Source organism: Aythya ferina (assembly GCF_964211825.1).
Source record: "Aythya ferina genome assembly, chromosome: 24".
NCBI lineage: Eukaryota > Metazoa > Chordata > Aves > Anseriformes > Anatidae > Aythya > Aythya ferina.
Window position 1 is genome coordinate 6,438,017 of NC_140322.1, and position 69,655 is coordinate 6,507,671.

Consider the following 69,655-nt stretch of genomic DNA (forward strand, 5'->3'; position numbering starts at 1 on the left):
TTCTGCAGCTCTCCAAGTAAGCCTCTCAAGTGCCAGTTATCTCATGCAATAGCAAAATGTGTCAAAGCATCCTCTCAGGACAAGCCTGCCACCAGCAATGGTGAGCAGGAACCAGTCCCAGCTCCACCATGGCACCCTGGTTGCCTGGTGGATGAAGGCAAACCTGTCCCCGAGGCTACGTCCCAGGCACGCAGGGCCCTGAGGATGCTCTGCTCTGGTGCCCTCAGCCTGCCCTGACTTCCCCCCTCCTGGATCCACGAGGCCGATGTCCCCGTGCCACTGCCTGGTGCCACTGGGCTGCAGGGAGGGGACGGGGCTGTGGAGACCCCTGGCTGGGCGTGAGGGAGGTGGGGGCACCCGGTCTTCCTGCACCTTCCCTGCTCAGCACCCAGCACAGCCCCTGTGGAGGTGTTTTTGTGGCAAAAAAATGAAGGCTTTGGGGTCAGTGGGAAGCACAACCTCCTCACTGGGCTGCCCTGGCTCCTCACATCTCAGCGCTCTGCCTGAGGATGTGACCAGGGGCTCCTCCAAGCCCTCCTGCCCCTGCTCCGTCCATTTCCCCATTTCCCACCCTGCTCCCCCCAGCACTGCCCCCACTCACCCACGGCCCTGCAGCACTGCAGGATGCCCACAGGCCCACACGGAGGGGATGTTTTTTGAGTCCTTTGGAGGACAGGGCCTGGGCAAGGATCGCCAAAGAGTGATCTCTTGCGAACCCTTCCCAGGCTGCAGGAGAGGCAGCCGTTCTTGTCTCTCCTCGTGCAGAAGGAAGGGCTCTCATGGACCTTGTGCTTCTGACAAGGTCTCAGAGGGCTCCCTGGGTAGCCGGGGAAGATGTGTGTGCAGTGGCCACATCAGCAGGTGGGTTAGCTCCTGGTCTCTCAGCCTTGTTCGCCATCCCCAGAGCTTTCCTCCTCATGACCCTGGGCTTAAATCCCGCTCAGGCTTAAATCCCACCCAACCCACTGCCATCTGTTGTGCTCTTCATGTCCACCCCAGGTCCATCCTGGCTGAGGGTCTCCATGGTGGTCCCTGCAGACCAGGACGTGAGGAGAGCATTCGGAGCCGTGGTCCCTGCAGCCGTGGGCGCAGCTCCCCCCTGCCACAGCCGCGGGAGCCGGGCGCCGCCAGCACCTTGCCTGCAGCTGCTCCCAGCTCAGGGCCGTGCAGCTGCTCGTGGTCCTCCTCCAGCATTTCCTCCCAAGCCCCAGAGCAAGACAGGGGGTGGGACATGTGCAGAGCATCTTCACAGCCAGATGGAAATCATCCATAGCCTGAGAGGGGACTGCTGTGTCCTGCCAGGGACTGTGCGTGGTCAGCGGCCCCTCCGTTTGCAGCAGGGCTTTGAGCTCCTGGCTGGGAAGCCACAGCCACAGCCAGGGCACCAGGGCATCATCAGCTGGCTTCCTAAACCTGTGTGGTAGCTGGCTGCATCCCCACGTGCCATGCCAGAGGTACCAGGGGTGCTCCTGGGATCAGCCTTGCAGGGAGGAAGCCACCACCCAGAGGCGTTGGCTTCTGCACTGCCGTTGAGTTTTGGTAAGATGCCAGGCACACGGGGGTTTCCAGGGCCCTGGGAGAAAAGTGGAGGTTGGCCCAATATTTTAAAAGGGGAAACAGGACGACACAGGTAATTACAGGTCTGTCATCCTGACATTGATCCCAGGCAAAATAATGGGACGGCTGATATGGAATGCAATGAATAACAAATCAGAAAGGGTGATATAATTAATGCCAATCAACAGGGATTTATGGAAAATAGATCCTGTCAAACCAAGCTGATGTCTTTCTTCCTGTTTTTTGTGTGTGTTTTTTTTTTCCCTTTTTTTTAAAAAACTGGGTTTAGAAGTTCCCCTGTTGAGGTAGTGGGGTTCACTGAGGACACAGGTAACAGCAGCAGGGCACCTGGGCACAGCGTGAAGTTTCCTCACAAGGCTATGAAAATGTGGGGGCTTCGGGTGAGGCAATACTGGGCTGGAGAGCTCCCAGTTTGTGCATGGTCCCACGGGGGACTCTTCTCCTTGGCAGGTCCCGCTGGATGCCAGGATCCCAGCAGCGCCCGCTGGGGTCCAACCATGCTGCAAAATCCAGGCAGGGACCCTGGGGCTGGCAGCCCGAGGGTGAAGGTGCTGCTCGTGGTGAAGGTGCATCCTGGCTTTGTGTCTCTGGAGCAGCAGGAGCACCAGTGACATGGAGGAGCTGGTGCTGTGCCTCTGACACGCGCTTCTGCTGGGCACCCCTGGAGTCCCCATCCCTTGTGCACGAGTGGGAGAGTGGTGCTGGAGGGCAGCCTCACCTCTCGCAGCACGCGGAGGTGCTGCAGCACTCCACGGGACACCAGGGCAGCTTGTGCTTGGGCATTCGGTCCTGGTGGACTTTGGTTTGGATCAGGATTGAACCAAAGTTTTGCTCTGGCCTTGGAGCCCCTTGCTCCTGCAGACTGCTGAGCTCCCCCTGCCTGGCAGAGACCTGCACCGGCTGGCTCACGGCCACCACCACATCCTCACCAGGCCCTGCAACCCCTGCGGATGCCTTCAGTGGGCACCGGGAGCTGCAGTGCAGGGCTCCTCATGGGGCACGCTGGGCAGCTTTGCCTCAAGCAGTTTCCTATGGAAAGCTGTGAGAAGAACGCAGCCCCATGTGCCCCCCAGATAACACCACGGGTCTGCTCCTTCATGCCCACCCAGCCGTTCAGCCCCGTGTGACAAACGGGTCCCCAGGGTGGCACTGCGTGCTGTGCTGGAGCTTGTGAGCTGGGGACAACACCGGACCCACCAGAGCAGAGTGGAAGATGCTCAACCAGCAGCCAGTGGGGGTGGCTGAATGTCACCTGGCTCAGGGACTCGGAGCAGGGGTCCAGGAGGCCTGGTCCATTCCTTGGTCCCCAGGTGCTGCCCTCCCTGCACAGCCCATGGAGAAACCACCTGAAAATCTGCAGGAGGAGGACGGGCATGGGGTTTTGGAGGGGACCTCTTGGCTCAGCGGCAATGTTCTGCTTTGGGCTTCTGAGAGACCCTCGGATGGGTTTAAGCTTCTCCAGCCTGCTTGGATGAGTGGTGAGGAGCCCCTCGGGTGGCTGAGTCCTGCTTTTGGGAACAGCTGAGGGGTCTGGGAGCAAAGACCCACCCCTGAACTGAGACACATTGCCCCAAGACCCTAAATCACTGCCAAAACCAGGAGCTGCATCCACTTGGGAAGTTTCAGGAATTTTTCCTGGGGCAGGAAATGAATTCACCCACTGAAGGGGATGTTCCAGCCCAAACAGCCCAGGCAGCTGCACAGAAGGGGATTTCTGGGGCTGCACCCAGGGAACCTCCAAAAGGGCAGTGGGTGCACGGCGCGGGCATCCCTGTGCCCTGGGCAGGGCAGGGCTGGCCATGACGCTGCAGCTGGCCACTAGCCTCAAAAAATATTGGCACATTCAGTAAATGGATCTATTTGCAGGCTGCCAAGGAGTATCTCCAGAGGCGTTGGCCAGCGAGGATTGCCTGGACCCCCCAGAGCCCAGCAGGGGGACAAGCCCTGCTTCTGCAGACATCACGGCTTCTCTGTGGGTGTCCCCAGGTCCCTCCGGTCCAGCAGAGTCCCCGCCATCCCAGCCCAGACACACGCAAGCACCGAAGCCAGCAGCCCAGCCTTGTAATATTTAAAACAATTTTATTCATGAAAATATGCTGTACAATGCACTATACACAGTTCTTTACATTGCCACATACACAAACTCTAATAGCACAACCAAGAAAGTTACCATTGCCTACGATAGATGCGTGGTGAGAGATGACGCCTGTCAGAGACCCTCCCCCCCAGTCTGTACAGTTATAAATACGAGGGAAAGGACGGACCGAAGCCGCCGTATGAAGCAAACCGGTGGGCCCCCCCCCCAGCATCCCCTCGATGCCGGCTCCTGGCTCCAGGCAGGGCTGGGGCTCGGTGGGTGCAGGGCCAGGAGCAGCGGGTGCTCCTTGCCCCATGGGCTGTCCCGTGGGGCACGAACGGGGCTTGGGGGACAGGAGGGGCTGCGGGGGGGAGGGCTGGAGCTGGGCGAGGTGGGAGGCGATGGGCTGGTGCTTGGGGAGCTGTTGGTGGAGGTTCCAGAGTGAAACCCAGCCCTGATTTCCATCCGGCAGCAGCACAGGCAGGGGGGTGCTGGGAGCATCCAGGCTCGCCAGGGCTCTGCCGGCCCCATGGGCATCATCAGCTCCCCCCACGCCGTGGTCCAAGCACCCAGGTCCAGCCCATCCCCATCCCCTCCACCCAGAGCCCCCCAGCTCCTGCCCACCCCTCCCCAGGTTGCTTTTTGGGGGCCCCACTCCCCGCCGCCTGCTGTCCCTCGCACCGCACCGCACAACGACTGTACACACGACGCTTACCAACACGACTCCACCGCACACACGACAACCCCACGGTCACGAACCACAAAGACAGCTTCGCAATGGGACCTGCCCCGGGGGTGCACGCCCGGGGCCACCGCGCCGCGGGGCAGGGGGAGGCGAGCAGGGCCGGGGCTGGGGGCTCTTCTCTTCCTGCTGGTGTGGAGGGGGGGTCCCTGGGTACGGGCACCCCCGCCTGCAAACGCCCGCGTGCCGGGTGCTGGTGAGCTGCTGGGTGTGCCCATCATGCAGACACCCCCCCTGTTTCTCCCCTGCTCGGGGGGCACACAGGGCAGGACCCCCACTCTCTCCCATGGCAGCCCCAGTGCCTTCCCTGCCTCTCCTCGCCAGCTCCTTCACACCCCCATGCAGAGCTGGGGGGCTGGGTACTAAATAGCCATTTGCAATCGCAATTGGTTTCTGATGATTTAAATACGCCTGAAACAAGAGGTGGTGTATAAAACGAATGATCCTGACCCAAAGAATAATTCTTTTTAAAAAAGCATTCAAGAAAGATTATATATAATAGAATATATTAAATTCTGTACATGATCAAATAATGTAAACATAATTAATTAACCTGTAAGAATGTCTTTAGAGACTATGCCCGCTGTGTGCCCAGGGCGGAGGTGAGCGGTGGCACGTGGGGCTCCCCTCGCACGCTCTGCCACAGACCCAGGGCCAGGAGAGGAGCAGGGGGTGCCCACCCACGGGTCCCCTTGCCCCAGCTCCGAGCAGCCGTGCTGTCCCTGTGGCTTGGTGGGACCCAGCACCGACACCGCGGTGGGAAGGGAAGAGCCGGGCTGGGAAGACGCACTGGTTCCGCACAGCAGCCCTCGCTGCTTCCCAGGGGCATGGTGTACCAGAGAGCCTGCAGTGCCCAGGAGGAAGACAAATCTCATGGGACAGAGCAGCGGCTCCCACTGCCCTCTCTTCCCAGCCCCTCCATCTCCCCTGGACCGTGCTCCTGCCTGGCTGCCCCCCTCCAGAAACCCCGGGCTCAGCAGGGCAGGACACAGCGGTCCAAGGGCTCAGCCTTGCTCCATTCGAATTGTGGTCCCTGTCCCCACTGAGCACCAGCCCCTGGTAGACTGGTGCACCGGGGCTGACCTCTTGCTGACTCCTCCAGCCCGTCTGCCCAGACCACCTCTCCAGCACCAGCGAGCTCTTGGGGCAGGAGCTCCTCCTGAAGCCAGTAACGACCCCAGGAGCTCCTGTCCCAGCTGTGAGCCCCATGGCACCTCCCTGAGCACTGCCCATGGGGCCAGCAGTGTGGGTCACACTGGCCTGGGAACCTGGGGAGGTGAGGGCAGGGTGGGCACCACGTCCCCCCTCTCACACACAGACAGAAACACAGCCAGGGTGACCCACACCACGCCTCCTGCTTCTGCCCACGGCCCCAGCATCCAACACCACAGCCGAGCCAAGCCAGGACATGCGATGGGCGCGGCCCCCACTGAGCACACACTACCCCTGGCCTCTCTCCTCTCCCTAAGCTCGACCCTTCCTTCCAATGCAATAACTCAATGGCAAAAGAGTGCATGAAATCAAATAAATATGCCCCCCTCCCCGACCCTGTGACTCCCCCTGGCCTGCGCTGGCACAGGGCACGTGGCTAGCAGCACGTCCTCTGGCACAGCCACCGCGGCACAGCCCACACCAGTGACCATGGCACTGCAGCACAACCACGGCACTGCAGTGTAACCATGGCACTGCAGCACGACCATGGCACTGCAGCATGACCATTGCATTGCAGCATGACTGCGGCACTGCAGTGTAACTGTGGCACTACAGCATGACCTCTGGCTTGCACAGTGCACATGTGCTGCTGCAGCTTGCACACCCTTCCCTCCATCACTGACCCTTCCTGTTGCTTGGTAGACAAACCTGCCAGAAGCGCAGCAGCGGAGGGGGCCTGGGCGCACGGGTAGCACTCAGGTCCCCAGAAGTGTTTTGGGGGTGATGAACTCCCCGGCCCGGGGCAGGCTCCCTTCTCCTGACACTTCTACTTGGAGGACTCGCTTCCTAAGGTGGCTCTGAGAAAAGGGTCCCCTTCTGGAACATGACGCGCACAGAGCAGGTCCCTGCACCACCAACTGCCCCTGCTCCACCACCCAGCCCCAGGACCTCCGGCACAGGGCTGAGCCAAGCCGGCACCGGTGTTCGAACCCCCTGGAGAGGGCTTCCCCTCCCGCTGCCCTGCCCGCCCTGGGACCGCCTGGCTCCACCGCTCCTGCCTGCCCCGTGTCCCCTGGCGCCGCCGTGCCCGTCTGGGGCCGGCCCCTGCCCCGTCTCAACGTTTGACCCTAGGGTTTGTGTTTCATCGCAAGTTTGACCCGATGGCTCTAGCCCATCTGAACAAATAAAGGCAGAAGAGAAAGGAAAAAAAAAAGTTTGTCTCGGCGTTCCCCTCGCGACGTCTTGGTGGCGGGCGCCCAGGCGGGCATCACCCGGGCACCCAGCTCTGGTTCGTGGGCTGCGGGCCCCCGGGCAACACGGGCACGTTGAGCGCGTTCTGCGGCGGAAGCGCCGAGTCGAAGTTGAAGTCCATCTCGTCGCTGTCCATGAAGTCATTCAGGATGATGGACTCCACGTCACACTCCAGGCTCCCGTTGAACATGTCCAGGTCCAGGTCTGCTGGGAACCTGTCTTGGCCCAACACGGGGGGGTGGACGGCCCCCGGGTAGGGGCCCTGCAGCGAATCCAGCAAGCTCATGTGTGCCCCTTGGTTAGTAGCGTAGGAATGCAGGTGCCCGTGGTGCGGCATGGCCGTCATGCTGCACGTGTCACTGGGCAGGCTCATAAGGCTGACAGGATTGGCTAAGGCACTGGTGTTGACCGCAGGGTGGTGGCTGGCTGGTGACGGGTGGTACAAAGCGCTGCTCTTCATGAGCGAGGCCGAGTGGGCTGGGTAGGAGGACAAGCCCTGCTCCCCGCCGCCACACAGCAGCGGGGTCTGTCTGTGGCCACGGGCCGGCACCATGGGGCCAGCCTGCGGCAAGGGCAGGTCCCCCGGGACCATGCTCTCCTTGTGCGCGTAGGAGATGGAGGAGAGCAGGTCCTGCAGCGAGGCGTTCCTGTAGGAGCTGACGGGCGAGAAGGTGGCCTGCTTGTTCTCCTGGATGGTCTGCATGGGCAGGCGGCGCATGAGGCTCATGGCTGGCTGGCTGTAGATGGTCCCGCAGTATGTGTTGGTGGCAGCCCCCATGCTGGAGCACTTGGAGTTGAAGGTGAAGCTGGAGCTCCGCTGCCGCAGGGCGGCCGGGGGCAGCTGCTGCGAAGGGCTCATGCTGTAGCCGTCCTGCAGGTCCTCCAGCAAGCTCTCCCCGAGGCTCTCGTTCAGGCTGATGGTGCCAGTCAGGTCGGTCAGCCTGGGCAGCTCCACAGAGCAGCGGGCGCTCAGGGAAGGAGACATGGTGCTGGAGGGGCTGGGGTACATCAGCGGGGAGGACGGAGTGCCATCGTCCTCCTCCAGCTCGTCGGGCTCGTGGTTGGACATGATGGGCGAGAGGCGCCCGCTCAGCGTGCTGGCCGAGGAGTTGGCCCGCGTCCTGAAGTCCGCCCAGGCATCGTACTCGTCGCTGGCGTGGGACGCGGGGCTCTCCGACCACTTGGCCTGCTGGGAGGACGGGCTGTCCTCCCCGCGCTCCTGTGTCACCTGCAGCTGCTTCTTCTTGCTGGCCTTCCCCTTGATGCGCAGGAATTTGCTGTTGTTGTCCATCGAGACCGCCCGCCGCCGGGGCGTCTTCCCTGTCTTGCCGCCCTCGGGGTTCAGCATCCACCAGGAGCTCTTGCCCGTGCCCTCGTTCTGCACGCGGATGAAGCGGGTGTGCAGGGACAGGTTGTGCCGGATGGAGTTCTGCGGGGACACAAGCAGAGGGGGCGGTCAGACGTGGCCGGGGGCAAGGGCAGCTGAGAGGGGGGGGTGGGGGGGAAAGGGCTCCATCTCCTGGGGCTGTCTGGGCCAGAGGGGCAGAGGCAGCTGCAGCAGGGGCAGATTCAGGCCCCGCTCTGCACCGAAGACAGCGAGGTCCATGCAGGGGTTCCTCTCTTCTCCATCCCTCCTGCCCCCACCACCCACGTGCCCAGCAGAGCCCAGCAGCACTCCCAGCCCACAGGGAGCAGCAGCAGCAGCCGCCTGCTGCCCCCACCACCCCACACCCTGCACCTCCACCAGCTCCATCGGGGATGCCCTCCACCGGGTGCACACCCTTGGGTGCCAGCCCCCTGCACCCTGCCCGAGCCCGCTCCCAGCAGTGAGCTCTGAGAGGCACTGGTGCCACAGTGGGGGGGCTCTGCAAGCCCAGCTTCATCCCCACGGGCACGCTCTGCCTACATCCACAGCCCCTCGGGGTGATGGGTTGGGTGGTCCTGGGTCCTTCCTAGTGCCGGGCAGGGGAGGAGAGGGGCCAAGGACACGTGCTGATCTTTGCAGCCCCCAGGGAGCCGCTGCAGCTCCCTGCTTTCCCCAGGAGGACAGAGGGATGCGGAGGGGGAAGGAACCAAGGTGCTGGGGAGAAAGTTTGGTGCCGTCGCCAGCGTACAGTGGAATACTAATGAAGAGGCGAGTGAGCTCCAGCCTCATCTATCATATTATGTAATGGCTTACTTCTCTGCACTTCATTTATTTGGAGATTGCTCCCAGGCTGGCTCCTCGCCAGCAGCCACCAAATCCAAGTCTACAGAAATCAATCTCGCGCTGACTGATTAAGCCGTGTTTAGAACTAATTGCTCCTTCGTGTGTGGGGAGAATAAATTACGGGCTTTAATTTCACATCTTTAAAATGCAACTGCAGGTATGGGCTAGCCATTAACCCCTTCCTGCATGGCCCCACGCGCAGCTGGGGAGGGGGCAGGCGGTGGCTGGGACAGCTCTGGGACAGGCTGGGACGCGGCAGTGGCTGCCCCCACCACCCACCAGCACCTCCAGCTGCAGCAAAGGGAGCAGGGCAGAGAGAGCTCCCCCTGCCCCTCTTGCCCCTCCCTGGGGACACCTGATGGCCCAAGCTCCCCTCCGTGTAACCGCACCGCAGTGCAAGCTGCAGGGGACCACAGTAGAGCATGTGGTTTTCACCAGGTTTGCAGAGCCAGCAGCCAGCTTGGCCCCGTGGTGCCACCTCGCACGCACGTGTGGACACCTGGGGACAGGGACACCTGAGGATGGGGACACTTGGAGTTGGGGAGGAGGACCAGCTGGATGCTCCCAGGGGGCCAAGAACGGCCCTGCTTCTGCCCTGCCATGCAGGTGATGTAGCAGCCCTCAACTGCCCTGCACAGAGCAGGGACAGGGACCAATTTCTGGGGTCCTTGCCTTCCTCTCAGCTGGCCATGGGGGACAGTCAGCACGGGGCCAGCCTCCTCCCCAGCTCCTGCCTGCCTCTTGCTCTCAGCTCAGGGCAGGACCCCCAGGGGCACCTGCACCACCCATGCCCAGGCTGGCATCAGGCAGGGACCTGGCTGGAGGGAGGAGGCTGGCAGGGGGAGAGGAGGTGAGGCTGCTGCCTCTTCTGCAGCAGAGCTTCATTAAGAGCCAAAAGACAGCAGCAATTAATCGCGAGGCACAGCGAGTCCGGCTCTCTCCTCATTAGCACCCCAACGCGCCAGGCCCTGGGTGCAGGGCGCAGGGCAGGGGCAGGCAGGAGCTGATTAGCAGCGGTGGGCAGGGAGCTGCTGCCACCACCCCGCTGCCCCTGCCACCCCACTGCCACCCACAGCACCCAGCCCTGGGCCTGATCGCCTGCCCCAAAACGTGGGGCTCAGCGGGGCAGGGACATGCAGGGGACATCGCAGCCTGCAGGGCCAGCAGCCTTCATGTCAGCACCTGCCTGGGGCGTACCGGGGCTCTGGCAGGTTTTGGCAGGGCGCAGGGGTGCATACAAAGGCCAATGCCATTCGCAGGGACCCCACCTGCACTGCTCTGCCCTGCTTTGTCCTGTATCACCTCCCTGCCCAGCCTGCGCCCCCTCCCTGTCCCCACATGTGCCAGCTACACCCCTGCACATCCAACACCCCATGCCCCTCGCCAAGGCTCAGCATCCTGCCCCCCAACAGCCCCACGGCAGAGGGCAGGGACCCCCCATCTCCAAAGCTCATCCGCAGCATGCCAGGGCTCCCCCCAGCCACAGCAGGCCCCTGCCATCTCGGGCAGCAGCCTGGAGGAGCAGGAGGCGCCCTGGGCTGTGCACCTCGCTGCCCAAACGCTGCAGGCAGCCCCAAGCCCTGTGCACCCCGGGGGGGGGCGATGCCAGGGGCTGCCCCAGTGCTGCATTGCCCCGAGCCCGGCTGCCGGGGCTGCTCCCTGTGCCCTGGTCCGGGGCGGGTGGGTGCTCCCTTGGAGCATCCTCACCCCCTTCTCCGCCGAGCCTCATTGTCAGGGGAACAGGCAGTGTGAAATCGGTCTGATTAGCAATTAGTCCCATTGTAAAAGGATTAGCCGGACCCCATTGTCTGGATGAGTGACTCGACTGGCAATTTGCATCTAGCAGCGCTGGGAGCGTTTTCCCCGCGTCCTTTTGACCGGCCAGGGGCTGCCTGCGGGGGGCCGTGCCCGGCAAAACCCAGGGGGCTGGGGAAGACCTGGGGGGGACTCCCCTTGCAAGGACCCCCAGCACCCAGCTGCTGCCCACATGCCTGTTCCTGCCCTGCAACCCCTCCAGCCTTGGGGGGCTGCAGGCTTTGGGGTGTGGGGGTGTGGGGGGCTGACATCCCACAGGGGTGCACAGGGTATGGCACAAGTGCAACCCAAGCGAGAGCAGGAGCGCACAAGGCCCAGCTGGGCACAGGGCTGGCACTGCCAGGCAGGGCCCATAGTGCCGAGGGTGCCACCCCACACCCCCATCCCCTGTCCCAGGGAGGAGCCGCTGGGAGCCAACACTTGGCTCCCAGGAAACCCAGCAGAGACATCAGCTGCGTTGCAGCACCCTGAGCCATGCCACAGCTGTGCCAAGCCCCTGGGAAGGGCCAGATCCAATATCATTTGGGGCACCCACCCTGCAGGACCCCAACTCGCTGACTTTGGGGTCAAGAGCAGATTTTGGGCACTTTCCCCCATGGAGAGCTGGGCAGCAGGCATCCGAGGGACCTCTCTGGAGCCACCTGCGAGTTTGCGCCAAGAGCTCAGGCAAACTGGGGCTCATCTGCAACATGCTCACTTGCCCTGTCCCTGCCACGGTTCCCGCTCCTGTGTGCTGTCCCCAGCACTGTCCCTTGGCCTGCCACCCTTCCATCCATCACCTGGGGACGTTCTGAGCAAAACCTCAAAAGTCCAACACCACAAAAACCCCAAATCCAGCCCTGTCCTGCATGTCCTGCACCCTCCTGTGGCCCCACACACTGGCCACATCTGCCCTGTCTGCAGCTGCAGCCCACTAATGAGCCCGGTGCCTGGCGGGGCCTCGCACAAAGGCTATTGGGAGGAAGCAGTGTAGGGCCACTAACGAGCACTCTGCCACCCGCTCTCCGGCAGCATGAGTGTGACTCCGGGGGTTAATTGATGCTTATTTACTCCTCACACACAAAAATTGCCAGTATTGGAGGAAATATTTGCAGGGGCAGAGGCTGCCAACAGCCTTGATGGTGCCCTGTCCCGGGGGGGATGCCACGCAGGGGTGACGGAGAGACTGGAGGTGGCACAGGGCGCTCGCTGCCAGGTGACAGCAGCACAAGGCATCGTCCTCCCACGGGTGACAGCACAGCCCACACCAGCACTGAGGCACCGTTATGCCCTGGGCAGCCACCAATCTCCTGCCACCGTCCCCTGGGGACAGCCAAGCCCCACTGCCTGCCACCAATGTCACCGTGCCCCCCGCTGCCCCAGCGTGGGCACAGCCCCTGCGCTCAGCCCACCAGCCCTGGCACCGCTGCGGCGCATCCCGCGCGCAGCCCACGCCTGCCTGGCGAGCAGATGGCAGCGGCTCGGTGCGGCAGCGCCGTGTGCCAGGGGGTGGCTGCGCCCCCGGTGCCCGCGGCACCTCCTGCCACTGAGCACTGCTAGGTGACGGCACAGAGCAGGGACACCACCCCTGTCACTGCTCCCTTCTTCCATAAGGAATTTTCCAGCCTCTGCCCCGTTCTCCCAGTGCCCACCCGCTGGCAGCCGGCAGCCCCCCATCGGGTGGGAAGCGGTGTGGCTGCACGTGCTCCGTGCTGCCCCATAGCAGCCGGCACTACTGCCCCATAGCACCCCCTGCCAGCTGCCCCACAGCCACACAGCCAGCCCCTGATGCTGCCCCGCAGCACCCCAAGCTGTGCCCCGCAGCTGTCTCTGCAGAATCCTATAGCACCCTACAGCCACCCCCTGCAACGCCCCACAACACCCCCATGGGGACCCAGGGCCCTCCCCAGCCCATCCTTCCCCCGAGCACTGCTCCTGCAGCCGGGCAGGGCAGGGGGGGCTCAGGGGGGAAAGGGCACCCCCGGGAAGGGCACTTGGGGGGCAGAGCGAGGCCGCCAGCCTCCCTGGGGAGCCCCACGCCGTGCGGGGGCAGCCGCCCACCACGGGGGTCTCGCCGGCGGCTGCCGAGCGGAGGCGAGCGAATTCGGGTCAGCGCACCGCTGAGCAGAGCCGGGCTGACTGCTGCTAATTGAAGCAGGCGCCCATTAGAGGCGTGACGGGCCGCGGCCATCCCCAGCCCTCTGACGCAGGTGGCTGACATGTGAGGAGGCCAGCGGCAGCCTGGAGGCCATGAGTGCGGCTGGCGTTGGGCCTTGCCTGCCTCCCGTGTTATGGGAAGTGCAAGGATGTCAGGCGAAGCCCGGCCGGCATCTTGTTAGGGGCCGCTAATCACCCCTGGGGGGAGGGGGGCAGAGGGGCAGCTGGGGCTGGGGGGGGGGGCCAGCCACTGGCCCTGCTGTGCCCCCCTCGCTACCCCATGGGCCTGGCATGGCCTGAGCCTCGTGGCTGGCTCCGTGCCTCCCTCCCATCCTGGCCATGAGCGGTGCCAGCTATTTTCAAACCATCAGGAGAAGGCACTGACCCAAACCCAGCCATGGCCCCCACCCACCCCCAATTGCCCCCCATGCCCAGCGTTTGCCCCACAGCCTCCGGCAGCAGCCTCCACGCAGCGTGGGGACACGCTGGGAGCCCCGGGCGGGTGCCAGAGCCCCCCAGGCGGGTGCCAAACCCTGGATAAACAGCACAGGCTGCTGGGTTTGGCCCTTCCCTCACACCAGGGCTGCCCAAAGGGGATGTGGGGGCAGCAGGGGGCAGGTCGGCCTCTGCCAGCCTCCTCACGGGAGGCTCCTTGCGGCGGCAGTGGCGGCAGCAGGGGAGGCAGGCATGGGGCGGCCGCGCATCCCCCTCCCAGCCCTGGTTACCGCCGCTGCCAAACAGCTGGTTGCTACGAGTTGTGCGGTGGGAGTGTGTCCGTCGCCATGGCAGCCGATTTATTTTATTTTAGCCAGCTGCTGCCGCTCCGTGCCCCCTCCAAAAAGCATCCTCCCCGTGCCCCCACCTCGTCCCCAGCGCTGAGAGCCCCCTGTGGTGGGGCAGTCTCTCCCCGCTGCCCCCAGGGCACAAGCACAGCGCCAGCATCCTCCCTGCTCGGGGATGAGGCTCAGGGGACAAGGCCGGGTGCAAGGGGACAGCGCCAGGTGATGCTGGAGGCAGCGCCCGGGTGCCCGAATGTGGGGCTGAGGGTACCTGGGGATGCATGCGGGGGTGCCCTGGGACTGGTGGAGCTGCCCAGGAGCTGCCCAGGGCTGGGACAGGGAGGACCCAGCCTCAGCCAAGGCAGGCACAGAGGAAGCTGAGCCCACCCCGGCTGCCACCCAAAGGGTCCAAGTGAGCAGGTGACCCCCCCAGGGCAGCTCCTGCAGCCCGGCCCAGGGTGTGCTCCACTCCTCCTTTGGCTTCTCCTGGAACAGACCCAAAACCCACCAAGGGCCTTCCCAGGGCCACTTCCTCCTCCAGCCACAGCCTCTCCCTGGTGTGTTGAGGCCAGGAGGGGCCAAAACAGCCCCCATGCTGCTGGGACCATCCCTACACTGCTGGGCTCTGCTGCGGTGCATGCTGAGGGAGGAACCTGCACCACCACCATCCTGCGCTGCTGCACCACCTCTGATCTCCGAGCACCTCGGGGCCGCCCTGTGCGTTCCCTGAGGGCTCGTTAGATCACCGCAGGACAGACTTGGATAATTAATGTGGTGCTCCCAGGGCGGCTGGTGCAGGGCTGGGTCCCCCAGGTGTGTCTCTGAGCCCTGGCTGTGGGTCCGTGCCCACAGGATGCAGCCCAGTCCCGCGGTGATGCTGTGGGGTGAGCAGCAGCAGCAGGGGTGGCTGCAGGTGATGGGGCGGGCACGGGGTCAGGCCACACTCCCTTTGTATCCCCCTGGCAGTGCTGCCCACCCAGTCCCACACATGGCACCAAGCCAGCCCCAGAGCAAACCACATCCTCCCCCGGCACCCCACAAATTCCACACGCTGGGAAATCCCACCAGCACTGCTCCCCCAGGGACCCAACACACAGAGCCATGCTTTCACCCCACAACAAGACTCCCCAGAGCTGGAGAAGCCCCGGTGCCTCCCTCCGGGGTCCCAAGGGCGCCGGCACCACCAGGGATGCCATGCACGGCGCCTGCCTCCTGCAGGAGGCAGCGAGGCTCCCAGCCTTCAGGGGCTGCTGCGTCCCCACCAGCGCCCCAGCCCCGGCCTGCCCGGACCCCTCCATCGCGCCACACCAGCTGGGACGCTTTGGAAAGACCCTCTCCACCATCAGCCACTTATCCAGTAATACTCTAATTACACCCCAGAGTTGGCCACCAAAATAGCTGCAGTAAATCACACGGAGCTGCCATGTAATTTTTGCATGAAATTACAGTATTTTTTCCCCTGGGTTCAATTTCCTCCACACCAAGTTCTTACCGCAGCCAAATAATTAAAGCAGCCACGCTCCCTTTTCCTCGGGTATCGTTTCAACTCCCCACTGGCTGCCCCCAAGCCAGGTACCAGGGCGCAGCTGGCTGGGGACAGAGCTGCAACCCCCCCCCCCAAAAAAAAAAAAAACATTTTGGGGGTTCTCCCAAGGGAACCACAGGACCCAGCCATGCGGTGTTCCTGCTTTCTGGGCTGTGATATACTCCGGAGTTGGACTGCACTCAAAGGTGGCCCAGGAAGCTGGGCACAGGGCCATGCACCAGGGCACACAAGTCTCCAAGGACCCACAGGAGGGAGCCTGCCCTGCTCTGCATCTGCCCGGCCTCACCACAGCCCCTTGGTCCCCTGGGACCCCCATGGTGGGGGTGCTCAGAGCAGCAGCAAGTCCTTGCTCCTGCGGAACCAAACCCTCCTTCTTCTTGTCCATCGAAATGTCCTCCTGCTCCATCCCTGATGTCCTCCCTGCACCGTTTCCAATGTCCTGCTCCAATCACGATATCCTCCTTGCTCCATCCCAAATACCCTGCTCCATCCCCAGTGTCTTCCTGCACCACCCCTGATGTCCTGCTTCTGGAGGCGAGGGGATGGTTTGGCCATGCCAGCAGGGATTGCCAGCAAGCTGGGAGCACTGGGAGCACTGGGAGCACTGGGATCACCATCACTGTCAGCCTGCGGCAGATAGGCACCAGGCAGGTGGCTGGGGCTGCGGGGACATCCCTGCCTTGGATCCCTCCTGGTGAAACACATTCTGTGCCCCAGCCTTATTCCTGTTAAGATGACCTGGTTGTTGAAGAGCCCGGAGCAGATACCTGTGTGGGTCTGAGCCCCACGGGTGTGCAGGGGAGGGCTGGGGATGCCGAGCCTTTGGGTTAGAGGAGAGAACATTTGGCACGGGGCCTGGCTGCACGGCGCAGAAATGTGAAATGCTGCACGAAGTCCCTATTTGACAAATGTCTGTGAAAATCATGCGCAATTCCCAGCCAGTGGCAGTGCCGGGTCCCCCTGCTCTGTCCCCGCCGCCCCCGTCCTGTCCCCGCTCCCTGCCCAGCTCCGCCTGCTGCACGTCACAGCCCCGGCACCCTGCGGGCTGGCTGCGGCCCCAGCCGGTGACAGGGCTCCAGAAAAGAGCGGTGGAAAAGCTGGAGGCAAAATGTCACCAGCAGCCCCGCTGCAGCCGGCACCCCCAGCACGGCCCCATCTGCCCCATTTCCCCCCCACCTGCACCAGCCTGACCACACATCAGCCCAGCCAGCCCCACGCCCACACCGGCACACGCAGCACCGCAGGTAGCCACCACCAAAAAAAAAACCACAAAGTACATCCCCCCAAACCCCCACATCTCCCTTTTTTCCATCGCTACCCCCGGTGTGTGGAACATGGGGGGCACAAAGCCCCATGCCACCACCGCTGCCCACGCAGGATGGGCAGAACGGGGCAGGCAAATGTGGCACGGGTGAGCTGTCACCGAGTGCTGTGCCGCAGGGACCCGAGGGACATCGAGCGTCTCCCAGCCGCACGCAGCCCCTGCTGGGAGAGGGGGCAACACCGGGGGAGTCCCAGAGCCCCCTTGCCGCGAGCATCCTGCCGGGACGAGACAGGCGACACGCTCGGCGGGTCAATGTCACCTCGGCGGGTCAAGGCCACTGCGGGACCACAGGGAGATGGGGACGCTGCGGCCCCAGCAGCCCCGGGGAGGTGGGATGTCACCCCCAGTGCCGGGGATGTCACTGACTGGCAGCGGGACGTCACTGCGTCACCCCACGCACGTGTGCCCCTGGCAAGACCCCCACGTGGCACACACCCCCCCCCCATGCATCCCCTCCCTACCCGGCCCCCCCTCGCCCACGTGTGCGTGCACAGGCGCACAGCCGGCGGTGCGTTGCGGTGACTCAGCTGCCCCCCGGCAGCAGCTTGCCTTGCACCTGCTAATTGCGGCCCCCCCGCCGCCCCCGCAGCTCCTCGCGCCGGGGTCTCGCCAGCCCGCGCTTACTCACGGCGGGGGGGGGGCCTCCCCCATGCACATCAGCTGCCGAGCCCGGGGCGGGCGGGGGGCTCACGGCCCCCCGTGTCCCCATGAGAGCGGGGACCTGTGCCATTTGTTGTGCAGGCGCTCTGCGCAAGGTGGGGGCAGCACCATAGGCTCCAGTTTCCTCCCAGTACAACCAGCCTGGGGCTCTGGAGGGGGGTTTGCAGCTGAGGATGGAGCCCCCCAGTGCCCTCCCTGAGGCTGCTGCTCCAGACCTGGCTGCAAGCAGGCGCACACCGGTGAACACAAAAAGGGAAACACCATTGACCCAGAGCCTTTTTTTCAGCCTCTTTTGGCTTTTCACCATTTGGGAACACCAACTCACCACAAGCCCAGCGGTGCCAGGATGGAACATGGGGTGGGACACGGGATGGACACCACGTCCCTGAGCCACCTCTCCCCTTCCACCTCCAAGCTGCTGGACTCCCAAGCACGAGGCAGAGCCGCTGCCGGGCCACGTGCTTCATCTTCCCCCCGGGTCCCAAAAACACAACCCTGGGGCCTGCCAGCCCGTCCCCACCACATGGCCATGGCCACCCACGGCCCCCACAGCCACAGCCCAGGCACAGCCTGGGCACTGCCCTCACCCCTTGCTCCTCACCCCTCGGCCCTCACCCCTCACCCCTCGCCCCTCGCCCTGCTTTTGGGGCTGTGCCGGGTGCTCCCCGCGCCGCCCGCCCGGCTGCGGATGCTGGGTTGCCCGGGCAACGGCTGATGACATCGCAGGATGCAGGGGAACTCTGCTCGAGGTGCTCGGGATGCCATCGCTGTTGCCAGGGAAACGGCGGGGCCGGCGACATCCCGCAGGTACCTGAGGGTGACAGGGGGGTCCCCCTGCACGAAGCCCCCCAGCACCAGTGCATCCCGCAGTGCCCGGCCAGGGGCTTTGCTCCCACCCCCCAGCATCCCTGGACTGGGCTCAGAAGTACCAGGAACACGACGAGATTTCCCCAGATGCCCCAAACTTCCCCAGCTGTAAACCCCAGATGCATGTGGGTGGGGACATGCCATCCCCCCAGGCAGGGTGCCACCCCCCAGATGCTACAGGGTGACAAGAAATCCACGGGGAAGTCTCTGGGCTGCACTCGCAGCCACACAGGGACGCTGCAAAGCAGAAGGGGCAGGGGAAGAGCTGTGCACAACACTTGCTCCCCCAGAGGAGCCCCCGAAATTCCCCTCTGGGGTGAACCTACAGCATCAGCAGCGCGAGCAGGATGCGGACACACCTGGGCAGGCGGCAGCATCCCCGCGGGATGCTGCAGAGCAACAGGAGCACAACAATTCCCCTCCTGCCGCTCCCGCAGGAGCTCGGCAGCGCTACCTGCCACAGCAAGAATTGCATCAGCCGGAGCCTGCCCGAGCCACTGGCCCTGCCCCAGGCCCGTGGGGCCGCCCCAAGCTCTGCCGTGGGTGCTGCAGTGGGGCCAGGTCCCCCTCGCCTACCTGGAGGAGCCAGCGCCCTCGGGGCTGTTCCTGGTGCAGACAGGGCTCTGCAGAGCACAGTACCCCAGAAACCTGCCCGGCCTCTGTGTGGCACAGCCCGCCTGCCAACCAGCACCAGGGGTGACAAAATGCCTGGCAAAGGGACAGGAGGAACCAGAACGGGGCCACGAGGAGCACGCAGGCCCCGGGGTGCAGGGAGAGGCAGAACCACGCAGGTTTCAGCCCCATCCAGCCCTTGTGGTCGCTAATTTGGGCTTTAGGGTTCTGCATGGTGGGGCAGGAGGGGGGCGAGCGCTGCAGTAGGGCTGGGGGGCAGTTGTGGGGCAGCTGGGGGCTGGAGAGGGGAAGGGCAGTGAGGAGGAGGAAGATGAGGCTGGGATAGGGGGGGGAAGCCCTGGAAACTCCCCCAGCACTGCGGGGAGGCAGCTGCCACCAGGGCGATGCCACCCACTTGCTCCTGCCCAGCACGCACCAGGGGATGGCCGTGGGGGGACACGGGGACCCCGACCGCTGGGGGCTGGGGGGGAGCCTGGTGACATCCGGGCGTCTCCCGGGGGACCTGGCAGCCCTTCAGTCGGGCTCCATCCCCGCAGGGGCCCCCACCCGCTCCCACGCGCTGCCGGCCTCCCGGCTGCGTGACACCGAGCTCTAATTGAATTAGACGCTGCTGCCTGGGCAGAGCAGCCTGCAAACCATCCTCGAATTCCTGGGCACGGCGCCCGCTCGCTGTCTGCGAGCCGCCCCCCCTCCTCCCCCTGCAGTGACCCAGAAGCGAGGAGCCTGCGGCCCCCCAGGGCGGGTGGGAGAAGGGGTCCGGCCGGCCTCGGGGGGGGGGCTCATTAAGCAGATAATTAGCATGGTCGGAGGGCGCAGCGCCCGTGGCCCCGCCGGGGTCAGATGTGCGGGGCTGGCCGGCGAGGCAGCGCGTCCCCGCGCCAGCTTCCTCCACTACAGAATGTACCGAGGGCTGCGGCGGCCCCAGCCAGGGACACGATGTGCTCCCCGCTCCCGGCCCTGTTTTTCCTGGCCGGCCTCCTGCTCCGCTGCCGGCGGGGCAGCCAAGCGCCGGGGCTCAATGCAGCCTTTGTTCGCCTGGCCGTCGCCCCCTTTCACACCTCCGGCCCCCCGCCGCCTGCCCCCCGCGACCATCCCCGGCCACTCGTCCCCTTTCCGAGGCTCGGGGTGGAGGTGCTGCCGCTGGGGATGCTCGGCATCTCCAAAAATGCGGGCAGCACCGCACCGTGCCAGAGCCCAGCGGCTGCAGCCCCTGCGGGGGAAGGCAGCACCGGGCCCCTGCTCCTGCCCACGGCCTCATCCTGCTCCAGGCCCCCTGGGTCCATCCAAAAGTCGCCCACCCGCAGCGGGGACCAGTGGGAGGCTGGGTGCACCCTGCAAGCCCCCAGACCCACATGAGGTCATGCACAGCAGCTGGTGCAGCTCCAGGCTCTCTGCACACTTCCTGAAGTCAAATCAAAGCGTGGCCCCAAACCACCCCCATCCCATCCAACCCCACAGGGGCTGCCTCCTCTCTGCCCTTTGCCACTTTTCTCTCTCTCTTTATTTTTTTTTTTTTTTTTTTTTTTTTTTTTTTTTGCAAATGGGCCAAATTTGACCCAAATTTGCTTTTCCTACTCAGAAAAGCCTCCCCACCAGCAAAGGGTCCCCAACTGGCTCTAAACCCAGCTCCACACCCCCATCCCTGCATCTGCCAGCTGGGCACAGTGAGGCCGGGCACAACCCCACCAGGATAAAGCCCAAACACGGGGGCACAGCTGCCCCACGGGCCCTGCCAGGGGTGCAGGGGTGGCGACGTGAAGGAGCCACACCCCCGGGAGCACCCCGCGGCACGCCAGTGCAGGAGGTGCAAGGACACGCTGGGCTCGTGTGGCACCAAAATCTTCATGGGGCTGGCACCAAGCATCCTCGCCAAGCCTCGCAGACAGCCTGGAGGCATCCCTCCTGCCCCCCCAGAAGCCCCTCTCTCCCCATTTTGCTGCTGCCGCCCCCCTGGCAGGGGGGGGCTTTCCTGCAGCCGTCTGGCAGCTAAGCCCCTGTCGCCACGGGGGCATTAGCAGCAGCGCTGCAGGGAGCTCCCCGGGGAGGAGTAAGTGGATCAAAGGGTTTTAGCAGCAGACGGCTCCCAGACAGATCTGGATTGTCTTCAAGGCGGCCACTTGCGGCTACAAATGCACTTTCTGCCTGCAGCTCCCGAGCCAAAAGTTTCACACCGGCTTTATTTCATTTAACCCCTGGCGGCTCCCAGCCTCGCAGATGCTCGGTGCCAGGAGCCCCCCCGGCCCCACAGCCAAAACTCAGCTTCAGCCTCCCCCCGGCACAAACCCGGCCCTGCAGGGGCGGCTCAGGGTGCTCAGTGCTTGTGCCAAGACCCCCAAAGAGCCCAGTCCCTGTGCCAGTCACCCCGGGGACTGTCAGCAGCACCGTAACAAGGAGGAAGGGAGGAGAGGGGACAACCACGGGGACCTCTCTGGGATGGAGACAGCCTGGGGACATTGTCCCCACCTCACTGCCCTTCACAGCACCCCCGGCCCCAGCCGGTGCTTGCCAGGCGGTGTAGGGGGAGCTGGGGCAGGGAGAGGCTTTGTTGGGAACGGCCATGAATTATTCAGAGCGCACGATAATTACAGGAGCCCCCTGGTCCTGCTCGCTCAGGCAGGCAGGAGCAGGATTTGTGCCACGGGGAGGGCAGGGGACAGCATCTGGGACCCCGAGGCCATTGCTGCCCCACGCCTCCCCATAGCAGCAGCACCCCACACTTCCCAGCCCTGCACCCCACACTGCTTGGTGCCGTACCCCAAACCTCCCCATGCCGTGCCCCAGGTGCCACAGGGTGACCCACACCAGTTGGTACAGGACCCATATCTCCCCAAGCCCCTAAACCCAGACCTGCACCCCCCTGCCCTGCACCCTGTGCTGGGGGTGCCCAAATCCTGTCCCCCCTTCCTCTGAGAAGCCACAGGCAGAATTGGGGCCAGGGCCAGGCCACGTGCTGGGACACAGCCAGGACTGCACTGTGCACCCTGGGGACCCCACATGCCTCTGTCCTCAGCCCCCCACCGCTGCCATCCCCATGGCCCCACAACCAGAGCAGGGCCCTGGGCGGGAGCTGCCCCACGCAGCCACTTCTCAATAGTAGGCTCAGGCTCCACCACAGACTGAAAACAAGAGCAGGACAGCCACGAAAAAATGCAGGGATGGTGAGCAGAGGCCAGCGCCAGCATCCCCACGCAGCCTGGCCGAGAGAGCGGGGAGGACGCCTGAGGACACGGCGCCTGCATCAGGGCTGCATGGAAATGGGGTGGGGGACGCCCCTGCACGTGGGGTGAAGGCAGCCTGGCCACATGGGGCTGGCCCCTCTCCAGGCAGCGCCGCAGGAGGGCTGCCCCCGCCGTGGGTCAGGGAGGGCACATGGCGGGGCTGGGTTCGCCCCGAGCAGCCCCAGCTCTGACGCACCCGTCTGGCATCTTCTCATTACACTGAGGGCTTCTGTTCTGCTGCCCGCGTTTGCCACAGCGGTGGAAAAACTCTTCTGCAGGCCTGGCAGTGCGCCGTGGGAGCGCGGGGTGAGCGGGAGCGGCAGCAGCATCCCCACAGCACGGGGCCCCCCATGGTCTCCAAACACATCGCACCCACTGGGGCTGTGGGCAGGGGTGTTGGGGACCCTGTCACACCCTGGGGGTGGCACCGCACTCCCAGGTCCCTGGGCATGGTCCAGGCCAGGAGCGATGGGGTGCAGGATACAGCAGGCATGGGGGGACAGGATCTTGCCCCCAGCTGATGCACCCTGCAGTGACCCTGTGCAACCAAAGTGTCCCAGGCACATCCCAAGGTCCCAGCTGTCCCCTCCAGCACCCCCTGCACCGGGAAAACAGAGCTATGGGTGGGCAGGAGCAAGGAGCAGGTGGTGGGAGATGAGTTCCAGGTATGGGGTGTGCTGGGTATGGGTAGGAGGGTGGTGGGGTGCGGGGACCGGGTGCCCAGTGAGCACAGGTGGGTTTCGGGGTGTGTGGGTTTAGGGAGTGGGGTGTACAGGGGGGTTCAAGGTACGGGTTGCACGAGGGGCGTGGGTACAGTTTGCAAGGGGCAATGGCTGGTTGGAGGGCTGGGCAGGTGGGGTGCGGAGTGTGGGGTGCAGGGTTCTGGGTGCTGGGTTTGGGGTCAGGGTGCACAATGCAAGATGAAAGGTGCAGGATAGGGGTGCACGATGCAAGACGAAGCATGCAGGGTGCACGCAGCAGGGTTTGGGGTGCAGGGAGTGGGACACAGGACAAAGCATGCAGGGGGCAGAGTCTGGGGTGCAAATTTTGGGGCAGGGGGTTCCAGCACCACTCCACAGCTTCCCCGCTGCACTGCTACAGCACCCGCTGCCCGTGGGCACTGCAGCAAAAAGCATCGGACGGGGCTGCTGCCGCGCTTCTCCCGTCTGTCTTAAAAGTCTGCAGCCCAGCGGGCAGCTGGCCCCACTGTCCCCTTGCCACCCGGTGCCCCTCGGAGCTGGCCGAGTCCCCCGGCACCGCCTGTGCCCAGGCCAACGCGGCCGGGTCAGACTGAGCCGCGATGTGCGTGTCCACGGCACGGCGTCCCACAAGAAACCTAACCGATGGGACCTGCAATTAATACCTGCAACATAATAGAGCTGATTACAATAATTGGCGTGATAATTGCGTTACACCTAGGGAAGGGTGTAAGCAGAAAGCCCTACAGAAGAGACTCTTTGTCTTTGCTTTTTTTTGTTGTTTTTTTTTTTTTTTTTTTTTTTTTTTCTCTCCAGCTCGCAGGTAATAGCCAGGAATGGGCAAACCCTCTTTTAATGGACTCTTAATAATGCTGTAATTTCCCTTTGCAGGGAAAGTTTTCCAAACAGTCAAAGATTCAAAACAAAGCAATGATTGTTCCTATTAGCATTAAATTCTACTCTGGGAGAGAGAATAAATCAAGCAAGGGGATTCAATTCAAAACAGAACTATAAAAAATCCAATAATGATTTTTTAATATTAATAAGAAAAATATATTGTTATGCACCCTTAGCATTTAAACTTCTAATCCAATCAGCGCAAAGTGCAGAGATAAATCACGGCAGCGGAGGAGAAGGGAACAACCATCAAGCAGGCAGCAATAAAACGCTGTCTTACATCCCTGGGACAGACATAGGTTTGACAGACTCGGGAAAAAAAAAAAAAAATCCAAATTTATGAGCCTGTCGCTGCTCGAGCCTGTTAATTCCCTGCCTGCTTCTCTGCACGCACCCTGCACCTGGGGCCGGAGCACAGTGCTGCCAGCCCAGGACGTGGCACCAAAAACCCCCGGACCCAAGCACGGCCAGGCGGCCCCGCACCAGGGATGCTCGAGGCCTCGCCGGTGCAGCAGCAGCAGATGCTGGATGCAGCCAATGGTCGCTGCACGGCCCCGATCTGCACACGTGGGGTGTGGAAGTGCACAATCCCCCGTGGGGCTGGCCGTGCACTGAGCCAGGAGGTGTCCTGTCCGGGTCACAGCCCAGGAGCAGCCCCGGTGCCACCCTGCTTGAACTCATTACCAGCAACAGCCTGCGACTCCCCGCCGACGCACCGAGCAATTCCCCCTGATTTATCGGCCCCGGCAGCCAGAGCACAGCCACGTGGGCCAGCACCGAGCCCTGGCGAGCGGCGGAACTCCGTGCAGCACGCGGGAAACGCTGGATTTTGGCATTCCCGGCCCAGCAGGTCCCAGCTCCCCCTGGGTCCCCTCAGACCGTGCTCTGCCAAAAACCCGAAAGCAGCCATGTCCGGCAGCTGCGATCCCGGCCACGCGATGGCCGAGGACAAAAGGATCTCAGAGCCGCGGGGAGCTCCGGGACAGCTCGCAAACTGCTGACAGCACGAAGCAGGGTGAGGAGAGAGTGGGGGCGTTCAGGGACAGACGGACAGACAGGCTGCTCCCACTCGGGAGCACCCTGAGCTTCCATTCGCACTGGCTCCTTGCGGCTGAGCCCCTGGCAGGGGAGGCTGAAGGGGGACAAAGTGCTAATTACAGCTCTCGCCTCGCTGGTACCCCGTGGGGGGTTCTCCTCCTCTTTCCGATGCTCCGGTCAGGGGCTCGGGGAGCAGGTGCCAGACTCATCCCCGCGCTCCCTGCCCTGCCGCCAGCGACAGCTCGGCTCCCCAGCAGAGGAGCAGCCCCGTTGGTGCTTTGTGATACATTTTAAGCTAAAATAATAATAAAAAGAGCTGAATTAAACAGTGCCTGTTTTTCGGGCAGCCCCACCACCAATGGGTCTCCAGCCCCACAGAGCACAGACCCCCCTGCGAACCAACTTGCGGCACTGGGCACATCGGGCTCAGCAGCCGGCCCAGAGGCTCAGCCCCCACCATGAGGGCGCACCACGAGCACGGGGGGGACCCTGCAGATGGGGACGGTCATCAGCATCCCTGCACCACCCTGACAGCCTGCAGGTCCCCGGGGGGGCACCGCTGGGTGCTCCCTTGCACCCACGTGCACCTGGGGTCACAGCCGCCTCCTCTGCTGGCAGGACTGGAGCCAGGTTCTGGGGGCACGGCCCAGGCTGCACGGGGGGCACGGAGGGGCCTGGCCATGCTCCGGGAAGGGGCCACACTCTCCAGGAGCCCCCGGCTGGTGGGCAGCAGTGTGGGGTGGGTGAGCTGGGGGGGGACACGGTGGGGCTGAACTTTTGAACCAGCAGGCTGGAGATCAGTGCATTACCTTAACGCGAGTTAAAAATAACCGTCTCGTCTCTTGAAATGAGCCTGTCTGCAATTACAGCTTGGCATGTCTGCTCCGGAGCGTCCCCGGGCTGGCACCGCGCCAGGTGGCAGGCGGCTTCGAACAACCCTCGCCTTTCTTTTCTTTCCTTTTTTTTTTTTTTTTTTTCTTCTCCCCCCCCCCCCTCCATTTTTTTCTTCCCAGCAAACCAAAGGTGGCTTCTCGGCTCCCAGCTCAGCTCCCCATGCCCACCGAGACGCAGCCATGACTTCAGAGAGCAGCCCGGCCTCCGCCACCCAACAGCGAGGCCCTGACCCCTCCCTGTCCCTCGGGGACACGGGGTCGCTCCCGACAACCCCAAATCCCAGGGGGCCGGGTTCTAGGGGTGCCCTCCCAGTCCTTCCCTGCACTGCCCTTGCACGCACGACGCGTGCCCGACTGCAACGTGCGGGCGTGCACGCACATGGGAGCGCACGTGGCAAGCCCTGCGCACGTGCACACGCGTGGCCGGGGGACAGCGGGGCTGCACGTGCACCACATGTGCACGCACATGGGTGTGCAAGGGAGGGTGTGCAAGCTGAGCTGCTGCATGTGTGCTCAAGCATGTGGAGATGCAGCGGGCACCCCACAGAATCGCTCACTGTGCCCTGGCCATGCCGGAGCCCAGGCAGCAAAACCAAGCACCCATCCTGCATCACCATGAGTCCCCACTGCCAGCACCCCTGGGACACCTCCTCTGTCCCACAGCCACGGGAGCTGCTGCGTCCCTCCTGCAGTGGGCACAAAGTGCTGGAGGTGGTGGGGACTCTGGAAAAAGCCCCCCCTACAGACCCCACTGCTCAGCCCCACTGCGGCAGTCCCAAGGGCCCGGACACCCCCATCCAGACCACAGCAGGGGGCAGCTCAGGACACCCCGGGGCTGGGCAGGGAAGGGACCAGCCCGCTCCGGGGGTCCCCACCCGGCACCCACGTCGCCGCCGCGCCCCCTCCCAGCGCCGGCCGCCTCCGCCCCCCTGGCGGGTGAAAGCAATCTTTGTGCCGTGCTTTCAGTTCTCCTTGCTGGCGGGCGGCCAAGGCAGCACATAATAATGAACAGATGCTGTCCAAAATGAGCTTCAGCAGCAGACAGGCAAGCCTCTCCGAGTGTCCTTCCGTAACCCAAAGTGCCTTTCACCTCGGCACTAATCAGGCACCTTCAGCGGGAGAGCAGAGCTGGCGCACAGCGTCTGGCTAATTAAAAGTAATGCGGGCGGGGAGACCCCGGCAGAGCCGTGCCTGGCTCCCGAGCATCCCCGCGGCCACGTGTGAGCTGAGGGAGGCAGCGGGGCTGGGGGATGACAGCGGGGATGGAGAGGTCAGCGTGGGGCTGGGGGTGCCCCCATGCGTGGCAATAGGCACGACGCAGAGCTCCCCAGCCAAAAACTGCACCAAGGGATGGGGGCCAGCGTGCGAGTCCTGCCCCTGCCTCCACACACTGCAGGGAAGAGGCTGCCATGGAAATCCCCTGGGTTTTAGCAAAGCGTCCAAAGCAAAGCTCCTGGTGGCAGCACCCTGCCCAGGCCCCCCCGGGGCAGAGGAGCTCCCGTGGCTCCAGCCCGCTCCGCTGGGGCACGGCGTCCACACAAAATATTTATGAGGCCTTTTAAGTACAAAAGCCAAGCACCAGGAAATTCGTTTCCCAGCCCAGGAATCTGGCACTCACGTCACAGCACCGGGCTGCGGACAGCGAGCTGAAGGGAGGGACGCACGCATGGACACGCACGCGGGGATGGACGGACGGATAGACAGACAGATAGCAGGCGCCGGGCTGCGAGTGCTCATCTACTCCGCAGGATCTTAACTGTAGTTTATATTCCAGCGGTTATTAAAAATAAGGTGGGGGGGAGAAGCTAAGAGCGGAGCAAGCTGTTCATTTGGAGCCTTTCCCTTGGGTTTAATAAAGCCCCACTCACTGCTGTAGTATCATTTTTATGCTATCATAAAGCCGGACCATTTAGCAGGTTTGTGTTACTTCAGCAGTTAGCGCTGCGTGAAAAGCGATTCCAGAAGAGAGGGGAAAAAAAAAAATTAAAAAAATTAAGAAAGGGAAGGAAGATGAAAATCTCCAGAAAGAGATAGAAGAGCAAGGTGGGAAGGAGGAGCGGATCCTGGGGGATTCCTCGTGGCCGTGCCCCTGGCACTCACCGTGGTGCACGGGAGCACATCACCGTGGCTCGGGGCTGAGCAAGCTGTCGAGCTGGGGACAGGGGCAGGCGAGGAGCCCCCGCTGCATCCCTGAGATGCTCAAAGGGTTTGGGGTCCCCCATGTGTCGGGGGGAGCCTGGCCCTGTCCCCACTGCGGGGGCTACAAGGGAGCTATGGGCTCTGTGGAGAGGAAGGGACCGGGAGCCAAGCCCCCTGCACACCCTGACCTCACAGCACAGGGCCCCTGGGCCATCCTTGCATCCTAACGCCCTTTCTACTCCTTTTTCTCCCCATTTCATTCCCATTGCACCCCACGATGGGGACAGCAGCACTGGGGGTCTCTGCAGAGGCCCCGTGCTCCCCCAGGCCACCAGGACCCCGTGTCTCCATGCCCCTGCCTGCCGTCACGCTGCAGCCCCAGTGCCATACAGGAGGAGGTGGAGGGGAGGGCTGAGAAATTAAGGTTTGCAGCACTGTCAGAGCCACATCAAACAGGCATCCACCAGCTGATTGCTTGATTGTTATATTTTGGATGTCAAACCGCAGCGAGCAGAACCTTTAAAATGCATCCGTGCCGCTGCCTTTTTGACGGAGGGTGTTGGTTTCCCATTAACAAGTGGAAAGCGTGAGCTGGAGCAGAAAACTTCAAGCGCTTTGGAATTGATAAAATAACAACTCCCTAATTAAGCAGAACTGTCAGTCACGGGCGCCTGCTGCCCTGCATCGGGAAGCAGCAGCAGCAGCTCCCGGCACACGTGCCCGCGGCGCCAGCCCAGCCGCTGCGGCACTCGGAGCCCTGGGATCCTCCACGGGGCCGGAGCACCCCTGCCCCATAGGGTCCTGGTCCCACTGCTGAGCACAGAGAAGCGTTTAGGTGCTGTACCTCAGTTTACCTCACAGTAAAATCACGAAACACACCCTGTGCTGGCATCCTTCCCCTACGAGGTACAGAACCAGCCCGAGGGAGCATGGCCCTGATGGACACATCAGACACCTCTGCCGGGTGCGGACGCAGCGTCCCCATGGCCCGCTGGATGTGGGATGGAGTCCTGGTGGCAGAGCCCACCCTGAGGCCCCACAGGGAAGCCAAGCCCTCGGCCTGGCTCTCCGACCTCCACGATTTGCTCTCCCCAGCATGGGGAGGCTGCGAAGGAGCTAATTAAAGAAGCAGCCCATTACCCGAGACCCCCCTCCGATGCCACTGTGCTCGGTAATGAAACGCTTTAAATCCGTGATGCTTCTCCCAGGCCTGGGGCAGGAGGGACGTGGCATCTCCAGGGGCTCTTTAATAAGCTTCGAGCAGCTCGTTACTACAAAATTGACTGCCCAGCGCTGCAGGTGCTCCCGCGGCTTCACCGAGCTGCCAGCCTGCCCTGGGCAGGGCACAGCCAGCAGGGACACGGGTGCTTAACCCCTGGTGCAACGGTGTCCAAGGCAGTGACAACCAAGTGGGAGGGTCCCCACACACTGCTCCAGTGCCAGGACGAGGGAGGCAGCACCACAGAGCGGTGGGGGGCAGTGGGGGGACAGTGGCAGAGGCACCGTAGAGCCACTCTGGCTGGTGATGGGACTCCTCAGGACGCGTTGGAGAGCGCCAGGTCCCCGTCCTGCAGAGCCACCCCAGCACACAGCTCATCCCTCAGGCACATCACACACCGCGAGCACAGCCCCGGGTCCCCACACCCCCAGCCCCATGAACCAAAGCACCACCATGCCCTGACACCACCACAGTTCTGCAGTGTGGGGCCACGCATTTGGCCCCCCTGGCACACCCACACAGCCCCTCTGACCAACACAGCCCCCACACCAAATCCATGACGCCCTGTGCAGGACGAGTGGCTCGGTTGGCACCAGACATCGAACAGCCCAGCCGCCATCCTTGCCCCATGGGACAAGGGACACCAGGAAGGGTGTGGGGGACAAGGGACAGAGCTGGGCACCCGGCATTGCTCCCACACGCTCCCTGCTGGAGGCTTCCCTGGGGGAGGCCCATGACTGGGGTGCCGGCGCTGCTGGTGGCCATGGGATGAGCAAGGGCACAGCCAGGTGACAGCTGGCAGAGGGTGAGGCCACACCACGAGGGTCCTGCCTGCAAAGTCCTGCCTGTCCTTGCTCAGAGGCCAGAAGTCAGAGCTAGTGCCAGTGGGCACCGGACGGGCAGCCCCGGACAGGCAGCCCCCACCGCCTCGCGCACCCACACCAACACACCCACGCATCGCCACCATCCCCTTGTGGCCCTGTCTGAGCCCCTGCACGCCCAGAGAGGACACCGGTCACCCCTCTGCAGGTGGCTTGAGCCCCAGTGACAAGGGACAGGGAGGGCTTTGCCAGTGTCTCCTCGACGGCACTTCCCACCTCCCGTGTGCCAGCACCAGCCCCGAGAGGCAGACGCGGCCCCATCCCCATGTACGGCTCGGCACATGAACTTGTTTCCACACACGGCCCCGTCCCCTCATCCTGCTCCTGGAGCTGCCCTTTGGGGACACCCAGGGGACCCCCACATGCTCCACACCCCGGTGACTGGAGCTGCTGCTGGGAGCCCCCAGCACACCCAGCACTCCCTGCCACCAGCCCAGCACCCTGCTGCGCCCCAGGCCCGCTCAGTGCGTGTCCCCCACGCTGTCCTCAGCGGGTGGGAGCCCTGGGGACACCCAGCTCCCCCCACACATGCCCGAGGCCATGCTGGTTTCTCCAGAGGCACAGGCTGGAGCAGAACCACAGGACCAGTGCCTCCTGCTGCCTCCTCCACAGCTCCTGACAGTGCAGGACGGGGACACGGCTGCTCCGGGACCGCTGCCCCTGCACACCCAGCAGGAGCACAGCCTCCACCTGCACCAACAGCTCCCACAGCCCAGCTGCAGGTGGCACAGACAGACAGCATCTGGCCTCGCTGTTTCCAAAAGGGCCCTGTTTGCACCCAAAAGAGCCCCCCGAGCGGCCGAGCCAGGCTGGGCCACCTGCAGGGGACGGGGGCGCGTGGTGCCAGCACAAGGTCAGCCCACCAGCGCGGCAGGGCAGCATTAGAGCCCCCGAGCCTCGTTACACACTAATCACGCTGGAGGTGACAGGGCTTAGGGGAGGGCTTAAGAGAAACCGTCTCCTTTTTACTGACACCATCTGGACACAGGCGATCTCTTCCCCTGCCCACCACGGAACCGGAGAGCAGCAGTGTGCCAGGGGGGTGGTGGGGGTCAGGGCAGCCCCCCCAGCCTCCGGTGCCCCCAGTCGGCTCCGGTGCGGCACAGCCAGGGGAAGGAGGCTCGCAGACACCGGTGGGAGAGGGGTCAGGGGACGCGAGCGTGGAGCTGTGGGGTCTGCGAGGGGCAGGGGACGCAGCCCCCGTGCTGCCACACACGGGGCGCGAGGCAGCCTGGGGACACCTGCCCGGGGACACCAGGGGACCCCGTGTGCTGCACACCCCGGTGGGATGGGAGCAGGCTGGGAGCCCCCAGCACCCCCAGCACCGCCGGCCTCCATCCCGAAGCCGTCCCCTTCGGAGCTCCCGGTGCAGAGGGGCGCTGGGATCGCCCCTCGCCCCGGTGCCGCCGTGCCCTGTGCGGGGAGGAGCGGGGCGCCCCGGCCCTGCCCGGCACCGGCCCGAGCGCAGCCGGCGAAGCGGGGCCGAGGCGCACGGAGCCGGGGCACGCAGCGCTCCCCTGCCCGCAACCCGACCAAGCCGCGGGGCCACCGAGCACCGGCGGGGGGGGCTCCGGGAGCGGGGCAAAGTCGGTCAGCGGGGCGGGTGGGGGTGGTCGCGGGTACCTTCCATCCGGCGGAGCTGTTGCTGTCTCCTTTATCCTTAAAGTAGGGGACGTATCGCACCATCCAGTCGTAGATCTGCGAGAGGGTGAGGCGCTTCTCCGGGGAGCTCTCGATGGCTTTGGTGATGAGGTCGGCGTACGAGAGGTTCCCCCAGGCGTTCCTGCGGGACGTCTTGGCCTTGCGGAGCTGTCCAACATCCGCACCGGGCGGCGGCGGGGCGGCGGCGGCGGCGGCGGCTGCTCTGCGCTCGGCCGGGGCCGCCGCCGCGTTCTCGGTGCCCTCGGCTCCGCCGGCCGCCAGCGCCGGGGGGGGCCCCGCCGCGCCCCCATCCTCGTCCTCCGCCGCGAAGTCGGGGTGCGGGAGCGGCCAGGTGCAGGAGCGGGGCCGGCTCTGCGGCTCGAAATCCGGGTCGATCTCCACCTGATGCGCCTGGAGCTTTTCTTCCATGGTCCCCCCTCCCCGCCCCAGCTCCCGGCGCTGCGCTCCCACCCCCCCACCCCCCGCCCCCCGCCCCAGCAGCAGGTACGGTCGGTTTCCACCCAAAAAAAATTTTTAAAAATCTTTCAAAAAAATAAAAATTAAAAAAAAAAAAAAAAAGAAAAAAAAAGGGAGAGGAGCGCGGAAAGGGCTCCGGGGCGGGGGGAGACGGGCACGGGGGCGGGGGCACCGGTCCGGGTGCGGGTGCGGGGAGGCACCGGGTCCGTGCGGGCTCTACCGGGCGGCAGCGACCGGCTCTGCGCTGGGGAACGGGCGGCTAACGGGGGCGGCGGGCCGGGGGGGGCGCCGCATATTCCTCGGGGGCCGCCAGCCCGGGGCCAGACGGGGCTTCAGCAGCCGCGGGGCGGCTCCGGAGCGGCGCTTCCCGGGGCCGCGTCCATCGGCTCGGGCGGCGGCGGCGGCGGCGGCGGCTCCGGTCCCCGGTCCCCGGTCCCCCCCCCCGGCCCCCCGGTCCCCGGTCCCCGGCTCAGCGGCCGCGCACCGGCCGCGCACCTGCCCCCCGCCGCCGCCGCCGCCGCGCTGCCGCCACGGGGCGGGCGGGCCACATGCTGGGGCGGCCCCGCTCGGTGCCCGCTGCCCGGTGCTCGGTGCCCGGTGCTCGGCGCTCGGCTCCGCCGCGAATGCGGGCGCCGCCGTGACACAGGGGGAGGGCCCGGGGGGGGGCGGGGGGAGGGCGGGGCGGGGCCGGACCCGCTCCCTGTGCCCGCGCCCGGCCCCGCCCCGCCCCGGCCCCGCCGCCCCACGTGGTGCCCCCCCCACTCCTCCGTTCCCCCCCCCCCCCCGCCCGCCCCCCATTGTTGCCCCGCGCCCGCCGCCGCCCCCTCATTGGCGGGAGGCGCCCCGCGGCCACGCCCCCTCCCCCTCCCGCCCGCCCATTGGCGCGGCGCCGGCGGGACGCCGTCGGGGGTCGCCCCCCTTCTCGCTGCGCCCCGCCCCGCGGGTGACGTCACGGATCCGGCCGCATCCGCGCGTCGCCCCGGGCAACGCCGCCAGGCCACGCCCCTTTACTACGGGACACGCCCCCGAGCCCGCCGCCGCCACGCCCACGCCGGAGGGGCCGGGGGAGACCCCCGCCGGCAGGCCACGCCCCCGAGGCCGCAAGGCCACGCCCCCGAGGGCTCCCCGCGGCCTGAGCGCAAGCCACGCCCCCCGGGTCGAAGCCACGCCCGCTGCGCGAAGCCACGCCCCGCGGGCTGGGTGGGCGCGCCACGTGCGGGGCCCGATCCGGAGCCGGGATCCCCGACCCCGATCCCCGATCCCCGACCCCCTGTGCCCGAGCCTTGGTCCCTGATCCCACCGAGCCCTGAGCCCCAGTCCCCAATCCCGCACCCCTCTCCCCCTCCTCCCGCCCCGTTCCCAGCCTCCCGCTGCCCCCCAGCTCCCATTCACGTCCCCATTCAGCCCCGCGGTGCCCCCATCCCTCTCCTGGCACGGGCAGACCCCTCCGTGGCTGCAGGACCCGGTGCTGGGGTGCGGGTGCCGGGCACCATCGTGGCTCCTGGCACCTTGGAGCCACCCGAGCTGCCCAGCGCTGCCCATCCCGGCGTGCCCGGGGTCCCGGCCCAGGCTCGGCAGCCCCCAGCCCCACGGTGACGGTGCCCGGGGCGCAGCCCCTTGCAGCGGGGTGGAGGCGCAGAGCTGGGGGGGACAGGGCCGTGTCCCGGGCAGGGGCAGCGCGTCCCAGCTGAGGCTGCTGGCACCGGCAGCAGCAGCGCAGGGCTGGCTTCCAGCATCACCTTCCCCAGCACCTGGTTAATTATCACTTAACCGCCTGGCACCAGGCGGGAGCATCTCTATTAAGCCGGCTGCACACTGCCACCAGCCCGTTAAGCAGCAGGCCTGGCTGCTCGTGCATTGCTGCATGGCGAGAGCGGCCTCGGGAGCAGGGCTGGGGGCACCCGGTGCCACCATCCCAGTGACATCGGGGCCGGCAGTGGGAATATCCCGTGGGCATGCCCTGCTGCCGGGGGTGTTGGCACCACGTGGCCGTGCTGGGGGAAACAGGGGGGTGAGTGCTGGCATTTTGGGAGGCCCTCCCCAGCCCCGTCCCACGCCGGCAGGTTCCCAGCCCCGCTGGAGGTGGCAGCAGGGCCGGTTAGCTCAGGCTGTGCCAGCGTCTCCCCAGATTGCACAAGCGGCCGGTCTGGGATCACGCAAACCTGTCACCCCAGCTGCCCTCCCGTGTCCTAACCACAAGGGTGACAGCACCCTGCGGCACTGTGTGGCACCCTGCGGCACCACCGGGCACCACCCCAGCTGCCGATGCAGCTCGGTGGGACCAGGGCTGTCACCGCCATCAGAGCCAGGTTTGTGTCCCCAGGGGCCACCCCACCACCTGCCAAATCTGTTCTTTTCCTGCCAGCTTCCAGCAGCATTTGGGCAAACCCTTCCCACTGGGGTGTGGTGCGCCCCCCAGCTCCACTGGCTCCACCTTTCTCTGGGTGTTGATGATCATGATGAAGATGACGATGAAGATGATGATGATGTCACTCAGCAGCTTGGGTGATCCCATGAAGCTGAAGCTCCAGGAGAGGTGTCCTGCGTTTCTCCAGCCTCAGCAAGGTGCCTGCCCTCTCCAGGGTGGGAAGAACGAGGCTGAAAGGGGACACAGAGCTCAGTGGGGACAGGGTGAGCAGGGCCAGCTCAGTGACCTCCTGCTCTGCACACGTGAACTGCCCCTTGCAAATGAAGGTGGCAGAAGGTGGCTGTGACTGCCCTGTGCCAGCGCTGCCCCCAGAAAGCACCAACCAGGCCTGCAACAGCCGCCAGCAATGGGACCCCCCAGTGCCGGGGGGCTGCGGGGTGCTCCGGGCCTGGGCACCTGCAAGGCACCTGTGAAGCTGGACTGAACCTGCAGCACGAGGACCCCCGGTACCCCCAGGACCCCCAGGATCTCCAGGACTCCCAGGACCACGCTGAGCCCTGCAGCGTTTTTTCCCTGGGGACAAAGCAGGGCAGCGGGGCTTGGGCACAGAGCCACCAACAGCCAAAGGGACAGGGACTGTCTGCGAGGCAGATAGGGGCGTCTGCCTGTGCAAGCAGCCCGCCCTGTGCTGAAGGGCAAAGCCCGGCATTTGGCACTGGCATGCCCTGCAAAATGAAGGTTTGCCCAAGTGCTGATCGGGGCCTTTGAAGAGTGGGTGTGTGATGGGGAGATGTCTCCTCGCCGCGTCCCTACATTGCGGCGCTAAAGGATCTCAGGCGGCGCGTATTAAAAAATGCTTTCACGGAACATAAACTGGGAGTTAAGCGAACGAAATGATAAAGTCAAAATGAAATATTTTTACTTTCCAGAAATGAGCTTGGTGTTTTGACATGATCGGAATAAACATTTTGACACTGCTGAAACAAGAAAGTCAAAGTGATTCCGCTAGACTTCTTCCTGGAGAAAATGGCAGCAAAATCGACAAGTTCCCAGGAAAAGGCTTGATTTCAATAAAAACCTGTTTTCTGATGGAAAACCACTCCAGGCAGTGTCTTCCTGCAGCCCCACTCAGGGCACAGTGCTCCAGCAAGGCTCCCAGTCACCTCCTGGGATGGAGGCTGGGGGCTCCCCGGGGCTGGGGTCCCACAGTCCCCTGAGGGCTCTGCCAGGGCCGGGGTCACCCCAGGGTGCAGGGACCGTCCCCATCCCTGCCCACGTCCTCTCCCATAATCACATTGTAGCGGGTGGTACATACCTCTTGTCAAGGGGCATGTCAGGAACAAAAGTTTTCAGTGGAAAACCCAAATCTTCATTTTCAAAGGGCTGAAAAACCAAGCGGATAGTTCAGGAGCACACTCGTGTAGCTGATAGCTCCATTTTTTTGTGAAACATAACTGGGGAGAACGTTTCTTACCAGCCTATGGCATTCGCTGTCGGTACTGAATTTTGCTCCAGAACGGCGCTTAGGGAGCGCTCCGCTCTTTAATAATAGCAACACTTAATAACAGTTTTCAGTGCTAATTCTTGGTACTAATTCCATGTGATTAGATGTATCTTTGCTCGATAGAGACCCGTGTTATGTCATGCAGCCAGTTCAGGAGCCCTCTAACCTCCCCTCCTGGCCCAGCTACCGTGTCCCAGCACCGGGCAGCGAGAGCTCCCGGCACAGCGCTCGGCTCCCCGGCCCCGCACCGGCACCGCCCGGATCCCCCGGCACAGCCTGGTGCTGCCAGCTCCCTGCCATGTGCCACTGCCTCCTCAGGGGATCCCCATCCAAAGCAGGGACCATTTGGCAAGAAACCTGTGTGAGATGTGGCTGGCTCCCGGTGCTGGCTTCCTGCAGGTAAGGGCACAACACCCACCCTCGTTTCTGTGCTCCCCGGTCGGGCTTTGCCCTGCTTCCAGGCACGACTGCACCCAAACCAGGGCCTGGGTGCCCCTGAAGCTGCCAGCCCGACTCCTTGGGCTGAGATCAGCCACGGCTTCTTCCATAGCTTCAGCCCCTATTTGCATTTAGAGGTGAAAGCATCCCTCTCGGAGGGTGCATGTTAATGCAGCATCCAGGAGTCCCTGCATGAGAGCTTCCTAGTTAGTCTCATCTGCCTGAGTGAGCTGAAAACTGCTAAACACATTGAGTGTGTCAGAGCAGATATTATCAGAAATAAGACTACCTTTCGCTGGCACCCACGGCTTGCAGACACACAGCTATGAGCTATTTAAATCTTTTCCAGCTGTCTCCCCTGCTTCCAGAGAGTCTCAGCCCTGACGGGCCATTTAACCCTTCCCTTCCTCCAGGTGATGTGACTTCGGCTTGGTTCTCCTCTGCTGGCCCTCAGGAGCCGTGGAGCTCCCAGCGATGTGGGTGTCAGCATCCCCGTGGAGTGGAGGCAGGGAGGACATGCCTTCCCCCACCTGGCACGGGTCACTTCTGGTCCCCACCACCAGCCAGCAGCCACCTTGCCCGGCTCCCCGAGCTCCAGGCAGGGGAGCTGCCCTCAGCCGGTGCCCGAGCTGTCCTCCACCGCCTGCAGCCTCATTCACACAGCCCCAGCTGGGGACAGTGAGCTGCAGGGGGCGTCTAGCTGCACCCCATCCCCTCCAGACCCAGACTTTGCCCTGTTCTTTGCTCTTCCATCAATGACCCCGAGGCCTCCCGTGCTGGCACACTGTGCCGCCCGTCCCTGCGCTGCCCGGCCAGAACGGCTGACAGGGGCCATCTGCCTGGGCTTGGTGTCCAAGCCAAATGTGCCGGGTGGTTTTGAAGGTCACTGAGCTTGGACTGAGCGGTATTTTCATACTTCTGTGTTTTCACACCGAGATACCCGCATCGCCAAGGCGGGGAGGAGGAACACCCGCCTGCGGGAGGGGTGTGGGGGCTGCGTGCACGGCCCCCGCCTGGCCGAAGGGGAGGTGGGCAGGGTCCCAGGTGGAGACAGAAGGCGATAGGAGGTGGCCCAGTTGGACGTCCCAGTGCAACCAGGCTGCGGGGAGGTGGTGCAGGGATGAGCACGAGCATGGGTCTTATTTGCTCTGAGCATTTCTCTGCAGGGGTTTGCTGCAAGAGGGAAATTACCTCCACCCAAGGCACAGCCCCTGGCTCCTGCAGTGACCGTGGGCATCATGGCCCCGTCACAGCCCCAGGTCCCGCATAGCTGAGAGCATCACTGCTGGGGGTGCGTGAGAGCATGGGGCTGGGCTGCACTGGGAGCCCCCCGGGAGATTTGGCAGCACCCTGCACTGCTGGCTCTCTGCACCCTGCTCCCCTCTGTGCCCCCTCCAAATCCCCCCCGGCTCCTACCTGCCCCAGGCAGCCCGGCAGCGGGTGCGGGCAGGACGGGGCATGCAGGGGAGCCCAGCTGGAGGCAGAGGCAGCTGGACAGGCTGCAGCCTCAGGCAAGCCTGCGGAGATGGGGCTGAGCTGGGGCAGTACAGGGGGCTGGGTGCTGGGAAGCTGGGTGCCCCAGGGCCCCACCACACCTGGGTGAGACAGAGGGCTGCACGGCAAGATGGGGACATGCACAGCTCGGTGCCTGACCCGGGAGATTTGTGGCCCTGCCCCTCCACTTTGTGCTCACAGCTGGATATCCCCAAAGTGGGGGCGTCCTCATGGACTCAGGAACCTCCTTCCCCTTCCAAACCCCAGCCGGGGTCAGGCATCCCAGCCCGTAGGAGCCCACCCGAGCCCTTCCCCGCTGCCTCCCACCCCAGCGGGTGGTGATGTTGTGCGGGACGAGCACCCAGCTGTGCCAGTCCCTTGCTGGGAAGCCCTGGGTGGGTGCTGGCTGCACCCTGCAGGAAGGCAATGCTCGCCCCCGCCCCAGGCTCTTGGCCCCACGAAACCCTGGCTGCAAGCCCCGAAAGGGTGGCCAAGGGTTGGGGAGGCCAAAAATGTGCCTTCATTCCGTGGAAAATTACAGATGCTTTTATTATTTTATTTTTTTTTCTCCTGAAGGGCTTGGTGGTATGTTTTCCCCGGCAGAGGCTCGCTGTTTGTGCTGGGGAGGGAGGCAGGTGCTGGTCAGAGGATATTTTTACCCGAGCACAGCGCTCGCAGCACGCCGTCCGACCGCCCCGCGCTCCTGCTGACCCCGAGCAGAGGGCGGCTCGGGGAGGACGGCCAGTTCCCGGCCCCTGCCCGCAGGGAGGAAAACCCTTTCCAAGAGCGCCGCAGGAACGCGCGGCTCCTCGCGACGCCCCAGGCTGCCGGCTCTGCCCTGTGGCTGCTCAGCCCCGTCCCGCGGGTGCCGGCTTCCAGCAGCAGGGCTGGGCCCCCCGCCCCGTGCGCTCACCCACGGCACCTCTCCAGCGGCTGGGCCGACACACAGCGCGGGGCCCTCCCTGTGCAGGGTGGATGCGGTCACCTGCTGCTGGCTTGCCTTGGAGACAGACAGGTCAATTGGTGCTGCGTGTATTTTACTTCCAGTGCTCCCCGGCTGCGGCAGTGCCTCAGTTTCCCCTGAGCCTGGTGCAGCATGTGGGAGCTGAGCTGTGCAAGGGGCAGTGCACAAAGTGCTGCTCCTGGACCAGCCACCTTCGAGACCTCGGCCTCAGCCCAGGCATGCTCCACACCTGCACCAGCACACGAGCCCCTCGCAAATTCTGCACAACCTCAGCCCCCAGGCTTATGGAGAAGTCCTGGAGCCCCTTAGGATGAGCTGGAGCCCAGGTTCTGCTCCCCACCCATCCAGCCCCCACGCAGCAGGACATTGTTGGTTGTACCTGGACAAGGACCAGGAAAGCTTTTCCCAAACGGTGGTGGAAACCCCAAACCCTTTGGTGGCTGGGCTTTACGTGCCATGTCCCCAGGGCTTTGTCTTTCTGCAAGGCTCATTGCAAAGGCTGTGCTTCCCTGCAAACACTCCTCTTGCCCATCATGGGTTCATCTGGCTTTGGCAATGAGCTAGGGAGACTGTGTCAAAGCCTGTTCTTGTCAGCAAATGTGGACAAATTATCTAATCTTCTGCGGGCCTACAACAAAATATATGTCTCGAGCCTCCGATGCACTGCAGACATGCCAATAGCTCTGCAATTAGCTGCTTAAAAGCTGGACAATCTGCACAACTCTTTAAGCACCAGCGAATACAGGATGGAGAATTTCAGTGCCAGGCAATCTGCACTCAAACACTGCACGCACCACTGCCCCGCCACGAGAGGTGGGGACGGGGCTGCTGCGCACAGGCTGGTGAAGGAACGCTTTGGCGATGGAAGCTGGCAGCGAAATCTTCACAAAGTGCACCGAAACTCTGCCCCAGCACTGAGTGCCCAGAAGAAGACCTGGCCCTGGACGGAGCAGGACAACAGCAGCGCTGGGTGCCTCACTTGTGTCAGAAGACGTCAGGATGGGAGCCCACAGGCGCACCCCGGCCCTAGAGCAGGGTTGACACGAGCCATGTCCTCGCTCTCGGGGAAGCCCACCAGCTCAGGCACGGGCAGCCCCCTGTTGGTGGCATGTCCCAAGGGGCTGGCTGTCCATCAATGGAGATCTGACCATTTTTTCTATAGAAAAGTCCCAGAAACACACATTTCCCTATTTATTGTAACAGAATGCATCTGATGGTGCCAATGCAACCTCATTTATGGTTGCTCAACACAGCGGAGGAGGAACTCTACACCGTGCAATTACTACCCCCTTGCAAGCTGTATCACACCTAAGTAATGTCCAAATGCAGCAGGACCTGCCCCGTGCCCAGGCGGTCCCAGCAGTTGGTGGGTGCACGCAGAAATGGGGGCACTGGGAGCAGGGGGTGTCCCAGAGCCCCATTGTGCTGTGCATTGCAGGCAGCACAGACAGAGGGGCCTGAAGGAGGTCAGTGGGAAAGCTCAGCAGATTTGGGCCTTCAGCACAGAGAATACCTGAGAGGAAGCCACCAAGGGGTTATGCCTGCTGAAGGTGGTGTTTGAATCTCCAGGCAGGGCTACACAGTGCCCTGTGTTTCACCCTGCAGGCACGGGGTGAGCTCTGCACAGACCCTCATCACCATCATTTCCCCCTGCACGGGACAGACTTACAGGAACCCCACTTTGCACTGGTTTAGGGAGGTTTTGCCACAGTTGCTCCATAAGGATAGATACGGTGTGCTGGGGTGGGAACACTTCATCCCCCAAAACCACTTCTAGAAGCCCAGCACTGGCTATAAAGCCACACCGAAGGCTGCTTATTGACACCTCGAGCACTCCCACCGCAGCTGGTGCCCGCCACTGGTCCTCTGCTCCCCCAAAGCACTGAGGGGTCACCCCATATGTTTCCTTGGAGCTCGGGACCGTGGCCACCACGGACGTCCCAGGCCGACAGGCAGCAGCTCAGCGCGTTGAGCAGCGTCCCTGCAGCACGGGGTGTGCTGCCTGCCGGGGCAGGACGCGCTGGCCCCGTGCCCGGCGCAGGGCGGTGCTGCACTTTCTCCTTTCCACGGGGAGGCTGCAGCCAAGCCGACTTCCCCACCCTGAGCATCCCCACCCTGCCCGGCATCGCCTCCTCCCACCTCCCCGGGGAGCCTTCGGGAGGGGTGGCAGGCGCTGGGGCTTCGCTGCTGCCCCACAGGGGACGAATCCTCCCCCTGGGCTGCTGCTTCCTTTGGAAATGGTGGTGCTGCAGCACCAGCTTCGGTTGCTGGTTTGCCCAGCGAGCCCCCAGATGGTGATTTTGATCCCCTCCTGCCTGGGTTTTCACTGTTTGTCCTCAGATCCCCTGGGTAGCCCTCGGTGGCCACCTCCCCATGTACCCAGCTCTGTCTGGATGGCTGAGGCCATGCCCGGAGATGCAGGACACACGGTCAGGGTGTTTGGGAAGGAGATGTGCTCCTCTCTGCACAGCACGCATTAGACTGCACCCAGAGACCCCATGTGTGTTGGGTCACGGTGGGCACCACAAAACTGGAGGCAGTTCAGGGGCTGGCACCACGCAGCTCCAGGGGCTGGAGGGTGTTTGGGGAGAGGCGGAAGGCAGCGGGTTTGTGCAGCCAGGAAGCTCTGGGGAGCTTCAAGACCACCTGAGAGGGGGGCACTGGGAGGGTAGGAGGATGAAAGGCAACAGGCACAAGCTGAATGGGGATCAGTTCGGACTGGATATGGGGAAACACATTTTCATCACAGGGACGTCAAACATCGGAGCACGTTGCCTAGGGAGGTTGTGCAGTCTGTGTCCTTGGAGGCGTTCAAGACCTAACCGGTCTTGAAAAAAGTCCCTGAACAGCCTGGTCTGACCCTGCTTGGAGCAGGAGCTTGCATGTCAGACCTCCAGAGTCCCTTCCACCCTGAATTTTCCTATCATGCTGTGTTGCTGCAGGTGGTGGGGTTTTCTTTTCCTGTACAGCTTTTCCCTTATTACCTCTTCTGTCTGAATTCCTTAAAAAGCCATTTTGCTGGTGAAGGAATGTCTTGGGAATGGCTCTCTGCTTTCACTTCAGGAGCATTCAAGATTGTTTCCATTTTCTGGTGGCTTGGGGGACTTTTCACACCCGTGATTGATAGCGAGCCGCATACAGCCAGCCCTGCGTGAGCGCTGAAGTTGCAAAGCAAAGCAACTCTAACCCACAGAAATGTCACAAGTGAGATAGTCCTCGGAACAGTAACTGTGCCTTCTTATACATATTCAGGCTGCAGGGTATTTAATTACGAGATCCCGGATTATTAGCACACGCTCCTGCCTTGTTTGGAGGAGGGATGATGCATCTGGAATGACAAAGCTGCTCAGCACCTTCTGTTCCCCAGTCAGTGAGTCACAGGCTTGTCCACGTCCACGTCTTGCACCGAGCAAGGCAGAAGGGGCCCGTGCTGCTCCTGGTGTGCTGAGACAGCAGGCACCAGATGTACATTAACCAAGGAAACCTTCAGATGTAGCAGCACTACCTGTGTTCTCCTCCCTCCATCCCACTATCTCCGATCACCTCACCTGCTCCACACATACATCTGCCTCTTGAAAGTTGTCGTTTAATCCCAGGGGCAGGTCCTAGGAAGAAGAGAGGGACAGGGCAGGAGAGCAGCAAGGCTCTGGCCATGTTGATGGGGGGACGCAGCCCCCAGGCTGCCTGCACAAGGACACAGCCAGAGGGGAGGGAGGTCACCAGCGCCTGCCCAGGCTGGTGCTGAGCCCCTTGGGCAGAGCCCAAACCCCCCCAGCAGCTGCAGCCAGGGCTGAGCCGACCCTCTGTAGGCAGAGCCGTGCTGGTGAGGGGCTGCGCTCCCCGAGCAGCCCCAATGGAGCACGCAGGGAGCTGGGCTCCCTCCGCCGACAGCAGCTCCAAATCTGCTGACATGCTTCCATTGCAGAAAATAAATAAATAAATAGATAAAAAAAGTGTCAGTGAAAACTTGCTCAGCCAAGCGGGCTTCCCTGGCACGGGGGCTGGGGCTGGGCTGTTCTCCCTGAGCCGCGGTGCCTGCCCTGTGCCAGGCGGGCAGGCACAGGCAGGGAGCGGGGCTGGCAGCAGGGATCAGCCCTGGAGGCTGCGCAGCTCCCACAGGGGACGGGGAGCAGGGGACCTGGCTTAGCCACGGGCTGCAAGCGTTTGCTGGGGCTCAGCATCCTCCCAGCAGCAAGGGTGGATGGAGAGCAAGGACACAGCAAAGAGCTGGCATCCCTGCAGCTTTGCTGCTGCCACCACCTGCTTGGTGCCCCCAGAGCCGCAGCCCCTGGGGGCCGCGTGGAGGACAGGAGGCTGCACACCCAGGGATGACCCTCCTGAGGGTGCTGCCAGCTCCATCACCATACTGCTCCGTGGGGCTCAGAGCCAGCCCAGCCTGTCAGACAGCTCAGGGGACTGGTCGTGACAGCAGCTGGGACTTCTCTGTGCAGGTGGGGGACCTGTTCCCACCCTTTTTCCCCAGTGATGCTCCCACACAAGGTGCTTTCTGGGGCACTTTTCCCACACATGTGCTTTTGCGCCCCAATACTCCCTACACCCAGCCTGGGTTTCATCCTGATGACTTCAGGCCATGCTTCACCCTCCGGTCCTGAGGGGTCTGCAAAATCCTGCCACCAGCTCTGCCAGCAGTTGTCCACAGAAGCAGCGAGCCTCCTGCCAGAGCCCTCAGCCCCCAGTGCCCCAGGCTCCGTGACACCCGCCGGCTGCCGGCAAGGGAAGCATCCTGCAGGGAGCTACAGCACAGGACCCCCTGCCTGCCCTCAGCACCTCCTGCCCACACACACCCCCAGGCTGCTGCCCCTGCCCCGGGGCATCGTTCCAAGCAACCCCGGGGGTGTGGGCAGACCCTGAACCAGCTGAGCAGATGGGCTCGGGTGCAAGCAGCCAAGAGGCCATGCAAATACACGCCGTGTTTGGAGGACAGGGTTCCCGTCAGTGAGTCTCTGGCTGGCTGGCTGCGCATGTTTTGTAGGCAGGGGAATGCTCAGCTGCTAATCCACGTAATCCTGCTGTAGGCTGGATTCGTTTTAAAAAATAAATAAGTTGCTGAGAGCAGTTTTTTTGTCCATCTGACTCAAGTGCTGGGCTCTGACAGGGAGAGGCAGAACCACAGGAGCCTTATTTACATTGATTTTCCCTGAATGTGCTGCTTGGATCAAGGAATTAGAGGACTACAAGGCAAGAGCAACCTGCAAATCAGGCGAGGGCATCCCAGTCGGCACACAGGGTGTAAAGGTCTGATTAGCCACTTGCCTGTACTTCCACCCCCGTTTAGTGCACCAATTTCATGTTTAAATCCAGTGCCCAGACGTGCATACAAATGAAAAAGACTGCTGTGCCTAATTGCTGAGATTTTGGTCCGAGAGCCATGAGATGCTGGAACAGAAGACCCAGCCCTATCCCCGCGCAGGGGGGGCACAGGGGAAGACCCTCTGCCAGGCTCCTTCCCTGCCGTGTTGCAGCCCTGGGGGCCAGAAAATCTGCCTGGTGCTGGAGCTGGGGCGGCGCTGGCAGGGGGTCCAGGGTAGGGGAGGGTCCTGCCCACCCCAGCAAGTGGAGGGTGCTGAGCAGGGACCCAGGGCACAGCAGAGGGCCACGGGCAGGTTGGTGACACGGCTTTGGTCAGCCTCTCCCCCCACGAACACCCGTGCAGGGCAGCACAATTCCTGCATTACAGAAAATGATGAGCGTCACACAGCAGCTCTTTGCTCCCAGGAGAGGGGCAGCTGCGACCCGCGGTGCTGTGCGGGAGGAGCTGGGGCCTGAAGGGACTTGCACCCACGGTGCAGCAGGCACTGCGGGCAGGAGCCAAGTTTCTGTGCCGATCCCGGGGCCCGACGCACAGCTGCGGCTGCTCGCAGCCAGCGGGGAGGCACCCAGCCCGTGGAAACTGGCAGCAGGCAGCAGGCAGAGCGCCCCATGCACAAGTTTCCCTATGGTTGTTGCAGGCAGAGACAAACCCGGCTGCCCTGCCTCGTGTCTCCAGGTTCCCGGGAAGGTGCCCGTGCCCGCGTCCACCCATCCCCAGTGTGGGAAATGCCTGACCCAGATTCGCTGCTCATTAGCAAGTCAAGTTCCTCATGAAAAGCAGGTTCTCGATGCCGCATCTGACCATGAGTAACTCCGCGGGGTTGCACAACCTCTGCTTGTGCCATCTCGCTTCCCCTTCCACCCTGATGAAATCTGGGGCCCGGGCAGCACCCTCGTTTTGGGCTGGCAGGTCCCCGTGGTGCGTGGCTGATGCTGCACTGCAGACCCCTGCAGGACTGTGGCCACCAGGTTTCCCAGACCAGGAAAAGCTGTTCCCTAGGTAGAACACCTTCAGCCTGTAAAAGAAGGGGACCTGACCCTAAATTCTTCTATGCCTCAGCTAGAACAGGTTGGCAGACCTCACCTGCTCTTTGCTCACAGGCCAACCCCTCACCAAAGCCCACAGATGAGCCACAGAGCTGTGAGCTGCACGTGGGTGTCTGCACATGGAGTGAGGTGTAAGGTGTGAGATGCAAACCCTGCCCCTTCAGGAGTTTCCCTGACTTCTGGCCAAATAAAACCCCGCAGCATTCAGCCACATCCATGTCGGAGGTGAGTGTCCATGCTTGCCTTGGGCTGCTGGCACCTACCAGAGATGTGCGAGGCACAGCCCAAGCTGCTCCCCATCTCCAGGTGGGGAGATGTGGTGTTTGCTCCCCTACTGCCCTCCTGGTGCACAGGGACCTCCAGAAACCCCAGGCTGTCAGTCTGCCTCCTCCTGACACCAAATCCACGCCCCTTCAGTGAAGCATTCACTATCGCCACCAGGCAACGGTGCCACTAACAACCCCAGGAAACCTGTGCACTGAGCCAGCAATATGTAGGTGCACAGCACATTGCAGCCTCTGCTGCACTTGTCCTCACTGCCCAGGGCGTCTGGCACACATCGACACCAGGTTCTGAATACCCCGAGCACGGCCGTGCCCCTCGTGGCATCCTGCAGCTCTCTGGGTTCCCGTGGTCCAGGTCTTCTGAGGGCAATGGGAGACACCGTGCGTGCCCACGGGGCCCCAGCTCAGCTCTGAAGTTTGAGGGGACAGCCAGGGTAATGGCACGGTGCCCCATGGGGAGGCACACAGAGCATCCTGCCCTCTGCTCAGATGCAGTGGGTGAAGGCAAGGTGCGGGCACCCCATGAGCATCCCCCTGAGGCCCTCAGTCCTTGCCAAGCAGTGACAAGTGAAAAAGGTTTGTAAGACACCCAAGGGAAAGGCTTTTTGTAGGACCCTCCTGGACACAAAGCTGGAGAGAAGTGTCTGCTCAAGGTCTTGCAGCAAGGAGTGGCAGAGCACAGCAGCTGCTTTCTCCTTACCTCTGCTGGACCAAAGCCGTGTCCGCGGGTGGACCAGCCCCATTCTCGTTTAGCACCATCCCACCACAGGGACATGGGTGCCCTAAGCCAGCCCAAACCCCCTAACCAGCCCCTGCCCTGCAGAACACACATCGTCTAACCTCGACAAGGTGGAGCACACTCTCAGAGCAGTGCTCACCCACCCTCAGGACCCCAAAATGCTGCAGGAGCCTCCCCACTCACCGCGTTTGCCTTGCACCCCCGTGCCACCTTGCAGACAGGACACCTTGCCAGAGACATTCATCTCCTCGCACAGCAGCGCCTGTCGACTGCAAACCTTTCACTGCCTGGTGATTTAGCTTCCCTTCTGCTTCAAATTAGGGAATAAAAAGCAAAAGTTTTAATGTAATGGAAGTCAGTGCATTGGCCTCGCAAGTTGTTAAAATTTAAAAAGGCAGCAATAAATCTGCTGAGATGAGAAGAGCTCTCTCTCAAAAAAAAAATGAGAGATTTGTTTTCTTTTTATTATCTTCCAGGTGATTTTCAAGGCTTGCTGATATTTTATTTCTTGTTAATTGTTCTCCTGTTTGAAGGAAGGGCTCCTGAGCCACCTCCCAGCCCTGGGCCAGGCAGGAGCAGCAGCAGGGCAGTGGCAGCAGGGCCACCGATGCCCAGCTGCCTTCCCCAGGGAGTCTGCACCGTGCTGCTCAGTCGGGTGCCTTCTCTTACCTTCTTCATCTCCCTAGCTCAAGCTGAAAGGTCCGAGGTCAGGCATCCCTGCTAAGTGCAGCTCTCCCAGCTGCTACCGGTGGCTGCTCTGAACCCCGACCTTTGCTGAGCTGCAGAGCAGCACCGTGCTGCTCCCCTGCCCCAAACCTCGCCCCTCCTCAGCTGGAGATGGGGACAGCCGGTGGGAAGGGGCTCAGGCTCCGCTTGGGGTGTCACCCAAGGCTTCCAAGCAGCAGGAAGGAGCGATGCGAGCTGGGAAGGGGAAGGTGATGCTGAAGGCTGTAGGCACATCTTTCCCCCAGCAAGGGGTATCTTGTGCACACAGCTGTGCTATTTATTGCTCCGGAGAGGTGATGGCAGGAGCTGGAGCATGATGCTCAGCAGAAAACCTGCAGAGACTGCAGAGAGCAGGTCCAGGACCGGTCACCTCAGCCCTGGAGAAGGCAAAGGTCTGCAGTGAAGACGGGGCTGCAAAGCAGGGAGCAGCCCTGGAAGTGTGGTGGTAAAGGCAAAGTGACACAAGGAGCTGCTCCCCACACACAGGGGGTTTTAAGTCCAATAATGGAAAGGAAATAGTGAAGCCTGCAGCACAAATCCTTTGAGGAACTCAAAGCTGTAGGAGGCAGGGATGGAAAACCACAGTTTGAATCAGTCTGGGAGCAAAATTTGGAGTTTTCAGGGGGAACTGGTCTAAAAGGAGGAGGAATCATGTGGATCAGGAGCTCAGGACTGTGGTGTCCCTCATTCCAGCTGTATGGATGGAGAAGTGGTTGCTCACTGCACTACCCAACACCAGCAGCTGCTGCTGGAGTGCGCTGAGGTGAGGTCACCCCCAAACCTTCATCTTCTTGGAGCTGCCCATGTGAACCCCTGACAAGCTGTTAAATAATAACAGAAGAATTAATCACAGCCCCAGGGATTTATGAGCGCTCAGCTCACCGCAAGCACCAGAAGCTGCCAGCAGCCCCGGGTTTTCCACCCCAGAGAGCCCCAAGCACCAGCCCAGCACGGGTGAGTGTTACTGGAGATGCAGTGATGAGGCAGGAACAAGCAGCAAGCCTGGCACTCCAAGCATGTGGCCCATTTCCATCCCAAAATCCCCCACGAAAACACCCTCTGTGCAGAAGTCACCCAGGGAGCCCTGCTGAGGTGCAGGCACTGGGGACATGGCTGAGCTCCTTCAGGGGAGGCTCCACGTGAGCCATCCCAGAGGGTGCTGCCCACCAGCACCTGCCTGTCGGGGCTGTTCTGCAGAGTCTGGACTGCTGCAGGCACAACCTCCCCTGCCCAGGGTCCAGGGGCAGGACAGGGGGCAGAAGGTGCAGCCTGGCCAAGGCTGTGGGTTGTGTCTGCAGAAAGGCAGAGGTCAAGTTAGAGGTGGGCACAGCCAGAGGGTGAAAATCAGTGCTGGGGGGCAGCTGGGCAGGCTGGCTGCAGGTCTCTGTGCTCCTTCTGCTGCTGTGGCTCCCTGGGAAGTTCTTGGGGACGTCACTGAGCAGTGGTGAACCAGGGCATGGCGTAGGGCAGTCCTGAAAGAGATCTGGGGGGTCCGAATGGACAGGAGGCAGGGGACAAGGTGGGGAGGGGTGGGTGAGGAGGGCAGAAGGACAAACGAGCATGCAGGAGTGAGTGGAGCAGCACAGGGGACACAGCAGAGCCAGCTCTGGGTGGAGGAGGCAGATTTCCAATGCCCCATGAGGATCCCTCAGCCTGCGAGCAAGCCAGGGCTGCCCCAGCCCTGTGCCCTGGGGACACCTTTGGAGAAGCAAACCCCAGAGCAGCAGCAGAGCAGGGAGCAGGGGCAGCAATGTGTGCTGAGCTGTGGCCTCCATCGGCCAGATCCCCACAAGGTGACCTTCTCACCATCACGGGAGCTGTCAGCTCCTGGCCACCCCTGGGCATGCTTCTGGGCATCTTTGCAAAGCTGGTCTGCAAAAGTGGTGCAGAGGACCTGGTGCTGCATGTGGCTGAGATCAGGACTGGCCAGTCTAGGAGCAGCTGATGCAGGGGAACAAAGAGCATCTTCTGGTGGGCCCCCGAGCCAGGCAGGCTGAGCAGTACCCATATGCTTAGGACTTGTTACAGAACCATGTCAGGAAGCTGTTGAATCCTGTCCCTGTGGGAACTCTTTCTCCCCTTGGTGTCCCACCCCATGCACCCCTTGCACCCGACTGGCTTTCCTCCACCTGTACCCTCTGCCTCCCCCTGCAAATGTCAAGGAATTGGGTGTCTTCTGAAGGACAGGACCTCAAGGCCTCCCCAGGTAGCAGCTCATGCCCTGATTCCAGAAGATGGCCTGAAATTCCCACTGGCTGCCCGAGATTACAGAATTTCACAGAATCACAGAATCACAGAATTTTCTAGGTTGGAAGAGACCTCAAGGTCATCGAGTCCAACCTCCAACCTAACGCTAACAGCCCTCCACTAAACCATATCCCTAAGCTCTACATCTAAGCGTCTTTTGAAGACTTCCAGGGATGGTGACTCCACCACTTCCCTGGGCAGCCTGTTCCAATGCCTCACAACCCTTTCTGTAAAGAAGTTCTTTCTAACATCTAACCTAAAACTCCCCTGGCTCAACTTAAGCCCATTCCCCCTCGTCCTGTCACCACGCACGTGGGAGAACAGGCCAACCCCCACCTCTCTACAGCCTCCTTTAAGGTATCTGTAAAGAGCAATAAGGTCACCCCTGAGCCTCCTCTTCTCCAGGCTGAACAAGCCCAGCTCCCTCAGCCGCTCCTCGTAGGACTTGTTCTCCAGGCCCCTCACCAGCTTCGTCGCCCTTCTCTGCACCCGCTCAAGCACCTCGATGTCCTTCTTGTAGCGAGGGGCCCAAAACTGAACACAGTACTCGAGGTGCGGCCTCACCAGAGCTGAGTACAGGGGGACGATCACCTCCCTAGCCCTGCTGGTCACGCTGTTCCTAATACAAGCCAGGATGCCGTTGGCCTTCTTGGCCACCTGAGCACACTGCTGGCTCATATTCAGCCGACTGTCCACCATCACTCCCAGGTCCTTCTCTGCCTGGCAGCTTTCCAACCATTCCTCTCCCAGCCTGTAGCTCTGCTTGGGGTTATTGCGCCCCAGGTGCAGGACCCGGCACTTGGCCTTGTTAAACTTCATGCAGTTGACCTCAGCCCATCGGTCCAGCCTATCCAGATCCTCCTGCAGAGCTTTCCTACCCTCAAGCAGATCGACACACGCACCTAACTTGGTGTCATCTGCGAACTTACTGAGGGTGCACTCGATGCCCTCGTCCAGATCATCGATGAAGATATTAAAGAGGACCGGCCCCAGCACCGAGCCCTGGGGGACGCCACTAGTGACTGGCCTCCAACTGGACTTGGCTCCATTCACCACGACTCTTTGGGCCCGGCTATCCAGCCAGTTTCTAACCCAACGAAGCGTGCGCCAGTCCAAGCCAAGAGCAGCCAGTTTCTTGAGGAGAATGCTGTGGGAGACGGTGTCAAAAGCCTTGCTTTGCTTGATTAGCTCCTGCTTGATTAGGAGCTTGATTAGCTCCTGCTCATCGCAGCACCACATCCCCTTGCACCCCAGAAGCAGGTGGGAACCACCAGTTCCCCCGATGGGCACCTCCCCTTCTCCTGCTCCACCACCCACCTCCCAGGGGAGGAACCACGCAGTGAGACCACCGCTGGCAGGGGATGCAGGCAGCAGCCTCCTGGCTCCTGGGGCCCTGTGGGGGTCTCAGCTCACAGGACTCTGCCACGCCTGGAGCTCTCCGCGTGCCAAGAGGCAGCAGTGGGAGACATGAGGTGTGCCCGCAGCTCCCAGTGCCCCAGCCAGCTCCAGGGGCTGAGGTGCTCCTCTGCCCACAGCGTTTAGGAAGAACTACACACTGCAATCTGAACATCGAGGTCCCTGTACAGTCCTCATCCATCCCGTGTGGATGACAGACCAAGTCCGGCCAGGAAAGGGCCAGGGGCAAAGCGTGCTGTGACATTTTCAGTCTGTGCATTAGCCAGGGTCTCCTAGTTTTCTTTTATTTTCTTTCTTTTCTTTTTTTTTTTTTTTTCTGCAAACCCAAGTGAGATTATATAAAGACCTTGACAGGGCTGAGCATTCATCACATCCCAACACAAACCAACCTAGATTTTTACATTTGTATGAAAAATTGATCAGCTCCTCGCTAATACCACAAACTTAGAATCTAAGACTGAAAAACGCACCACCCTTTATTTTACAGGGGTTATTTCCATTCACAAGCTGTGTCATTAAAAGCTTTAAAAGCTGACAGTGAGACCTGGTAGCATCTCCGCAGATAACAGAGTCTGTGCTGCTTGGAGGCAGCTGCGCCTCTTAACCTGCCTTTCCCCCGCGATCTCACCGTGGTGTTATCTGAATTTCCCCCAGCCATTCAGTTATCTGATGAGAGAGTCCTGAAGCTGGTACTGTTGACTTCTTAAATAATATCCAGAGCTGCTTATTGATTGTAATGTCCCCCCCACCCGCTGAAGGACTTGGGTGTAATCAGCGGCTCTGCTCAGTGTCACACGAGTGCTGCTGAGTGCCAGCGGCAGCTCCTGCCAGCCGTCTGGCTCGAGCATCTTGTCATCAGCCGTCTGCAGCCTGCGAGCATCCAGACGAAACCCTGCGTCCATCCCTCTCCCCCTGTAAGGCTTTCTCCTCCCTGCACGGGGGGTGTGAGCTGAGGATGCAGGGCAAGGGGAAAGCTGGTCTGCTCACTGGCATGCCAGCCCAGACAATTAAATGCCACAGGTGAAGTGCAGGGGTCCCTCTGCCACCAGCTGCAGGCAGCCAGGGCTGAGGTCTGCAGAGCTGCCCAGACACACAAGCCTCCCTCCTTCACCCTGGAGCACCCCAGGCACCAGACTGCTCCTGTTACCCCATTCTCTTTGGGCTCTCCCTTCTCGCTGTCCTGTTTCTGGGCTGGGAGGAGGCGACGGTGAAAGCTGACATTGCCACGGAGCTACCTGACTCCAGAAACCAAAGCTTTGAGTACCAAATGTCGCAATGCAATGGGAAGGTTTTGCCCACATGTTGCTCCAGGAGCGCAAGAGCCTGGGGGTGTGGGGGAGATGGCAGGCACAGCAGCAGGTTAGCTGGGACCAGCCTCCCCCAGCACGTAATGGAGTGGCACAAAGGCAAGTGAGCTAAATATTAAACCCTGGCAGATCAAGCCAGGAAAGACTTGGAGGAGCAGCTTGCTAATGGTGTAAAAGCTGGTAATAAAAGCTTTTTCAAATACATCAGAAGCAAAGAGCCTGCCAAAAAGTCTGCTGGGCCAAGAGATGGTAAAGATGTAAGAGAAACACTCTGCAAGGAAAAGGTCACACGGATGAATTATCTGCATTATTGCTCACCGGGAGAGCTTCACGCAGTCCCTGCGCCAGAGCTGGTCTTCAGGGATGGGGTCTGGGAAGCATTTCAAACTGAAGCATCAGTCAGAAGCATCGACAGGAGCAAATCACCAGAACCAGGTGAATTTAACTGGGGAGATTCAAGGAGTCCAGTCATGAGACCACGGAGCTGCTGAGCAGCAAAGTTTGGGGAGCGCAGACGTGTCCCCTGGAAGGGCTGGAGAGATTGGGGCAGGCAGCGCTGAGCCCCGCTTTGTGCTGGGTGGAGGGCTTTGTGGGAAGGTGCAGCATCAGCTCGCTGTGCTTGCTCAAACAGGCAGGTTTTCAATGCAGAAAACTAGAAATCTGCTGTCAGCATTACAGGACTCCCTTCTCATTGCCTATTTTTCACGTCCACCCCACATCTTGCTCACAGAGCCGTGTGCCCAGAGAGGGTGACGGCCGGCCAGTAGCCAGCAGGCAGCAGCCAGCAGCCCTCCTGCTGTGCTGGTCATCAACCTGCAGCCCCTGGGGGCAGCCCTGCCACCACTGCCCACCCTGTCCAGGATGCGTCCCTCTGATGAGCTGTGCCCAGTGCTGCTCACCGTCTCCTTCCTAGGGAGACCTCGGTGGCCAAGTGTCACACAGCAGCCTAGGTTTAAAGAGATGAATCCAACAATTAGTAGCTAGGAAATAAAACTGCAGATGAAATTCAACACCACTGAATATAAAGCAGCGTGCATTGGAAAGAACAAGGCTACATACATCTGTGCAAGAATGGGCTCTAAATTTGCTCATATTACTGAGGGAAGCAGGCTGAGAAACGCTGCAGAGTTTGAACCACCAGCTCAAAGCTCAGAGGTGGACCAAGTGGCAAACCAAGGTAGAGGGGTGAAGAGCCCAACACCACACACCACTTCGCAGCCTTGGACTCCTGCAGCTGACGTGCACCAGGCATCCCTGCATCAGTGAGGGAAATGCAAGTGATGAAGGCACCAAAGGCAGACCTAAGGATTAGGGAATGAAGTATCTCATGCAGGTGGAAGGAAGCCACGTCTCCTCCAGCGTGGGGCAGGTGAGAACCAGGGGTTTGGCAGGGGTTTGTAAAACCATCGGAAGCACCAGGAGGGGAGCCTTGGTATGTCCCACATCACAGGGGCTGAGGCTACCCCACAGAAAGGTCAGGTTAAACCAAACCACCTGTAATCACCTTGAGATTCATGGCCACTGGTGCTGTGGAACTGAAAATGGTCTTTGGGCTCAGATTAGGAACCGCAGAAACAGAGGACCATGGACAGATTTCAATGGGAAGAGTTGTCTGGGGGTCTCCAGTGCAGCCTCCTGCTCCACGCTACACCAGGTTGCTTGTGCCTGGTCCACTCCGTTTCTAAAAATCTTCAGAGCTGGAGTCTCCATCTCCTTGGTACCTCTGTGACAGGTCTGTACTGCTCATGTGGTGAAAAATATTTTCCTCATGTCCCTTTTTGCAATTTGAGTCCAATGCCTCTTGCCTTTTCCCTGTACACCTCTGAGGTGAGACTGGCTCCATCTCCTCTAAACCACTGTTTTCAGTAGCAGCAGAAGAAATTTGCTCCCTCCCCCCCTCCTCACCCTTTAAAATCTTTCCTCCCAGAAGAACAAGCCTGGTCCCCACAGATGAGCATCAGGTGCCATGAGCTGCACCCCCTGACCATCCTGATTGCCTTCTTCACCCTGTTGATGTCTCTCTTGTACCGAGTGCCCAAAACATTACCCCAGAAAAGCCATCACTAGTGCCAGCAAAGGTCCACTCCACAAGATGGTCCAGATGCAACCACAGTTGCAGGAAGCCCAGAAAATTGCTGCTAGATGAGTGCAAATGAAAAGGTTCCTGTCCACATTACCATTTCCCCAGGAACCTCTCCTTGGCTGTAAGCTTGGTAAGAGACCAAACACCTGTCCACAGAGTGAGGGTCTGCAACTGGGGAAGATCCAAGATCTCCAGTCTTATTAGCTTGAGAGTCGGACAGGCTGCTGAGCAAATGGACGAGTCACTGGGGTTCTTTGTTCTTCAGGCTCGTTGTCTTGAGTGTTTCACAGGACACTGAGACAGCCCTGCCCCAAGAGGTTAGACGTGCACAGTGACATCCACACAGGCTCTGTGAGCACACGGGTGAGGTTTGTGTGCACACTCCCATCCTCAGGGTAGCAGCGACAAGGTTTTGAGATGGGCTCTATCTCAGCATGCCTGCACTGAGCCACAAAAACACTCCCATGCACCTGGAGCCAGCACGGGCTTACCCCAGTAAGTCTGTGAGCCCAGTGGAAAAGAGGCTCTGCTGTGCCCCTGTGGGCAGCTCTGGGGCTGCTCTACCGTCAGGCTGGGGACATCCAGTAGGCTGGGGCTGAGCAGAGGCCAGGACCGTGGATGTGACCCGGAGAGCCAGCCCAGGACCCAGGCTGCTCTGCCAAAGAGCTCAGCTCAAGGACAATGAGCCGGTGCTGAGAGGCGCCAGTGCAAACCACAAGAAAGCCAGGCTGGGCATCTTTGTAGCACTCTGAGCTTGACAATTAATGCACGCAAGCCACTGAATTATAGGCTGGAGACACTGGGAGCCCAAATGGCAGCTAACGAGTGTTGTTGATTGGCTTTCCGGAGGCCATGGAGACACAGACACTTATTCTTGGAGAGATGGGTCCCAGAGGGACCACGGCGGACACCGGAGTCTCTCCGCAGCGCTCACATCCTCTCTGTCCTGGCGCTGGCAGCAGGCACATCCCCCTCCATCAGCTGGGAGCAAGGCAAGGACGTGGGGAGGAGGTGCAGGCAGCCCTCACCCCCATTTCTGCCTTCAGCCTTCAACAACCTGACAAACTTCGTTCCCTTCTTTCAGGCCAGGTGCCTCCACCCTAACGGCATTGCCCCTGGGAGGGACGGGGTGCGAGGTGCAGGTGCCAGTCCTGCGGCTGTGGGCCTGGGAGTGTGGGTAGGTAAGGGCAGGTGGGGCAGCGGGCGCTCCTTGAGGCAGGTCGGTGTTGCAGAGAAAGGACCACAGCATCAAGAATTCAAATGCAAGCATCACATCATCACTGCTGTGCAAACACTCATGCATGTCAGTGCTTCCAGACACATGACCCAGCGCAGCAACGTTTTTACAGTCAGCGCATGCTTCTCATCACACAACCAATTAATTGCTGGAACTATTTGAATCCTCAGTTTCAGAGACCATGCTCTGTTGTCCTTCCTCTCATCTCCGCTCTGCCTTTTTCTTCAGTGCATGCAACTCCCTGGTTATTTCTGTGCTCGTGCTTGCCAAAAACCAGCCAGGCGTCTGCCTGGCACCTCCTGCTGCAGGACAGCTCCAGCGTGGGCTGGAGCAGCCAAGGGCAACCGGATGGAAAATCGCTCCCCTGGCCCCACACCACCGCTTCAAGGTCAGGGCCCTGGCTCCAGGGTGACAGCAGCACCTTGGAAGCTTGCCTGGTGCTCCTGGGAGGAAGAGGCTCAGATGCTGGACCAGAGTGGACCCCGTGGGGTGTCCTGCACTCTGGGGGTTCCTGCAGTGGCTGGGCAATGGGCCTGGGACCCTCACAAAGGATGAATAGGCATGTGTGTAGCAAAGCACTAATGTGACGATGCAAAAAGCAAACACACAAATGCCACCACTGAAAGGCGTGACTGGCCCTCTGAGAGCATTTCCAAATGGGATGCCACATTGGGATGACCCAACACGAGGACTGGTTAGTGCTAAGAAGGCTGATTTCCGAGGCTGGCAGAGGATCAGAGGGCAGGGAGGAGGGCTGTGCTGCTGGCCCGGGGAGGAGGTGGCTCCAGGTCCGTTGTGCCCTTGGCTCTGACTGGGGCTCAGACCCCACCCCAGCTGGGGGCGCAGCAGGGACCTTCCCCTTCCTGGCTCATTGGCACCTGGCTCTGCCTCCCTGCTTCTATCTTTGCAGTTGCTATTAAAAAAAGGCAGTTTGAAATGTGTGAAAGTGAAATGAGATTTTCTTTTCTGTTTTTTTTTTTTTTTTTTTTTAATTTCCTGGAAATTCACATTCTGAGTAGGCGCAGATTTCCCCAGCATGCCAACAGAAAGCACAGATACAGGAGGCGAAATCCCTGAGGCTTCCCAGAGCTAAACCAAGGCAAGCAGCGGGGGGAGGCGAGCAGACACCCCCAGCCCCTGCCCCTGTCCCGGTCATGGCCAGGGTCAGCACCCAGGTGTGGGGCAGAGTGGGGTCTGCAGAGCACTGGCCTTGGTCTGTGCAGGACAGGTCCCCCGGACACCCCCAGCCCCCGGTGCTCCCAGCAGTGACAGGGCTCTGCCAGGCTCATCTCAGCCCTCTGCCTCCCAGCTCCTTCCACCCAGGTCAAAGGCATCTGCAAGAGAATTCGTTCCCTTGGCCATGCACCCATTCCTGTGGCTGCTGTAGTGGGTTTTGGCTGGTGGGACCTCAAAAGAAGAATGTGCTCTGTGATGTGCACACACACACGTGCCTGTGTGTGCTTGTGTTCTGCAAAGGTTGCACAGAAGCACCCCACACAAAGCAAGAAGGTTATTCCCTGCTGAATGATGAACAAAGTGGCAATATTTGAGCACTATAAATTTTAGTCAGATGCGTTTACTCACTACACATTCGAAAATGGAAAAAATGCCCACTGCCTGGTCAAGGACCTTGTAATGCTCTCTTACAGCCCCTTCCTGAGCTTGCCACACTAACAAGCCACCAGCAAATTGCACAGTGATATCGTGGGTGAGGTTCACGCTCATGCTGGTGGGGATGGACCCCACTGCCCCACACATCCCAAAAAGGCTGCACTGCCCTTCACAGCCCACCTGGGACCCATGGTATTGGTGTCACCGGGTACCCCTGAAGTCCATGGTTTTGCCTCACAGATTTTACATTTAACTAGTATCAAAATCTATCCTTTCTCCAAAACAAACAAATATGGATGTGATTTTCTTTAATTCTCCATTTGTCATTGTCAAAATTATAATTTACCTTTTTCTTTTCCCCATTTCAAGTTTTTTTTTAGCAGATTGCTATTGTCCATATCCTTCTGTCAGAACCCAGTTACCCTTGGAAGAAGGACACTGACCTTGCTCCTTGTTTCCTTTTCTGTAATTTTCCCCTTGCTACCTAATTTTGCAGACCTCTGCACATTAGAAAAGGACTGTGGGAACAGAAAGAAGGTGAAAAACTAAAATAAACCCACAGTCATTAAGAATTCTGGGACAAAAAATATGGGCATTCTTTCATTAGCAGGTAAATTAAAGAAATAAGGAAGGTGGAAACAAGGATAAACAACCCAAATGTCTCCCAGGTCACAACTGTTTTAACCCAAGAATTAAAAGACTTTTTTCCTGCTGGAGAAGAACACAGAATGAAGACAACTGGGGCTTTTCTGCCCCAGTGCTATTGCTCCCCCCTCAATAAATTCCACACCCACGAGAGCTCAGTGCTGCCAGGTTCTTGCGGATGTCTCTGAAAGTCCCAGAAGCTGTACTGACTTGCCCAGGGTGAGGATTTTAGAGGGATGCTACAGGTGATGGAGGAGACACAGAAGGGCAAGGAGAGTACGAGCCTGTCCCGCGCCTTGTCCCCACAGCCAGCCCCAGCCAGCCCAGGGGTTCTGCCCTGTCCCAGCATCAGCCCTTTGGGATGTCAGTGGGAAAAAACGGGAAAAACCTCCAGCCACGGACAGCAGTCAGAAGCAGTCCCAGCACCAACCCAAAGCCAGGATGGCCCTGCCCGGGGTTCGTCAGCACGGCCAGGAGCAGACTGGCTTGCAGAAGCCAACAGCGATGGCTATGGTCAACACAGAGACATCTGGGCAGGGTCTGCAGAAGCTGCTCTGCTCAGGGGGATGTCACGGGGTGATCCTTGTCTGTGGGGCAGGTGGGACCCACAGCAGCACCCCTTTTGTAACCCTTGTCTGACACTTATATGGCGCAAGAGGGAATGCTTGTCCCTGCCTTCTGCCTGCTGCCTCCCCTGGCACAGGACCTCTCGGGGCAGGTACTAAATCCCATTTCTTCTCCATATCAGGAGTGCGTGTCTCTAAAGCAGAGTCTCCAAACTACTTTGGGGTAGTGATTAGATTGCTTTGGGATGACAAAGTTCCCTGGAAAAGTTACAGGGACGGCTCATTGGCACTTGGTCAAAGCTAAAAAGCAACGTGGACAAAGGAGAAAGATCCTGGCTAGCACGTATAAATCAGACACGACAGTTATTTCTAAGAAGATGTAATTCAGACAGCCTGACGTTACAGTATTTCTTGGGATAGGCTGACTGAAAGGAGTTCAGGAATCTGAAGTATGGGTGATGAGAAATTATCTTGGAAGCAGCATATTCACTTTATTGAGAATAGTGGTAAGATGCCCATAAATCTTTCTAAGAGCATTTCAGGTACTTTTATGACTCTTGCATGGGATTTATTGCATATTTTCAGGAAAAAAAATATAATTTAAAAGGACATTGTCAAGCACTTTTTATGGCTTTTATTTATTTTTTAATCTCCATTGTTTGCAAACCCTCCTCGGAGCTGGAAAACGCAATTCTGCCCTGTTACATCTATCAGACAATGAATTTTTCTTCCTCCCTGCTCTGCTGAGCAGAGGTAGAGGCAGTGTGTCCCCCGTGCTAGGTGCCCCAACTGCTGAGCATCCGCAGCAGCACCAGGCCTGGGCAGAAGCCCTGGAAAATCCCTGAGGAGCCCTTGGAAAACGGAGCAAATAAGGACTGAATGCGGATGGACTGATGCAGGGTCGTGCACCCAATTCAGGAGGAGGGGGCTGCCTTCTGCCTCGTTCCTGCAGCACCACCTCTCAGCAGTGCCCGGATCAGACCCGGGCTGGATGCTCCCCAGCTCCAACCACGACTTTTTCCAAACCTGCAGCACTTCTGGCCAGAAACACAGCCCTGGAGCTTTGGCTACCACAGCCTCCTCTGGAAAGCTTGAGTTTACTTAACCTTCCCTGGCTTTCCTCTCACTAATTGCAGCGCTGCTTCTGACGCCAGCCACAGGGTGCTGGTGTCTCCCCTGCCCGACACCTCCTGGCAGCCACCCGCGGCCCGATGCTGCCGGTGCTGGGGGCTCCTTGTGCTGCTGGGAGGCACCAGCGAGCACTTCCAGACTGCACCCTTCCCAGCAACACTCCCTGGAGGCTCTGCAGAGGGGAAAAAGTTAAACGCATGAATCAGACAATTTGGCTCCCTTCGCCTTCTTTGACATCACTGCTGACCCCTCCAATTTTCTGTTTTTTTTTTCTCGTTCTCTCTCCCATAAAATATTTTTCATTCAGTGGTTGTTGTTCCTTTAAATGCTTTGTGTAAACTTATAAAACCATGTAGGAAACTAACAGCAGTTCTCTTAGAAAGAAGCTTGTGCCAGCAAAGCAGAAAAAATCTTGCTCAAGTGATGCAGAGAAAAGGAAGGAATAAAGGAAGGAAGCCAGCCAGCAGGGAAGGCTGATTTTCAAGCGTCCAGAACATTTGCTTTGCCAGAGACAATGTGTCCATGAACATCAGGATTTTCCAGGCTTGTTCCAGAGAGCTCTTGGTCACCACATGAAACCTGAATGACAAAAACGGGTTCTAAAAGACGTCAAGAAGACGTCACTGGCATGGTCCAAGCAGAGAGAAACCTGGGAAGCCCCCATCCCACAAGCTGTCCTGAGAGCTGTGGGCAGGTGGCAGAGGAGATGAGCCCGAGCACGGGGCCATGGGGGGGGACCCCCTGGTGCCCCGGTGCCTTTCTGGCCACCCAGCCCGTGGGGAGGCTGACTGCTCACAGCAGTGCCTGCAGCCTCGCCAAGGAGGTTGGGATTGTTCAGTCTCTGCACTGGTCTCCAAAGCACCTCGAATGGTCGCATTGGACCACAGCCCTCTTGCCAAAGTGAGGGCAGGTGCTGCTACCACCACCTCCATCCCAGCCCTCCAGGGCCAGGTCTCAGAAATAAACTGCAAGGAAGGAAGTGCCCAAACTCAGCTCATGGATTTCTCCTTTCCCAGGGCACCATTTCGGAGCTGCAGGCATTCAGCCCGCTTGTGCCTATGTGGGGAAGTGGCCCTGATCCACTTTCTTCATGATCTGTGCTCCTTAGCTTGCTCACGCTCAACTCCTCCTGGCAGAGGAGCCCAGGATCTGGTGGCATCCATCTCCCAGGCGAGGGAAGTGTCTCCTTGGAGTAAAATCACAGCAGCTAAAAAGCTTCCTCTGCAGATTCGTGAGTTTGTTTATTTCTGTTGCCTTTTATCTAGTAACTGATCTATTTTCTTGCATTTTCCACAGTGTCATTGGAAGCTGAAGCTCACAGTGGGCTCAGCAATTAGTGGTAGCACAGAAATATAAGGCAAAAACAAGTATTGCTAATGAGCTGACACATTAAACAATGAGTCACACTTCCATAAGGAGCCCAAATCGAGTTATAACCCTAAATAAACAAGCTGTGAGAAACAGTTTACAAAATATGAATGTGTTACTTATTTAACTGCTGTTGAGAAGCTGTGATCTGAACCCTGAGATGTATTTAAATATCTGAAACAAATATTCCATGTGCAGTTTATCAGAGTGGCGTGGTGAGGCTGGCACAGCCGGGCTGGCCAGGCCCCATGGCCAGACGGGGTTTGGGTGAATGGGGAGGTTTTGGGGTGGCTGCCTCCATCCTGCACCCCCCCATCTCTGTGTCATCAGGCAGGGGCTATCCAGCGCCAGGCAGCGATACGGCGAAGGCTGAGAGCCAGGAGGTGCTGCCAGTGGGAATTCCCCATGATTTGGGCACCTGCAGAAAGTCATCAGAGGGTCTGGCTTTTGTTCTGGGACCAAAAAGCCAAACACAAGGCAAATGATTAGTATTAAGCCAAATTAGTAACTTTCTGGTGTTCTTTTGTTTATTTGTTTGTTTGATTGATTGATTTTTTTTCCTACAGCAATAGCAAAATGAAACATTATGAATTAACCTGAAGTAAATCTCCACTGCAAATAAAGTATATATTTTCTCTTCTTGGTTTTCTCTTCACCCCCATGACATGGTCAGTTTTAGAAGAAAAACAGTCATAGAATCACAGAATGGTTTGGGTTGGAAGGGACCTTAAATAACATTCAATTCCATACCCCCTGCCATGGTCAGGGACCCCTCCCACCAGCCCAGGCTGCCCCCAGCCCCATCCAGCCTGGCCTTGGGCACAGCCAGGGATTGGGCACCCACAGCTCCTCTGGGCAGCCTGGGCCAGGGCCTCACCACCCTCACAGTAAAGAATTTCTTCCAAATATTCAATTTAAACCTACCCTCTTTCAGTTTAAAGCCACTATCCCTTATCCCATCCCCACACCCACTGACACAGAGTCCCTCCCCAGCTGTCCTGCAGCCCCCTTTAGGCCCGGTCAGGCCGCTGTGAGGTCTCCCCGGGGCCTTCTCTTCTCCAGGGTGAGGAACCCCAACTCCCTCAGCCTGGCTCCATGGCAGAGGTGCTCCAGCCTCTGAGCATCTTGGTGGCCTCCTCTGCATGTTCTAACAGCTCCATGTCCTCCTTGTGCTGGGGCCCCAGAGCTGAGCGCAGGCTCCAGGTGGGGTCTCACAGAGCAGAGCAGAGGGGCACAATCCCTTCCCTGCCCTGCTGCCCACGCTGCTGTTGGTGCAGCCCAGCACACGGCTGGCTTTCTGGGCTGCAGGCTCACATTGCCAGCTCACATGGAACTTCTCACCTCTCCAGCCTGCCCAGGTCCCCTGGGTGTCATCCATCCCTTCCCTCTGGCATGCTGACCGCATGACACAGCTCGGTGTCATCTGCAAACCTGCTGAGGGTGCACTCAGTTTCACTGTCTGTGTCACCAACAAAGATGTTAAATAGTGCTGGTCCCAGAACTGACCCCTGAGGAGCACCACTTGTTACTGATCTCCACCGGGACATGGAACAGTTGCCCACAACTCTTTTAGTGCAACCATCCAGCCAGTTCCTTACCCACCAAGTGGTCCATCCATCAAATCCATGGCTCCCCAGTTTGGAGACAAAGGATATCAAGGGGATCAGTGTCAAATGCTTTGCACATTCTGCACATACAAAATGGAAATCTTACATTTTCTTCCCCATGCCCCATTTTGCTTTTAGACAAAATGACTTGCCAAGGTTCAGCCAAATATCAGAGCTTTCCCCACAGAATGACACTGAGAATTTATTATCAGCAGAAACAGCCCATGCAGCCCTTGCACTGGGGGACCACAGGCTTTCAGTCACTCCCTGCTCAGCCATTACACTTTGTCATCACCTTTATAACAAGGGGTAAAACCCTCTTCTGCTACTGCTGAATCTCTGCACACTTAAGTTCTCAACACGTGAGCTGTATCAGCAGCTTTTTGCAAGCTCAGAAAACTTCATATAACCGTGCCTGGCTGCTACTTGTGGAGGAGAGAATCCCCTTGGACATCCTGTGCTCCATGGCACGGCAAGGAGCAGGGACAGTGACCCCAAAGTCGGCTGCAGGTAAATCTCCTCCCAGCTGTGTGCAACCTTCCCTCTTCTCAGCTCTACTGGATCAATGTGGTTCCCCCGAGAGGGGACATCCGTGGCAGGTTTGCCAGCTTCGTTACCAGGCCCTTTATCTGCATGTCTCTCTCCACCTTTGCAGTGTGACAGGGCCACCACAAGCAAGGGACCAAGAGGCTCCATGTGGGAATCCCCCGGCTTTGTTCCTGCTCCCAGCCACACCGACAGGACCTCACAGATGGGATTCAGGGAGGACCAGGCTCTGGCACCAGGAGAGCCCCGTCTCCTGGTCCTGTGCAACAGGCGTGGGGTGGCTGGCAGAGCCCAGGCAGGTCTGTGTCAGGTCTTCCCTTCCCCCAGGGCACACAAAAGGCTCAGGACCCGAGCTGGGTGCCGTCCCCAGCACAGCTCAGGTAGAAACTGTAAGACAGATGTGTCGCCTCCATCCTCCTCTCCTGTTTAAAGCCTCTGGAGGAACTGGGAGCAGAGCGGTCTGGGAGGGAATGGTCCTAACCCAGAGCAGGAATTGTATGCAGAAAGGAGCTGGTGTTTATCCCAAAGGGGACAGTTTCATCCTGGAGAGGGATGCTATTTCCCCAGAGAGGTGTCAATGCACGCCCCAGAAACCTTTGGGTTTTCCTGCAGCCACAGCAGTGTGGCAGCACCGTGCCCTGCAGGAGGGCTCAGAAACGTGCTCAGCTCGGGCTGTTCCCGTGCCCTCCTGCCATGCTCCCAAGGCACTCAGAGGTTTGTGCCTCCTCCGCTGCCCTGAGGGTGACAGTGGTGAAAGTAGGGGGACAAATTCCTGGGCTGGCACAATGAAGAGGTTTTAGAGTATATTAGGAATAAAATAAACCCTAGTGATGGCAAAGGGTGCTACTGTGTGGAGATGGCAAAATTGCTCATAACAAAAGGTAAGAGGCAGACGTGATCAATAAGTATTTCTGCTCTGTATATTTGGAAGGAAGCATTTGCAACATGCAAGGACAATGAAGTGCACTTCAGTCTCTTTGTATCCAAGGAGAACGTCAAATAACATCCATGCAGGACAAACATTTTAAAATCACCCTAAAAATACTTGTAACCTCAATGATCAGTCTAATTTCACATGATAAGGGTCTAAAAAGATCTGGCTGGTTGTTTCTGCATTCCTCCAGTGTTGATGTTAAATGATCCAGTGACCAGAGAAAGGGGGTACATCATTCTGGTCAGGACTGGAGCCCAGACTCTGCCTGAGATGTCTCCAGACATGCCAGAAGAGCACAGACTGAACTCAGCAGTGGCTGGAGAGAGACGCAGCTGGGGTGAGCAGGACCATCTCACCAAAACTGGCATCCAAGAGGCTGAACTGCCCTGGTGGACATCTGTCTCCTCTAGGCATTTGCCGTCCCTCCACCAAGATGGGGGCTTGACACTGGATGCGGTGTGTCCGGACCCCAGGGACAACCCTACAAGCTTTCTGCAGAGCACCCATGTCAGGGGGCTCGGGGGGAGGTCTGTGGGCATGGTACCAGCTGTGCTGCTGGCCGCTTTCCTCAGCCATTGGGAGGTGGCTTTGGATCATCCTGTGCATGACCACTGGGGAATGCAGGCGGGGGAAGTGATGGGGAGCTGAGTCTAGCTCAGAGCTGCTCACCTGTTACAGCAGCAGGAGCCCCCAGAGTGGGCAGAACTCCTGCACAGGGGGCAGCCAAGGCCGCTGTCCTTCTCCCTGGGAGCAGCAGGGCACCCAGATGGTGCAGGATGGTGCTGCCCTGCGGCTCTTCTTCCACCCCTGCAGGTCTGCAGCAAGGAGAACCAGCTCCAATGGGAGAGATGTCTGCCTGCTTCACACGGGAAGCTGAGAACAAGCTGATTCACATCCTGGAAATGCCCCTCTGTCTCCAGGGTCTACAGAGGTGCCTGGGATGAGCAGCCCAAGAGACCCACCTGCACGGGAGAAATGTGTTTGGCCATCTGAAGCTTCTCTCTCCACGTACCCAGGGATGTTGGAGAGGCTGAGCTGTGCCAGACCCAAGCTCCATCCAACCCCTGGACCATCTCCAACCAGGTCAGCAGCAGATGCTCAGAGATGCAACGCCGGCACTGAGCCATCCTTACCCACGGTGTTTTTCCCAGCTTCTGACAGCAAATGATTCAGGGACTCCCGGCACCACACGTAGCATTCGGGTCATTCCTGCAGGTCCTGCGGCAGTCATCGGTGGCCCGATTGTCCAGGAATTTGTCTAACCTGCCTTTCCAGACATTTTCTTTTTTGGTCTTTGTGACATAGTGTGGCAGTGAGTTTCATGGCATAATTACACACCGCATGGAGAAGCGTTGCTGAGGCACATGCTGGAAGGCTGGATGTGGTTTTGGTGTCTGGGATTTCTGTAGGTAGTGGAAAGTTTGTAGGTGCAGAGAAAAGAGCCACAGAAATGATACAAGGGCTGGAGAAATCACCTTGCAGGGGAAAACTCACCAAGCACGGCCCAACAAGAAATGTGGAAAGCTGGAAATTGCCGGGGGATTGACTTGCATGTCTGGCAGAGCTACAGAGACAGCATGTACTGGGTTAGACACCCAGCTAGAAACACTCTGGCTGGAAAACAGACAAAAGTTGTTATCACAGGAGAGTTTAACTAAAGATCTGGAAGTTGCCATCTCTGGATGCTTCTGCAGACATGTTTCAGCTACAATTTTTGGGTCTCAAACTGCAAATCAGTATGGGAAAGCCTCTGATCTGGGAGGCAGTGGAGACCAGATCTTGCAGTTTCCAGCCTATGTTAGTAAACATCACTAGACCAGCCAGAAAATTCCTAAAGGCAACCAACAAGAGCCTCAGCCTGCCAACAGGGCTTAAATTACCCATTGAGAACATGCCCAGTGATGGTTCACACCAGAAAAAGCTGAAACCACCAGATCTAGATGGCCCGGTGGTGTCTGCTCTCCCCAAACCCAGTGAATCACAGCCATGCCCCATTGCCAGCAGCACTTTCCTCCTGTCCCAGGGCTCTCCCACTAAGTTCAACTTGTCTTGCTGCCCAGCACCTGCCCAGCACAGCACACGGGAGGGATTTTGGCCTGTGCCCTCCAAGGGCGAGGGTGACCCTGTAGCAGGCAGAGTAAATCAAGGAGCTGTGCTCTGCTGAGTCTTTGCCCTGGGCTGGACACCATCTCTAAAGCCACATTGCTGCATGGGTCAGTCCCTGTGGATGAACAATGCTCCAGAGAAGTCCCACTCATGCTCTGGGAAGCAGAAGAAGTGCTGGGACTCCCCAGGTAATGGCATCATGAAGAGAACCCCAGCCCTGGGCTGGGGCATTTCTACCTCTCCTCCCTACCCCCAGACCCACTTCCAAGCTCCAGCTACCCCTGAGGGTGATGTTTGCTCAGCACAGCCCCTGGGTGGTGCTGCCCAGCCCCACACCATAACCCGCTCTCCATCCCCGAGCAGTCAGCACAGAGCGCTCACCGCGGGCAGCCTGCCTCTGATAATTACTCCAGCATACACCTTGGGTCTTAAGTACATGGTTAGAAACAGATCAGTGTGAGACATCTCCTTAAGTCTCATCTGGGAATCGCTGCTATCAACGAGTCCTGCTTTTCCAGTCAAAGATGATTTACTCTGATCTGCACTATTGATTTTATTGTGGGAAATGTGGTGATACCTAGAGAGAGAGAGAGACAGAGATTTGACTTATGGGAGCGTGTGGGGAAGACTCCAGTCCCCACCGTACTGCCTGCCTTTTCTGCATCTGCACCAGAATTATTTGTAGTGTTTTATGCACCCATCTGCTCCCTGCATGCTCTCTATAAATCTCACTGGCTCTCACACACACACACATGTTTGCTTTCCATGTAGATTACTTATGATGAGAGTCTAATTAGACCCGGGGAAGCCTGCCTACAGAGCGAGCCTGGGGAGAGCTTAATTAAAGTCAATGGAGAAAATTATAGGTGAAAAAAAAAAATTAGGGCAGCCAGGAAAAAATATCCAGAAAGAAACCAAGGGAAAAAAAAAAAAAAAAAAAAAAAAAAAAGGCAGCAGCAGAGAAGTAACAGCACCAGGGAGGGAGTGTGCGCAGCCGCCAGGCAGCCGGTGGGGAGCCCGTAGGGTGCCCGGGAGGTCCTGAGCTGCAGGACGCGGCTTTGCCCATTGGGAAGGGCACAGGGACGAGGTGGATGTGCGAGGGCAGAGGCTGAGCCCTCCTTCCCCGGGTTGGATACACGTGTAGGCATCCAGGTGATGAGGCACCCACCCAGAGAGGGGAGCGGGAAGTTGGGGTCACCGCAGTGCCCCAGAGGGGTCCCTCAGCACGGGGCATGGATCTGCCCCACACAGCAATGGCTCTGCTGAACTTGGTGACTTCTGGCTGAGGGAGAGCAACTCTTTAGAAAGTCTTGATTTAAAGACCACAAATGATGGAGAATCCGCCACATCTCTTGGCAAATTGCTCCAATGGTTAATTATACTCCCTGTTTAAAAGATGCATCTTATTTCCAATTTAGGTTTTTCTAGCTTCAGCTTGCAGCCATTGAATCTCATTACATTTTTTATCTGCTAGATTAAAAAACCCTCCATTATCAGAAATCTCCTCCCTCCGTAAGTATTTATAGACTATGATCAAGTTGCCTCTTAACCTTCCCATGATAAACTAAATAGACTTGAGCCACTCAGTCTCTCCCTGTCAACCAGGCCTCGCGAACCCCCACTTGTTCCTGCCACCCTTCTCTGAGCCCTTCCTGGTCTCTGCACCAAGGGGAGAGTCCCCAGAGCAGGACAGGTGAGGAGGTGATGTCCCGAGCACCAGGACTGCCGGCTGTGCCACTGCCCTTCTGCCCAAGCTCTTGGTGTGGGCAAGGCTCTGTGCTTAGAAATCCTTAAAAAACCCAAGAGGGGGCAGGATGGGATGGGCTTTGGGAACAGAAACAAGGAGTTAGGACTGACATGTTTGCAAGAGGGAAGGCAGGAGAAGAGATGCACGATGTGAGGGCAGCTCTGGCTGGAGCCACACCGCCAAGTCAGCTGCTGGAACAGCACAGCAAACAGAGCCGGGCAAATGGATACATGCAGATGGCAGGACAGGGGCTGTGCAGTAGCCCGAGGGATGAGTTCAGGGGCTCTGCCAGCTCCTGGAGTGGTCAGATCAGGTTTGGGGTCAGCTGCGCCCCTCTGCAGCCCGGGAAATGTGCAGGGATGGGAAGACCTAGGGAATCTGAGCTGAGAACGTCACATGTTGTGGGTCCATGCTGCTGCCAGAGGTGTGACGAGCTCCCCCAGGACCATCCTGTCTGGGACAGCTTGGCATCAGCAATGCAGACATCTGTCTTCAGCCAGCTGCTTGTCCTGCAGCCGTGCCAACAACCACAGCCCGAGCCTCCTGCTGCTTGGTGCTCTAGAGGTCCCCGGGCGATGCAGAGCGTTTCCTACAGACCCTGCTCCACCCCTGGCTGAGCACGGTCAGAAATGGCTGGGGGGGACAGGGTGGGCCAAGGGGCTGCTGCTGGGGTTGTTATCATGGAGCCCCAAACTGACGTGTGTCCCCAGGACATCATTGTGACAGTGCTATCGCTTCTGCCACCCCACCAGGCACCTTCTACTGGCTCAGAGCTGTGTCCTTGGGATGACGCTGCCAGTCTTGGCAGGAGCTGGCCCCAAAGCGCTGGCATCTGATGGGAGCGCTGCAGCCTCTGAGCAGTGCTGGCCACAGGCTGGGACACATCTACCCCCTGAGGGCTGGCAGCCCTCTGTGCTTCCCACTCTGCCCCCTGCCCTGTATCTGATTACAGCCCCTGGCCGCTGGTGTCTGACAAATCCCACAGCTAATGGGTTTGCCATAGGGGACCGAGGCTCCTGGCAGGCTGCTCCTTCCTCTTCATTGTGTGACAGACCATTAAATCCTCTCAATTCGGGCTGAGAAGGGGTTTTCCTGGAAAGCAGGGACACAGATGTGCTTCTGCTCACAACATCCAGCTGCAGACCCATGTCTCGCCGTAACTCCCTCCTCCCCAGCCCACAGCTGGAGCACCGGGGCTGTGCCCAAGGCCACCTGTCCCGCATGGTGGAGCAGAGCAGGGATCCAGGACCTGGGGGCTGGGGCCAGTACAGAGCCCAGTGGGCTCTGAGGAGCTGCTCCCCTCGTCCTGCAGGACAGTGAAATCAGCATCCTGATGCCTGCACAGCCAGTGAGCAGCGGGGGAGGCTGCCTCCATCCCCAAAAGCCTCCTCACACCCACAGCCACAGACCCTGGCTCCTCTTGCCTGGTGTCAGATGCAATAAGGGAGACGAGTTCCCCCCGTACGGCCAGCACACGCTGTGTGGTCTCCCTCTGGCTTTAGGCTCCCAGAATTTCTTCCTCTCTCTGAGCAATGTCAGGCTGAATAAAACTAAATAGATCCTGATGGAGGAAAACTGCAGTTAAGTGGGTTGGCTGATTGCTTGCCTTCTTTTTATTTTGCTTTCTGACTTGTCACAGAGAGAAAGCCACCAGGGAAATGTTCTGGCAGGCCCTCGGTCACGGTCCCTTGCTCTTCCAGCCCATCTCCCTTGAGCCTGGCTGGAGCTGGCTCCCTGCAGGCGGCCCAGAGCCAGGACAGGAGGACACAAAAGTCCCAGGAGGAGGATCAGCACCGGGCACCTGTGAAATGAGACTCGTGTCACCTTGTGCATGGGGGATTAGCAAGGGATTGCCCGTCCCGGGTGCCCCCAAGTCAGCGGGGTCTTGCCTGTGGCCATTCTCCTCCTGCGTGCTTCTCCAAGGAGCAGAAGAGAATGCACAGCTGTGGCCTGGCAGCAGGCAGAGCGCGTCCATGGGGAGGTTGTGCTGGTAGCGGAAGGCTGGGGGAGACAAAGATCAGCCCCGAGCCTTTGCAGGGTGACCACATCTCATGATCTCACTGCACATCTTGTGATTCTTGACGCTGTATTCACACAGCCTCTGCTCCCAGCATCATGTGAGCAAAGCAGCTTTGGCTCACCTTCAAATGTGCAAGTTACTAGGGCACATGATGGTAAGGCTGCTTGCATATGGGATGATGAAAGCACCCCAAGAAGGCAGGATGCACTCCAGCAATTGTTTTCAAATCTTCTGATTTTGAAGCTAGTCTTATGATTCTGGGGGGAGGCCAATTTTTGTTTTTCCTTGTTTGGAAGCTACCATCCAAATCACTGTCCAG

At 60.1% G+C, this 69,655-nt stretch overlaps 1 protein-coding gene across 2 annotated transcripts; it reads right to left on the bottom strand.

Annotated features, from left to right (window-relative positions):
- Positions 1-3,648: 3,648 nt before the first annotated feature.
- FOXO6 (forkhead box O6) lies at positions 3,649-32,466 on the bottom strand. 2 transcript variants are annotated; one of them, XM_084496826.1, is made up of 3 exons: positions 32,419-32,443; positions 31,376-32,283; positions 3,649-8,229 (listed from the first exon to the last, which is right to left on the bottom strand). In XM_084496826.1, the coding sequence occupies exons 2-3, from the start codon at positions 31,820-31,822 to the stop codon at positions 6,817-6,819; spliced, it is 1,860 nt and encodes a 619-aa protein (XP_084352952.1). In that variant the 5' UTR covers positions 31,823-32,283; positions 32,419-32,443; the 3' UTR covers positions 3,649-6,816. The 2 variants fall into 2 exon arrangements, with proteins under 2 accessions (XP_084352952.1, XP_084352951.1); XM_084496825.1 differs by having other exon boundaries at positions 31,376-32,466.
- Between the last annotated feature and the right edge of the window lie 37,189 nt (positions 32,467-69,655).

Excerpts from the sequence above, each read along its gene's own strand:
- FOXO6 (XM_084496825.1), bottom strand. The coding sequence starts at position 31,822 with ATGGAAGAAAAGCTCCAGGCGCATCAGGTGGAGATCGACCCGGATTTC. Across the intron at positions 8,230-31,375 it reads ACAGCTCCGCCGGATGGAAG|AACTCCATCCGGCACAACCT; the intron begins GTACCCGCGACC and ends GTGTCCCCGCAG.